Source organism: Echeneis naucrates, chromosome 10 (assembly GCF_900963305.1).
Source record: "Echeneis naucrates chromosome 10, fEcheNa1.1, whole genome shotgun sequence".
In the NCBI taxonomy this organism is placed as follows: Eukaryota; Metazoa; Chordata; class Actinopteri; order Carangiformes; family Echeneidae; genus Echeneis; species Echeneis naucrates.
This window is the reverse complement of record NC_042520.1, coordinates 26200718-26272806: the sequence shown is the minus strand read 5'-3', so window position 1 is coordinate 26272806 and position 72089 is coordinate 26200718. Positions and strand designations below refer to the sequence as shown.

The 72089-nt window shown below is 41.7% G+C and overlaps 1 protein-coding gene across 1 annotated transcript; it reads right to left on the bottom strand.

Annotated features, from left to right (window-relative positions):
• Nucleotides 1-29378: 29378 nt before the first annotated feature.
• On the bottom strand, nucleotides 29379-65005 carry LOC115049932 (GDNF family receptor alpha-4-like). The gene is made up of 8 exons (XM_029512571.1): nucleotides 64836-65005; nucleotides 43802-44098; nucleotides 38709-38780; nucleotides 37354-37708; nucleotides 36802-36911; nucleotides 36575-36709; nucleotides 35092-35228; nucleotides 29379-32166 (listed from the first exon to the last, which is right to left on the bottom strand). Exons 1-8 carry the CDS (start codon nucleotides 64870-64872, stop codon nucleotides 31948-31950), a joined length of 1362 nt encoding a protein of 453 aa, XP_029368431.1. The 5' UTR covers nucleotides 64873-65005; the 3' UTR covers nucleotides 29379-31947.
• Between the last annotated feature and the right edge of the window lie 7084 nt (nucleotides 65006-72089).

The following is a 72089-nucleotide window of genomic DNA, read 5'->3' as shown; positions in this document are numbered from 1 at the left end:
ACTTTTTGAGTATATGGTTGAAGGTTTGTGCATGGTGATGCTCAAAAGATTCATCATTGTCAGACGTTAGTGCCATTGTTAAAACTTAACCATCTGAGGCCTCTGTGTCATGGTCTTACAAATTTCAAATTCTATTTTTATAAAAAAATGACTTAACATTAATACCATTACCCTTTGTTTTCCACTGAAATTACACGGAAATCCCTATTTTTCTGATTTTGAGAGCAAGAGAGACACACTCACACATTCAGAGAAAGACTCGCATAGATATATTATTCACACATACAGGGAGAGAGACACGCACATACAGAGAAAGACACAGAGAAATGTGCAGGGAGCACGTTGTTTCTGTGCATGTCATCTTGCTGGTTTTGACTGATCATAATCCTGCAGTCAGTCCATATTTAACTGCACAGGTGGGCAGAGTCACAGAACTGAGAAACAGGAAAGACTTCTGTTTTCAGTATGTCCAATCTTGTGTAAACAGGTCAACAACGACAAGTACCAAGTTTTAAAGACCACTGAAACATGTTTTAAATGGATAAGAGGATCATAGGGGGTCATTAACAAATTGTTTGACCTCTTCATCTTTAAATCTATTTCCTTGTTGTTATTTTTAGATTTAGGCTAGTTACTACTATTGAATTTATCCACATTTTTATCATGCTACTAACCCACTATTGTCATCCTAGTACCAGGCCATAAAGTGAAGTGCTCTGTTTCATCTTAAAACACACATTTATTGGTTTCTTCTCCTTTGTTTCTCCTCTAGATTAAAGGTTTTCCATAATGGCAGCTCCTGTTGTTCTGCTGATCATATTTGGTGACAAGTCTGACTCAAGAAAACTCTCCCTCGTTTCTGGAATTCCAGCAACAGTGGAACAACTGCATACAACAATCAAGACATTCTTTGAGTTGAAAGAGGATTTTCGGTTGATATATGTGGATGCTGACTTCAATGCATTCATGAACCTCACTTCAGTGTCTGAAATTCAGAAGAAAAGCACATTGAAGGTAATATACGCCCCAGTCTTGGCACCTGAGGAGCCTTACGTATCCTTGTACCCAGCAGACCCAGATAAAACCTCAAGTTCTGAAAACTCAATGTCCCAATCCCAAATTCATCCATAGTCTCATCCTGCAGCATAGACACCCTGTGCACATCAATCCCACATTCCCCAGAACTTCTTCTCTTGGGATTGTCCTCATGGCCTCAAGTTTTTGTCATCCCAAAGTTCATTTACAAGGCTGAATTTGACCTACAGCAAAAAAATGCAGTTTGAGAGAAATGTATGTATGTATGAGGAGATCACTGTGTTTCTCTGTGTCACAGTATGCAACAGCCTGAAAATCCTACCACTCACGTTATGTTTGACTAATTAACTAACACTTGAGCTCTTCTCAGAAAATGCTGGTATACTGTGATCTATGAGAGTCTCACAGATTATTTATTTCTACCCTGTTGTTGACTGTTTTTTATTTATCCATGGTAATTAGAGTAACTCATATGTTATAGCCTGGCAACTTTCAATGAGAGTAATAACAAACAATAATTAAATGGCTTTTTTGTCCTATTTTTTTTGAGGTGAATGCTGAGTTCTTGAGGAGGAGTGAAGGGACAGAAGATAAAGAACATCCTGGCATTCAAAGATCTGGTGAGTGAAAATGCAATGGTTATCCTTCAGCTTTATTGGGGAGGTTATTTTACGATTTTATTGCACATATAGGACAGGCCAAAGGTTTGGACACAATTTCTCATTCAAATGAATAGGAAAGTGTGTCCGAACTTTTGGCCTGTACCATAGATAGATGTTCATTTAAACATATTTGATCAATATTAAGATATAAACTTAATTGTCCTTATTTGAACAAGTAACAATACTGCAATCATGTGCTTAATCATTGATCTACACACACCAAAAACACTCCACTTCCACAACCTATTTTACTAGCTATTCCACCATACTGAACTAAATATTCTCTTGCTTTATGGCCTGTGTTTTAGTGTGATGACATCAATGTCAGGAGGGAGTGTATCCTCAAAAGCCCTGTTATCTACCTCGGTGAGGATCCAAACTCTCTCTTCAAGGAGTAGCTTGTAAGTTTGTGTTTTCTGTGTAGTGTAGAGCAGTGTTCCCAGTTACTTCCCTCAGTAGCACACCATTATAGAATAGAATGAGCTACAATATTAATGAATGTGTAGGTATCTATTAGTGATGTTAAGCATTGTCAACATGAATGTTGTGTTTTTCTGTTTTTTAGCCCTCTGCTACTGAGGATGCAGAGAATGACATTGCTACTACAGTTATGGGGATGTACACATTCCGAAGAAATTAATTTGGTGAGCCTGATGATGTGGACGTTGATTGAAGGTGTGAAAGTCCTCTCCAATGTGGAAAATATCGTACTGGCTTTCATCTTACAGTTTGGGCTAATCTATGCTCTAAATCTGAGTTACCCAGACGACTTGAAATACACATTTGAGTTTGTGCAGAAAATCCTTATGAATCTGGATGGACACAAGGTTAACACCAAAATACAGCAACTGAAAATCAAGCTGTTCATGTAAAAGGAGGCACAAGTGACAAATGACAGTGGGACTGGGAATTTGCTGTTGTTGTTGTTTTTTTGTTATTTCTTTTTCTGAACTGAACCTAGTCTGCACTGAATCAAACATGGTCTGAATTGTCGTTGTCAAGTAAAAACCACTTATCTTTGAAAGTTTAAAAGTTTCATGAGCAAAGTATAACGGCCAGTGTTATGGCGATGATATTTTGAGATGATTCAGTGGCATTGTAAATTGTAATTGTTTGGTTGAACAACTTTGAGAATTTGTTCTGAAAACAACACACACTCTTTCAGTTTCAAACTACATTTGGAGGTGTGGTATTGGTTGGACAATGAGCCAGTGGGAATGGGGTACTCTGTAATTGCTCCCCCCTGGTGTTTTGCTGCCTGGAGCAGTTTTTTTTTTTTTTTTTTTTTTTTTTTTTCAATTAATTATATATTTTTAGGTTGGACAAACACATCATTTTAACTACTTTAATGTAGTTTACTAGTACTTCAGTTAAGCTCTGTTTGACACAAATGAGTAGAACTAACTCAATAAAAGTATATTACATAGATGTTTTTAGTTTCAGTTGGACAAACTCAAATAAATTATAATGCATAGATGTACATGGTTTGAGTTGGGGCTACATATATTTCTTGGATGGAATTCTGCCCACAATTGAATTGAGGTAATCCAATGAGTTAATTTTTTCGAGTGTATTGGGTCGCCTTGCTTACCATCAATGACTGCTCACCAAACCACATTGACCGGCCTGTGGGAAGGAGGACCTCCCTAAAGCCAAGCCCCAGGCTATCGGTGACATAGCTGTCCTGTGCTGATTCTTTATGTCCATAGGGGGGGCTTAGAACTGCTCTTAGTCTGACCCATTACCTCGGACCTGTTTGCCTTGGGTATTAAGCCCCTGACAACACTGCTCCACTGATCATACTCAAACCTCTCCACCACAGAAAGGTGGAAGGATGAAGGCTGGGGCGTGAGATAGGCAGATCGGTGTAGTGGTTGTGTGCACTGTTGTGGTGAAAAAGGAGCTGAGGCAAAAGCAAATCTCTCAATTTACCAGTTGATCTACATTCCTAATTTTATAAAGAGTTTGGTCTAGATCTGCTCTATATTTAAAGTGTCTTGATGTAACTTTGTTATGATTTGGCACAATGTAAATAAATTTGACTTAGAACTAAATTGAAAATTGTTTAATGTGACATGAACACAACAGGAGGGTTAAAGGGCTGTCCACACTCTGAAATCTTCAATTATTTATGTCATAATCAGAGTTACAAACTCGAAAGCCTTTTGAACCTCTTCCCTTTTCCCACTTTTAAGGTGTCATAGTGTCATGTCAACAAAGTCACTGTGTATGGCTGGATAGTAGTCCTAAACATGCATTTAAGGTAGCGACAGTAGGAATTAGACATAAGTCTATTGAAAATGGTATTGCTCTTTCTCTCGGGAAACACACATAAGGAAAATAAGGAAGGAATGTTTAAGGACATAGGAGAGCCAATATTGCTATAAGGTGCCAAGAGACCTCAAAATGTCCAAAATAAAAAAGTGAGATTTTCCATTCATCCTCATATTAAATCTATTAAGTAGACCAGAGGCTGTTAAAATTTTTTAATAAATTCTTTGCAAGCAGACAGAGGCCCATCACAAAATATGTCCACCCTGTCGTGGAAAAATACAAATAAAAGTAGTTATAAAAGTAGTCGAGTAATTTTTCATTGCATAGTGGTTATAAAATATTTATTTTCATAAAGATATCTGGTCCCTTTCTCAATAGTATATGTTAGTTCATGGCTAAATTATTTTGATAATTCTGTAATTACCGCAAAATATGTCTGTAATAGTTACACTTTATTTTCTCAAAAAAAATCTAACAATTTATTTGGTGACATTTTTAAGCAATACTATCTGGCCCTCATGTTTTTATAGAGAAAACTCGTGAAACCTTCTGAAAATATTTAGTTTATTTTTGTAAAACATGAAGTTAACAGGGTGGACAACAACTTGTCAGGGTGAACAAAGGTGATCGCATCACTTATGAAACAGCATTAAACTCCTAAGGAAACATTTCTCTTTTATTTAACAGCGTGTAACCTGTTCCTTAGTCTTCCTGAGTTCCTTCTGGATTCGCTAGATTCGGGGAAGGAGATTGGCGGTAGTACTCAACTTGAGAGGGTTAGGGTTAGGGTTAGGGTCACACTTGAACTGACGAAAAAAAAAAACAGCCTGCACAACATTGCAGGCAGTGCAATTATTCAACAATTCTGTTTAAAATACAATATTTGCATCTCTTGTGCAAGTTTTTCATTGTATCGTTAAACAACCTCTTCTGCATCTTGTTTTTCATGCATGTGATTGTCTGTTTGTGGCTGGTTGTCATCCAACTAACATCATCTTTGACTTTTTGTTTTATCTCTGTTTGACTCATGTACTTCCTCCCACTGTAGGTAATGTCTGCCGAATACTTTGCTCTCTTCTTAGAGTAGCTTAAAACAGTCAAGGCATACTTTTGGAGCTTGTACTTTTTTACTGTTTTTGAAGTGACCACTTTTGCAATAAATTGCTTATCTTTACTTGTTTTTGCATTTTTGTATTTTCTTCTAATATCTTCAATCAGGGATATATGGAAAAGAAGAGCTCTTTTGGGTGATGGGTGAATTAACTTTTTGACAATCCAACAAAGTATTTACTGTTGCACGTGGTGATTTGGATACACTTTGTTTCTTAGCCCTGTAGTACCTCCTTTATTTCTCAATTTGGGTTTTCTCTTTTGCCAACTGTTCCTCCAATTTTTCTCTCTTTTCTTTTAATCTTCTCTTTGAATTACTCACCCCTTGATGCCGCTGCCTGAAACACAAAAAAGTATGAAAATAGAAGGGCTTTTAACAACAATTCATGGATATCTGACAAGTTCAATAAATGTGGACAAACAGTAGTGGAGACTGAAACAGGCAACAGTTTCAGATATGTTAATGAACCGTAGTAGTTCAACAAAATTAGGTGCACACAGGCAGAAATATAAAAGGCTCCAGCTCTCCAAACACTTGGCGGAGGAGATGGGGGTCCACTGACCACGGGTGGCCTGGCAAAGAGCAAGTGTATGGCAGCTTACACACCAGCAACAAAAACAAACAAATAACAACAAAAAAAAAAAAAACACAACAAGGCACAGACTGACTCCAAAGAAACAATGGAAACATAGATTCTGGTGAAACACAGAAAGCAGGTTATGTGAAACACTGAGTCAATCAGAGTTTAGACATGGATCGCCCATTCATTCCCAATCCGATGATATCTAAGCCCAAATAATTCAAAATGCCTTACATGGCGAGAGACTCTTCTGACCAAGATTAGATGTATCTGTTTGAACGCAACGGGATCATTTATCTCAATAACATTCTCCGGCCATACATCACCCACTTCACACACCGCGGACGTGCGCTCACATCACAGCAAATTTTATTTAAGGGTTTTTTGTTTTTTTTTTTGCAAATGTTTGTTTTCTTTACATCGGTGATGCAGAGTATTATGGAAAGTCAACAGTGTGTAGAGCTGTGAGAAAAGTAACTCCTGTACTGAAATGGCTGTTACCCGTGATGGTGGTGTTCCCGGGACACTAACCTGCAAGAAACATCAAAGAGGAATTCCACAGGATTGCAGGTGACTGATTTAGAAATCATATGTCCTATTATTTTAAATGATATACATTCTGCTGCTCTCCCTGTGGCAGCAGACAGCGTTTCTTCATCATCACCATCATCATCCTCCTGTGATGCAGGAAAAGATACTGTTTCAGAATACTTTGAACAGCAATCTGAGGCAAGATTTGATCATGAAATACTTACAGCTGCCAGGTTTTCAATTGTTTCAGGTGGAGGCTGAATGAGACAGATGACACCATCTACAACTGTTGTGGGGGAGATTTTATATAGTTTTATATATAAGAAGTGTTATATATTAGCTTTGTTTTTTTAAAGGACACAAATGTATATTTACATCTTATGTAGGCACTGGTGTTCTGGGGGGTGACAGATGAGCTTCTGCCCAGGATGCCCTCAGTCACCAGTTGTTCACAGTTTTGGCTAAGGGCCAGCTCCTCAGCTTCTCTAAGAGGTAGTTGTGGGGGGCCTCTGCCTTCTTTCTGTTGGCTAAGCAGAACTCAAATGTTAATCTCATTTTTTAAATTAGTAGATTCGTGTACACATCATCACTTTTTAAATGATGTGTTAAGGGGTAAGGGGTACTAGGTGGGGTATTAAATGAGATGACGTTAGAACAACATTTTGTTAGGGGTTTAAATTACTACGTGAAGTAGCCACTGAATTTATATTTACTTTGCTTAATAGCTTAAGTCAATTTAATAAAATACAATTGATTAAAATTATCAAAGTGAGATGTAATCATAGCCCAGCAAAATATGCCTTACCTTTTTGAATGATGTTTCTTTACTTCAATTTTAACTGCTTCCAAGTACACTTCTCCCCTGGTGGACTGCACCTAAATGAAAATCAGATTGTATTCCTGTTTATAACTGTAAGCAATTTTTTACCATACTGTTTCTATCTCCTTCGCTGCTGCAGCGGTGTTAAATTTACCACTAAACATGTGCTCATACTCCCCATAGGCCTGCATTAAAAGGTACAACCAAAGGTTACAAAAAAAAAAACAAAAGAAGTCCGTCTGCCTAATGGGCAAATGGGCAACCCTGTGATCTATTTATAGTTCAGTGTTTCTCAAATAGTGGGGTGCATTGCGATGCCCCTGTGTTACCCCTCGGAACATGCTTTTTTTTGCCGTACTAGAATAACATGTAATTGCACCTCCACTACAGTAGATGACAGTGGCGCCCTCATTGTCAGAGTGTGTGCAGGGAGTATTAGTAGGGTTTTTATACACCATTACAGACTAAAGAACAATGTTAATAAAGTCATTCTTTGTTGTAAGTTGGTCTATATTCCTTTCTTTTTTCTTTTTTTGTTTTCTTTAATAATAAGTATGCATTACGCTGATCAAGGCAGACACACCCACAACTTTTTTAAATGAAACAATTTAATGCCATTTCTTCGTTAAAGCTTTGAGAGTTACAGGGTTTTAAAATAAGATATCCATTTACTTTCTGCCTGTAGAAGAAGATGTTGCATATCACCTCCCTTACATGGTGTTTTGATCTGTCAATAACACAGAAGGTGAGAGAGGAAACAGGATGTTTGCTTCTCTGAAGTGGCGGGCAATGGAGGATTTTTCATCTATCCCTCCTGATTGCACTTTTGTGTTCAATAATCCTTGTGTTTATTTGTCATGTTGTTTTGCCAACATGTTGGAGTCCACATGGACATGAGATAAGATATATAACATTGCTGGAACTGCATGTGGAAAACTGCCTTATATTGTACTTTTTGCCAGTGGTGTAACTAACAAAAGTATTGGTGCACCTACATGAATCTCTACATGTTGTTCAACAGCGACATGGAAAAAAGGCCAGCTCTTCGGTGAGCCGTCCAGAAACAGAGAAACAGAGGGATAACACGGGCCGAAGCTTAATAATGATGCCCTTTATTTCCTGACTTGTAAAGGAATCCAATCTTAGGAATTGCGAATATGGAAGGCCCTTCCATATAGAATAGGATATGCACTAGATGTGTGCAGACTGTTGCCGTCAGTTTGGTGTATAGAGTAGAAGAATCTACATTTAATTTTATCCTGGTATCAAGAAATTATAGAAGGTACTAGAGTATTTATATACTCTAGAAATTGAATATTTCCAGTGGGGCTTTCTATATTAGAAATATGCAATTGAAACGGCACCAGATCAGAGAATGGATTATTATACCATATGTTTTTCCTCTCGAAAATAAGTTAGCATAGTCAGGAGAAGACATTAAAACCCATTGATGCACTGTGTTTCTGTAGGTAGAAATCTGATTCAAAGAGAAAATTATTGTTCTTCAATAATATAAATACAAGATCTAACAGAAAAGAAGTGCATGGCGTATCATCAGATCTTTTGTCTAAAAAATGTTGTAATGCTTCCAGACCTTCCTCATATGGTACATTAGTAAACAAAGAGGTGATATCCAATGTAATGAAATGATAATCAGGGACAGGAGACAGTTCCTGTCGTGTTCGGGTCAAATCTGACCGATTTAAAACTTAAAACACTCATAAATGTTGTATTTTACATCTGATTGCCTCAAGGCCTCAAGGCCTTATGATATCCTCCACACTATGCACTTGAACACACACATCCAGCTTTTTGGACATGATGGAGAGGGCACTGAAATTGAACCAGAGATAGAGGAGGATGTCTCAGAAGTGGACAATCTAGATTTTGATCCAGACTTTTGAGGAGACTGACCAGTCAACAGATGGAGAGGGAGAGGCACCTAAAGAACAGGCACCTGAGGAGACATTCCAGTCCAAGAGTGGACACTTGCTTTGGTCTTCATCTCCCCAGGACAGAGGAAGTAGAGCAAGAGTGGAAAAAGATGACGCCAGGGCCAACACGGTATGCGACATCTCGTGTGGATGACATCAAGTCCAGCTTCCAACTCTTTTTACCAGAGTCCATTGAGGGAATTATACTCGAGATGACAAACCTGGAGGGGAAGCATGTGTTTGGGGACACCTGGAGAGAAATCGACCTGGTAGACCTCCAAGCCTACATAAGTCTGTTGATTTTAGCTGGAGTATATTGCTCAAACAATGAGGCTACAAAAAGTCTGTGAGGCCTATATTCCAGGCAACTATGTCCTTACAACAGTTTCATGTCCTTTCAAGCATGAATCGATTTGATAACAGAGATACATGACCCGTCCGCTGGTGAAATGACAAACTTGCTGCCATCAGGAACATTTGGGACAGGTGGGTGGAGCCCACTTATGTAGGCCCTGACGTGACAGTTGATGAGCGCCTGGACACACCTGCAAGCAAATGACAGCCCGCTGGCGTGTGGCACTGTTCCACAATATCCTTGATGTGTCTGCTTTCAACGCATATGTGGTGTGGACAGCCATCGACCCAACCTGGAATCAGGGGAAACGTTTCAAGAGGAGACATTTCCTAGCAGAGCTGGGGAAAGCTTTGGTGACTCCTCTTTTCAAAGGCGCCAGCACATTCCCCGCACACCAGCCTCTGCCAGTCTGGTTAGGAGTGTGCAAGCCCCAGCCCCAGCCACTGCCCTGGCTGCTCTCCCCCAACAAGGACATGGGCAAAATCACAAGATCACAAGGCGACATCCAGTCTTATCTGAAACTGCTGGCTAAGGGTAAATGTAAATATGCTAATATTGTTATTCACGTCGGCAGTAACGACACCCGACTTCGCCAGTCGGAAGTCACAAAAATTAATGTGGAATCGGTGTGTACTTTTGCTAAAACGATGTCGGACACTGTAGTTTTCTCTGGCCCCCTCCCCAATCGGACCAGTGATGACATGTACAGCCGGATGTCGTCATTTAACTGCTGGCTGTTGAGGTGGTGTCCCGAAAACAACGTGGGCTATATAGATAACTGGAGGTCTTTCTGGGGGAGACCTGGTCTAATTAGGAGAGATGGTGTCCATCCCACCGTGGACGGGGCCACTCTCATTTCTAGGAATATGGCCGATGTTATTAGAGTCCAGACCAGGAGGCACAGTCGCAGTTTAACACGCTCCTCTGCGCCTCAGCCTGCCGAGAATAGAATAGAGTCTCTGTCTATGTTTAGGTCTATAGAAACTGTGCCTGTCCCCCGACCACCTAAATTTAGAAAAGTTAATAAACCCAAATTAAACAGAAGAGGAGCTAAAAACTAAAATTTAACTGAAATGAAAACAGCCACAAAGTCAGTCTCAAATAACCCTGCGATCAAATGTGTACTGTTGAACATTCGATCATTATCATCAAAATCTCTACTAGTAAATTATCTGATCTCTATATCTCTATAGCTGATCATCGTATTGATTGATTTTGTATCATTGAAACGTGGTTGCAGCAGGATGAATATGTTAGCATTAATGAAGCTACACCCCCAACTCATGTTAATTTTCATATCCCTCGTACCACAGGTCGAGGAGGGGGGGTGGCTGCAATATTTCAGTCAAGCCTATTAATCAACCCCAGACCAAAATCTGGCTGCAGGTCTTTTGAAAGTCTCACTCTTAGTCTTTCCCACTCAGACTGGAAAGGTCAAAAATCTGTTCTGTTAGTTACAGCGTACCGTCCACCTGGTCTGTACTCAGAATTCCTATCAGAGTTTTCTGAGTTTATATCAGAGTTCGTACTCAGCTTGTCAATTTCAATGCCATATGTTAGGACAAGGTCAAGGATATGATTGTCGACATGAGTGGGTTCATTGACATGCTGGGAAAAGCCAAGTGAGTCTACCAGGGAAAGAAAACCAGAACTAAGGCTGTCGCTTTATACATCAACATGTATACTGAAATCTCCCAGCATAATGATTTTATCTGTGCTAACAATTTTTCCTCAAAATTCTCTCCTGACTGACCATTACCTTATCACCTTTGAGTTTACCTTAATGGGCTGCATAGCATTGAGGAATAAACTCAGCTATAGAAGATGATTATCTGAAGATGCTATGGCTACATTTAAAGAGAACATCAAATCAAATCAAATCAAATCAGATTTATTTGTATAGCGCCAAATCATAACAAAGTTACATCAAGGCACTTTACATATAGAGCAGGTCTAGACCAAACTCTTTATAAATTTATTTAAAGAGACCCAACAGATCCCCCGATGAGACAAGCACTTGGCAACAGTGGCAAGGAAAAACTTCCTTTAAGAGGCAGAAACCTCGTGCAGAACCAGGCTCAGGGGGGGGCGGCCATCTGCCTCGACCGATTGGGTTGAGAGTGGGAGAGAGAGAGAGAGAGAGAGAGAGAGAGACAGGCATTGGAGGGGGGGGGGGGTGTAGGCAGGAACATGTTGTTGCATGAAGTTCGTGGAGTTGAGCTGTAATACAGAATTCATGCTATATGGGACCAGCAGGTGTTGCAGGAACATGGGATGGCGATGAGTCACCACCTGCAGGATGAGGACAGGGAGAGAGAGGAGAGGAACTGGGAGAGACAGAGACTTTGGCAGAACATGGTTAGTAAATGCAGTATAAATGCTTAGAACTGGGTGAAACTGTTGTTTTTTTGTTTTTTTTTAAGAAGGATGGTTTTTATCAGCGCATGCAAGGAGGGAGTTAGAGAGAAGGAGAGAGAGGGGGAGAGAGGGTGACAGGGAGAGACAGAGAGAGAGAGAGAGAGAGAGAGAGAGAGAGAGAGAGAGAGAGAAGCTCAGTCCTTCCCCCAGCAGCCTAGGCCAAAAGCAGCATACCTAAAGAGTAGAGGACTTTTTAACTGTACGGTCTTGAAAGTTACTAAAGAGTCCGCCCCCCGGACCGATGCCGGAAGTTGGTTCCATAGAAGAGGAGCCTGATAACTGAACGATCTGCCTCCAGATTTACTCTTGGAGACTCTAGGAACCACAAGTAAACCTCCATCTAGAGAGCGGAGTGGCCTGCTAGGACAGTAAGGAACTATGAGCTCTCTGAGATACGATGGAGCTTGGCCATTAAGAGCTTTATACGTTAAAAGAAGGATTTTGAATTCTACTCTATATTTTACTGGCAGCCAATGAAGAGCAGCTAACACGGGAGAGATGTGATCTCTTTTCCTAGTTCCTGTTAATATTCGTGCAGCGGCGTTCTGAATTAACTGAAGGCCTTTTAGAGATTTGTTTGGACATCTAGATAGTAATGAGTTACAGTAGTCCAGCCTAGAAGTTACAAATGCATGGACTAGTTTTTCTGCATCATCCTGAGAAAGGATGTTTCTGATTTTCCTAATCTAGTCCTAATTTGGCTGTCAACCCCCAGTCCATCAGACTCTTATCGGCCCCTGAGTCTATGAGCACTTTCAGGCTTGTGGTAGTGTCGTGGTGAGAGACCCTCGCTGCTGTGAGAACACGTGAAGCACGGCCCTGAACTGCGAGAGAACTCACCCGTTTGGTCCCTTTGGCGGGGCACGCGGCGACGAGGTGGCTGGACTCCCTGCAGTAGAAGCATCTGCCCTCCTGCTGTCGTCGTTGCCGCTCCTCGGATGTCAGTCGTGTCCTGCCAAGTTGCATGGGTTCGGGCTCCCCAGTCAGTCTTTCTGCAGTTGAAACCCGGGCTGCCGGAGTATCCTGCACCTGGAAACGCCGGTACCTTTCTGACGACGGTCAGTGTTCCCGATGTTGGCGGAGCTCTTTAATCCGGTTGTCAGTCCGGATGGCTAGGGCGATGAGGGAGTCCAGGTCCTTAGGTAGGTCCACCGGAGCCAGCCATTCCCGTATGGGTGTGGACAGCCCCTTGAGGAATACGTTGTACAGTGCAGCGGAATTCCATAACCCTAACCCTCTTTGCCGCCAGGGTGCGAAAGCGGATGGCGTAGTCACAAACCGACCCACCAGCCTGTGTCAGCCCGCTTAGCTCCCTGGCCTTTTCTCGGTCTGTGGTTACAGGATCGAAAGTTCTCTGGAGAGCCGCTTGAAAATCCCTGAGTGAGTGACAAAGTGGGGAGTCACGGCCCCATTCCGCAGTGGCCCATGCCCTTGCTCCCCCGGTCAGATGGGAAACCATAAAAGCAATCTTCGCTCGGTCATTAGAAAAGGCGTGGGGGGAATGCTCAAAGTGGATGGAGCAGTCTATCAAAAACGCCTTGCAAAGAGAGATAATCTCTCTCTGCAGTCTAATGCCGAAACCAGCAGTGGGCTCAGCCTGAACAGAAACCGCAGTCGGGGCCGGCGGCTCCAGTTCGATGGGTGGTTTGGCGGTTTGCTGCAGGTGCGCTGACAGCTGGCCCAGCTGTGCCATCATCACCCCCTGGAACTCCTCCTGGCAGGTGAGTCGCGCTCCTTGGGTACGTAGCGCGGCCGTCAGCTGGGTCGCCTCTGCTGAGTCAATACTGGCCAGTGTGTACTGTCAGGCCGGGACTCAGGTAGGACTCAGACACAGAGGTTTTGACAACCTCACCACGGTGTGACAGAATTGTGCTGAAACAAAAGCAGATCATGTTAAAACATAATTAAATGGGCATACATCAAATCAGTAATAAAATCATAATACAATATAAAAACACATAGAACAACACTTTCTAGTAAAACCAGGACTGATAGGTGACCAGGAATTCAGAATTCAGCCTTATGTCATTTAACACTTTGACCAGTGCTGTTTCAGTTCTGTGGTGAGGTTGGAAGCCTGAATGAAATTTATCAAGTTGACTAGTTTTATTATTAGGGGTCCAAGTGAAGCTGCAATCATATGGATTTTTCTCAGATTATTATTATTTTTCTTCTGCCCATAAAACTCAGATTATACATCGAAAAGTCATCATATTTGGTAGGATTGTAGCGGGTCATGTCCTGACCTGATTGTGTGCAAGCTAGTGTCCATAGGTCACATGACCTACCAGCCATTTTGGATTAAAGTCACCATTTTCAAAAGTTCATGCCCCTTAGCCCCTGGTATACAGGTTCCTCCTCTTACAAAAACCTCATCTTCTCCAGAACAGTTGGACAGATTGGCATGAAATTTGAAATACATAATATTGAGCCAAATTCTGACCTAAATTACAGCAGAAGATGGTACATCAAAAAATATGGCCACCACAAGCCAATCAATTTGCTTCCTTTACTCATTAAAATGCAAATGAGCCAATAGCATGCACTGTTGTATCAATTGATCAGAATTTTCTTGTGCACAATGGCAAGGCATCACTGACAATATGACTAACAATAATCCAAATTTGAAAGCAATCCATCAAAAAATATAGTCTGCCGAAGCACTTGAACACTCCCATTTTAAAGATAATTTTAAATATGTGAAAAAAATACACAATATATATATAATTATCTTCTCATGATTCTGATCTCCCACACCCCTCAGACTTTAAAGAGACTGTTGCCTCCACAGAGATGTCCGAGATCTCTGCTAAGTGCCATCCTGGACCTTTATCAAACAATAAATTGCTGTCCATGCCACAAACCAGCATAAACCTGCCCAACCACGTAGAGAGGTACCCCTTCCCTGACCCTCCACTCAGGTTTACCTGATAACATTATCAGGCAACAGATGCAAAGTGCCGCTCTGGAATACAGAGAAGAAAGAAGAAAAAGAAAAGAAATTGGATATTACGATCAAATAAGAGACTGCAAACATGCCAAACTGATTCCACCGCAAGAAGAGGACTTCACAGCTGTTTGAACCAATTATGTAACAACAGTGCCACCTGAATGACGAACCACCGGAACCGATGGCATATTGCCTGAGCAGCGTAATCTATGTGCTTGGTTGTTGCCTATAACTGTTCAGTAAAAAGAAAAAGAAACTTCTACACAGTCAATAGTCATACATTTCAGATTTTCCACAATCAGTGAAGAAAATGTTCTTTTCTTAGTTTATTTGTGTGCTCTGTGATGTTGTGATTACCTAATAACCATTTAATTGTGTTTTACAGTGAATCAGATAAAACCATGTCCACAGAAGTAGACACAACAAGCAGGGAAAACTGTTCTCTGGTTGTCAGCGGTCCAAAGAAAGAGAAAAACGGTACATTTATCTTTGTTCTATATATAATTTCAAACTTAGGCGATTGAAATACAAACACCGCACTTGCGATGCCCTGAAGCTAAAGGGAGAATTTTATTTGGACCGCTGACAACCAGACCACACCCAATGGTCGGCCCCCAAATAAAAGTAGTCAAAAATTACATTTTATGGAGTCTTGGTAGAGTTCTGGGGAAGTTCTAAAGAGGAGAGCTTCCCCAGGAGACCAGACGAAGCAATAACGACCACACCAGAAAAAGAAACTCAGAAGTCAGAATTTAGCCACTAAGCCCTTGTTCAGGGGGCTAAGTTCCAACTTGAAGTCAGGCTGCTGGAGACCGGAACAAGTTTGGCTGCACGGCACTCAGCCTCCAGCGTCTCGAGTTGCCGTGGTAACCAGGGCTGCTTTTGTTGTCATTAGGAAAGAGAAGAATAATTCGGATATTAACTCAATAACCAAGCCAATTGCACGAAAGACAACACTACTACTATTACTACTACTGAAGAGGGTAGGTACGAGTCAGACTGACAGCCACTTCAGCCGAGGACCAGTCTAGCTTGGGAGGCCACGACGAAGGACCTCGACGTGGCCTCTCTCGTCAGACATCTGCTCTTTTTGTGGGGTTGAGTTATCTACCAAGTAAGGTGCCGTTTATCTGCTTCCCCAGCGGGTTGTTCTGAGTTGTGCGAGACAACAGTGAATCAAATTTTAGTTTTAGAGCTCTCCTTCCTCAGACAGTCTCCCCCTTGTATTTTGATAAACAATCTGCCATTCATTTGCCCAAATCCTCAAGAATCATCAGCCGCTTAATTATCATTGTTATATCTTGCCAATCCATTTACATATCCAAGCTCACCTGTTTCACCTAGTTTATGCTTTGACTTGCACCTGTATATAATGAGCAAGTCCACAGTCAATCCACAGTAAAGAACATCCCTTCCAGATTGAGGGTTATAAGTGGCGATAAGAGGCAATACTATACACAATCCTAGGCACATCAGACTGTATGATAGTTGTTCATGTAGCAGTTCACTTACAGCTACACAAACATTGCATCATAATATTAATGAACTTAGTAGGATTGCAGTGCTTATGTTACTTCTATGAAAATGTCTAATGTAATATACTGTATATGTAGGCTCTGCCATATTGATGAGTGAAGACAGCATTTCTTTTAAATAAGAGTCTTTCTTATGAATGGTTTGCAAAAACAACACAAAAGCAAAGAGGTCACTGAAGTTGTTACAGCAGTTATAGTGTTTATTACAATGCTGACACATACATAGTACAATTAAGGAAAGAAAATTGTTTGTTTACAGGAAATATGTCATTGAATAATAAAAATACTCACATTTAATTGAAATAAAGTACAAGTCAGTACTACACTGGTGGGCTCTCTGCTCAAGCTCTGGCAACTTCAGTATCCTGACCAGAGCAAGAAGGCCACCAATCATGGGCCCTCTGGGCAGGTAGATGAGGCAGGCATTGGTGGAACCATTAGACAGGGCGATATGGCAACAACTCCTTCATCCTCTTAACAAGATGCTGATGCAACCACTGGTGGGTCCTCTGCATAAGACACTCAGATGTTAGCTGATTGGGCCTCTGGGCAGGGTGACCAGGTGACCACTAGTGAGACATATGGGCAGGATGGTGAAGTGACCACTTTTGGCATGGTATCATGGCCACCATTAGGTTATTGATAACTGAGGGTTACCTTGCATGTACAGCATATTGTAAGACCCCCCACAGCATTGTGGGGGATTTGCTGAAGTGTTTTGGATCAGTAACCTGTGCTTTTGATTCAGTTTCAGCTCTTTGATAGGCAGTTGCCATGAGGTTCTACTGTTTAAAGTTAGTGTTTGTTATTTGGCAAATATGACTGGCATTGGAAATGACTCATTTGGCCCCTGAGCAATGTAGCAGTAGACCACTTCTTCATACTGGTAGACTTCAATTGTGCATTTAATATTCTTTTATGAGTGCAGAGGTTCATCTCTCCTGTTTGTGAAGTGTGTTGAAAACAGTTGTTCACCACTTTCAAAATTGGTTACTGCAAGAGAGTCATATTAATTCCTTGATATGACCATGGCATTCTTAGAAACATGTTTGAGTATCTTTATGTTTGTCATAATTGTGTGGGCGTGATGCGGGAATGAGGACCCAAACGCAGAACCCACGAGAACCAGGGAGGTGTGAAGAGTGAACTTCTAATGCAAAACCAAAAAACAAAAAACTACAAAATAACAGAGGTACTGACGATGAACATAACCAAAAACTACAAAATAACAAAAAATGAAGGGACGACAGGTAAACAAGCAGAGACTGCAGCAGGGACATGAGACAACATGTGAACAAGGGACACAGAGAGACGACATCAAGGACCTGACACGGACTCAAGAAGACACAGGCAAACCACAGTAGGGCATCAAAGGCAATCTCAGGAGGGCACAATAAGGAAGTAAAGTAATGGGTGACACGACAGAACTCAGACTTCAAATTAGAACAGGAAGTGACAACACAGACTCCAACAGGACTCCAGGGTAGCAGGAAGAGGAGGTCAGGGCTGCGGAGGCGGCAGTGAGAGCGGCGCATAGTCCAGGGGGAGCACCTCTGAATCTGGAGGCCCAGCCGGAACAGGAACATGGGATAGCTGGCGGCTAGCCGGCTTAACTGGTGGCTGCATGGCCTTGAGGGCTCGCAGTATCGAGCGAGGACCCCCCTGGCCAGATGGGTTCCCCAAAAAGGGTTGTGGGCTGGAGCAGGCTCCGGGCAGGGGGGCTGGAGAATCACAAACCTGAGTCTCAGGGGTCGGGGAGGAGGCCGGTTTCTTTCAGGGAAAGAATTGGCAGGCTCGAAAATAGGTTTGTGGATAGGGTGCTGGAGAAAATTATTCAGTCTGATGTATGATGTCCAAGTGTGGGACAAAATGGCTAACCCATGGCTTTTCCTTGAAGTAACTCTGTTGGTTGGTGATCTTGTCCATATATAGTGGTTGCAGATGAGGGGGAGAAGAAATTAAGCCATGTACCGCCATTTCAAACTCAGAGACCTTCTGTTCAAAATTGCGTTGCTCCGCTGGGTCAGTTGGCTGTAATAAGCTGCAGATCAGCAATACGGAATAAGTTGAATCTGGTAGAATGTATTAGTTCTGGTGGAGTTTTAATTGAATGTGCAAATACAGGTGACACTATCAGCTGGTTACACACCTGGGAAGGGAGACTAAGAGGTGGCAAGTCAGGAAATGGAGAAAAGAGGAGAGAGAGTTAGGAGAAGATGCCTATTGTGGTGTGTAATGCTGTTTTTCTGTCTGTGATTGGCTCCATTTTATCCCTGAATAACTCCACGACCCACCCCTCCCATAGCTGGATGGATGGATGGAATGAGCTGCTGCTTATAGGCTGCATATATCCCGTGGAGGTGGGTGTACTGCTGCTGTTTCTCGGTGCTTATATCTATCTGCCTTGACCCAGTTGCTGTTATCCGGCCTTGCTGTCTCAGCCACATCTACTGTGAATTAGTAGAAACCTGAACCAATCACTGGTGTCACAGAGAGGATTTGCATGAGAGGAACGGAGGAAGGAGTGCAAACAGAAAATGAAGGAATGATTCCAAACCATGAACATCACACAGATCCATCATAGGGAGAAACTGACTGACTTGTGTCATTACCATGGCAAGCCATGGGCCATGTTGTTGAGCAGAAAATATAGCTGTTGTAATTTTTCAAAAATATGACGTGGTCTATTGTTGCATTCAGGTCAGATTAAAATCACAGGGGGTGTGGCTGATTAACCATTGGTTAAACATTTATGCTAAACCCATCATTCAATATTCAATTTTTAATGGCAAGATTATATTTTACCTTCCACTGAGGATATGCTGCATGAGACTGCATGGAACTGATTCAGTCAACCTGAGGAAAAAACAATGACATCAGTTTCTAGAAGTAGATGTGTAGCAGACTGTTTGGCCATCAATTAGTGGCCGTCCTTTGCCTGATGACAGCCAAGAGAGACAAGAAATGGGGACACAGGTAACAAAGATCAGACATTTTCCCAAAGCAAACAATGTTGATGTCAACATGTCTTCCCTGTGCCTGCATGGGTTCCTTCTGGGGTATTCCAGCTTCCTCCCAAAGTCCAAATACATACATCATATACAAATGGTTGTTTATCTCTGTGTTTCTCTATATGAGATAGACTGGAGCTGGACCTCCCAAGGTGTGCCTAGATTCCACATCAGGAGTTGACAAACCACAGGAATATGAGACGCAGAATAGGGCATGGACTGTACTATGTAACCGTAGAGACAAAGGTGGGTACAAAATGTCTGCATTTTGGAAGTAATCTCCAAAGCATAGTCTAATATGTATATGGCTTTATTATCCTTAAAAAACTATTCAGTTTATTTACACATTGCCATAGAACTATTTTGAGGGCTGTTGTATCTTCTTATCCTTTTGTCTGTGTATTTCTCACACTGTCACTCTGTGCTGTCCTCTTAATTCTCATCTTCCCCTTCCTTCTCCCACCACCTCTCCCTCACTCTCTCCCCCTCCCACTCTACTGAGTAGAGCCCTGAAACCAGCAGTGATTTGATTACTCTGTGCCGCTACGCTCTTTGTTTGTTATCAACCTTCATAAATGTTTAAGGAGCATTAAGAAGACACAAACTGGGCAGACAGCAGGGATATCTTAATGCCTAAATGACCATTACCCTTCTCCATTTACAGATTAAAAGCTTTACTTTGTTTCCTCTACCTCCCCCTGCTCACCATCATCATCCTTCTTTCTGCAGCTGTCCACCAGAGCTCTCGAGAATCAGCTCTTTTTCAACAATGGTGCTAAAGACAGATCTGTGAGGAAGGAGAAACAGATGAATAAGGGATGAGTGGAACATAAGAAAAACATTGAATTAGTTCCTATGACGTGATTTTGCATAAGGCACATTTCATACAGTGGGTTAGTGAAGGGGGGTTATAACTGTAAAATGCAAACAAAGTTTAAACAACAGAAAATAAGAATAAGTGAGTGTGTTACTAGTGACTGGTGGTGTTGTGTCTTATTTTAACCTGACCCCATCTAGTAACTTTTTCCATGCCATATTCATCTATGACCTGATCATTGACTGAAAATAAAGATGCATGTAACATCTGTGATACTATACACCATAAGTTTCTGAGGTATAGTGTGAGCTGCTCAACTGTCATCATCTTGGCAGGGAATGGTTTCAACCTTCACTTCCAGGTAATCCAAAAAGAGCGAGAAGTGTAAGGTGTGTGTTGAGCTAAGGCTTTGGTGCATGATGGTCTATTGCAAGCATACAGTCATCATAAGTGGCAACTCTTTCAATTATAAACAACTTTAAACTTGAATCAAATGTAAACAGATGAGCCACAAAATTGTCATGAAGGAGGAAATAAGTAATAGAGCTAAACTTGTTATGGGAGGATATGAGGCCTGAGTGTAAACAGGCTCATGATATAAAGACTCTTAAGCATCTTCTCCTTCAGTCAAAACACAAGGTACAGTGTCTTTGTATAGACAAATAACTGTAGCACAACTCTTAATCCCCAGACAGCAGGGGCATATTGTTGTGAGCCAATGATGCAGATCACTGAAATAATGTGGGTGTGGTTGCTTTCCATGTGGCCTGAGGTAACCAGTGTAACTGCAGCAGATATGCTATCTGCCTGAGATTGGCCCGAATAAATGAACAGCTGCTTCGTTGATTAACAATCATACTGACTGAGGAACATATAGTTCATTGCAGTTGTCATACAACCACAAATGCATGTACCATTGGACATAAATATGAGTGAATAGACAGTGAGATCATTGTCTGCAGCATTATAGTAGATACTGATTGTGTAAATGTCTCACATCATTCACATGAAGGCTGTTTTCACTACAAAAAAAAAACAACGTAAAAAACTGTGATTTCCACATTCTGCGCACATGGCTTTTGTTTTCATTTTCCTCCCGTCCCACGTGTGTTCAACTATAGAAGATTTGTATCTGAAGATGCTGTGGCTAAATTTAAAGAGAACATTCAGTCATCATCTGCAGCAATACCATATCTAAATTCATACCATATCTAATACACAGGTTGATGACCTTGTGATTAGTACTATGGCCACATTGTGTTAAAATCTTGATGATGCCGCTCCTCTCAAAAAGAAAGTGATAAAACAGAGGAGGCTGGCTCTGTGGCATAACTCTAAAATTTATGTGTTAAAGCAGGCATCAAGGAAATGAGTTGGCGTTCCAGTAACTCGGAAGAGTCTCCCCAAGCCTGGAAAGAAAGCTTAAAAACGTATAAAAAGTTCTCTGCAGTGCCCGAAGCTCGCATTATTTGGCACTAATAGAAAAAAACAAGAAAAACCCCAGGTTTCTCTTCAGCCCTGTTGCCATGCTGAGAGAAACTCATAGCTCAGTTGAACCAGAGATCCCCTTAGCTCTCAGCAGCGATGATTTTAATGACTTTTTCATAGATAAAATTATAACAATCAAAGAAAGAAATCATCAGCTCTCACCTACATTAGACAATAATCTTCAACTGAATTCAGCAACTCCTGAATCAACTGCATCGCCTATTTTACATCTGAAATCGTTCATGGAATCATGTGGTCAAAATGGGCATTTAATTGCTGTCTGTCCCTCACATCCAATAGCCTAGACTGACTTGCTGTGAAGGAGCGGCAGGTGAGCCTATCTCACTCCTTCCCTAATAAGTCCAAGCGTTTCACCATTCATGCCTCTCTGTGTTCCTCATCCGTGCCCCTTCCCCATTCTGGCCTGGTTGAGTCTCTAGCTGAAGATAATTTCACTGATAAGACGGTGGCACAGCAAGCTGGTTTTCCCCTCAAACCCCTGGAAGAGCCTATTGATGCTTGCTTGCGTCACTCACCAGGCCAGTCTGCTCCAGTAATGGTCTGTCATAATGTCTGCTTATTCCAGTCTACTCATAATGGTTGCCAGAGAGGACTACTCTCTGGCAACCATTATGAGTTTATTTCCCTAAAGTTAATGTACTCGCCCCCATAGTCTTATGTCACCCTGGTTAGTTTTACACAACCCCCTAATTGGTTGGGCAGCGGGTAAAGTTATTAATTGGAGCAGTTATTGTAATGGTCTTTGTTTGCAGTCAACCTTACCTCCCAAAGAGGGCAGCCTCACTCTGCCACCTGAGCTGTCACTCACCCCAGCCATTTATCAGGACCTCGTAAGAGTTTTCAGTAAAGACAGCATCCTTTCACTGCCACCTCACCACCTGTATAACTGTGCTATTGATCTTATACCTGGAGCCCCCTTCCCCTCTGCTCGTCTGTACAACCTTTCCTTCCCTGAAAGAGAGGCAATGGAAAAATACATTGCTGAGTCCCTAGCAGCTGGAATCTTTTGCCCCTCATCATCCCCCCTGGGAGCTGGTATCTTTTTTGTGTCCAAAAAAGACAAAACACTCAGGCCCTGCATTGATTTCTGTGGTTTAAACCTAATCACAGTTAAAACAAGTATCTCTTCCTCCCCTTTGCTTTTGAGCCCATCTAAGCAAGTTAGAATCTTCACCAAACTTGACTCAAGAAATGCCTACCATCTACTTCATGTCTGTGATGGAGATAAGTGAAAGACTGCCTTTAACACCCAGCTTGGTCACGTCGAATAACTAGTGATGTTTTTTAAGCCTTAAGCCTAAGAGACTTTCGGAATCGTTTTGTGTTCATCTATTTGGATTACATTGTCTGGGTCCCGTTGAAGTTGTCAGTGTCATCAATCCTGTGGCAGTGAAATTAAAGTTACTCACTTCCCTCAGAGTACACCCAGTTTTCCATGTCTCACAGCTCAATGGACAGCACACCCTCACCTCCCCCTGTCAGCTCTCTCCACCTGCTGACTTCTCTCATTGACATTGAACTGCTACCACCAGGTTTCAATCACTGTAGCTTTTCTATGTTTTGTTTGTATTTTCCACGACATGTTCTCTCCTCCTGTTCTTGTCCTCTCTCCATCTCTCTACTGAGCCCCCCCCAACTTCACTCGCACTCTCACTGCATCTCTCTGCCCCTCCTCATCTCTCCCACTCTCAACCCAATCGGTTGAGGCAGATTGCTGCCCTCCCTGAGCCTGGTTGTGCTCGAGGTATCTGCCTCTTAAAGGAAGTTTTTCCTTGCCACTGTCGCCAATTGCTTGCTCTTGGAGGGATATGTTGGGTCTCTTTAAATAATTTTAGAGAGTTTGGCCTAGAACTGCTCTATGTGTGAAGTGCCTTGATGGAACTTTGTTATGAGAGAGAGAGAAGCAGAGCCAGTGAGCGAGATACAGTGAGAGAGAGTGTGAAAGAGAGGAAAGGCGGGTTTGGGGGGAGCAGGATGGAGAGAGCAGGAGGAGTGCGGATCACATGAAACATGAAAACAAAACATACAGAAAAACATTCAATGATTGAACCTGGTAACAGTAAATATGGGCTAGTAAATACGCACAGTAGGTGAAATAGGGTTTTTAAAAGAAAAAGGAACAATGCGAAATGAGCATTAGTGTGTTACGATAAATAAATTGTAGCTATCACAGCAGCAGGTACTGAGCGGGAACAGGAAGTAGAGATGATTCACCACCTGTAGGATGGAGACAGGAAGAGATAGGACAGGAGGGACAAAACACAGACTGCAGGAAGAGACAAAGTTAGACATATATAATGGTCTAATCTACATCCACGGGGGGGCATAGAGGGACAGAGAGAGGGAGAGAGAAAGGGGTGCTCAGTGCAATCCCCAGCAGTGTAGGCATATAGCAGCATCACTAAAAGAAAAAGAGTAATTAAACCTGAAATTGTTAACTGTAGACTTTGTCATGAAGGAAGGTTTTAAGCCTGATCTTAAAAGCTGCAACAGAGTACCCCCCCTCGGACCAGACTCTTGGAGACTCTAGGAACCTCAAGTAAACCTATATCTAGTGAGCAAAGTGACCTACTGGGACAATGCGGAGCTATAAGCTCTTGATGGATACGAATGACCTTGGTCATTGAGAGCTTTGTATGTTAGGAGAAAGATTTTGAATTATATTCTACACTTGTATCTACATTGTATGCTGGAGTTACAAGGACTTTCTCTTTTATGGTGACACATCGAAATTGTTGCCATTGCCACAGCAAACAGGTGTAGTGGATGAAAAGATGAGTCGGTTAATTCACACAATGGGAAAAGCCAATTGAGTCCAGTAATGACTTGAGACTCTTATCATCCTCAAATATAACACATTTGATTTTTGGGTCAATGTGACCCCAGGGATATCTACTTCCAGATGATGTTTTAAATAAAATTTTTGAGTTTTTGTTTCACACACTCTTTATTCAATGAATGCATAAATAATCCCATAATGATGAAATAAAAAATTTCCTCTAGCATCATGCCAAAGAAAGAATGGATCTTGAAAGGTTTTCATCTGAATCTTAATGACCACAAAAAACTCCTTTATAGTCAGAGAAATCAAATTTTTATCTATCTATTTATCTTTTTGGGCATAGACACAGTCAAAATTTTAGCCTACCCTGCTTTACACAGGATGTGCAGTGTGTGGATGATCTTTGAAGACACTCTCAGTCACTCCTTCATCTTCTACCGCTTATCCGTAAGGGTCATGGGGGATGCTGGAGCAAATTCCAACCAACGCTCTGGGTGAGGGTGAGATACAACCTGGACACGTTGCCAGTCTATCACAGGGCCAACACATGGACACAGACAGAGAAGAATCAACCACTCACATTCACAACAGACCTAAGGGCAATTTAGAGTACTTGAAGGAAGGAAACCTATGTAGATAGATAGATAGATAGTTTATTTATCCTAGACTGGGAAATTGCAGTGTAACAGCAGCATTACACATTGGGAATAAAATATATAACATGAATGCATCTGGGTGTTCAGTCAGTAGTTTTGCAGTGGTGGAGCTGATGACTTCACAGGCTACCGCTGCATCAGCTGACGGGGGGATGTAAACAGTGATAACAATGGTGTATGTGAACTCCCTTGGTAAATAATACGGGCGCATTCCTACAGCCAGCAGTTCGATGTCTGGGTTATAGAGACGTTCCTTCATGACATTTGGAAAAGTCTGTGTCTCCCCGTACCAAACTGTAACCTGGGACCTCAACGCTGTTGTCCGGGATGTGTGAGTGCAGCCATGTTTCACTGAAGCAAAATATGCTACAGTCACGGTATTCCCTCTGGGTCTTCACAAGCGCTGCCAGTTCGTCCGTCTTGTTCCCCAAGACCTCACGTTCCCCGTTATGATCGCTGGGACCGCTGGTTTGTGTCTTCTCCTTTTTTCCTTCCGTTTCGCTCCGGACCTGCAGCCCCGGTGTCTCCTCCGTAGCTCCGTAGGCAGAATATGCAAACTCCACACAGAAAGGCCAAAGGAACCAAACATGTGACCTTCTTGTTCTGATCCAACAGTGCTAACCACTATGCTGCCATGCAGTAAATAATGCCATAAAATCAATAAAGTGTATGGATGTCTGGTAGTTCAAATTAACCAGTTGTTAACAAATGACTCTTGAAGTCAAGGTAGTCAACCCAGAGTGTCTCCATTAGGGGATGTAGGTTAAAAATAATTATAAATTCAAAGTGCTCAAGGTAAATTGGATGTGTAGTGCTGTCATTGTAAAAGTGGCAATAGTCTTCCACTGCATGCCTGATTCAGAGGAGGAAGTGCCTTTGGTACAAAAATCTTTACAGACAATGGAAAATCGAGGACTGAAAGAAAGCATAGAGACAGATCGTTGATGCTATTTTTCACTTGCTCTTAACAGTGACACAATGAGTCTGGGGGCAGTGCTAGATATATATCACCTGCCTAATATTGTGTTGCTCCCCATTTTGCTGCCATATTAGCCCGAACACGCGAATCACTGTCCATCACTTCCCACAGATGCTCAATTGCGATGCATTGTGTATACTGACACTTTTCTGTGAGAACCAGCATTAACTTCTTCACTAATTTGAGCAACAGTACCTTGTCTGTCTCTGACCACACAGGCTAGCCTTCGTTCCCCACGTGCCTCAGTGACCATTGGCCACTCATGACCCTGCCACCACTTCACTACTGTGCTTTCCCTGGGCCACTTTTGATAGATACTAATTACTGGTGACCGAGAACACCCAACAAGAGCTGCATTTTTGGACATAATCTGACCCAGTCATCCAGCCATCATAATTTGGACCTTGTCAAAATTGCTCTATCATTTGGAGGTGAGCAGGAAGCAGCCAGAGATCATTTTCAAATCAGCTGCTGCTTTTGCTGATGATAGTGAAGCATAAGAATAAAGCATACCTGAACTAACATGAGGTATCCACATGAAGTATAAGTCATTCTTGTTTTAGAGGGCAGGGTGCCTCAGTGTTCTTTAAGTGGAGGACATTTATGTTCCTCCGCTTCTTTACTGAGACATCCATCTGTCACAACTCAGATTGAAGAAAGACAACTTCTCATTCAATCATCGAACAACTCACAGAATCTGTGACTGTGTGTAGTCATTGAACTGTCCATGTTGATGATCTCCGATTTAACCAAACACCTGCCAGGATAAGAGCTGGAGGAGGTGAGTGGGTTGATTCTGTCAAGAAGGATAAAGAAGGATCAAAATGACTGGCGGCTCATTGCCAGGTGTGAGGAGTGTTGAAAAGACTTAGAGATCCATGGATTGTTCTGCTCCATTTACCTTTAGGGATCACAGGGTGTAGCAGCAGGTACAGGGTAACCCTGGCAATGAAGAGGTGATGAGCATATGTGCCAGCTAGAAAAAAATGTTGAGTATGAAAAGCATCTGAAGCACATATGAATACACAGAGAGTTGGGAATCCCATGATTCCAAGAGTCCAGGAGTCTGGTAATTTGGAAGTACAAAATTCATGAGTCCAGGAAGCAGTTAATAATTTTTCACATAATAAGATAAACCCTTTTTTGATCAGGCACAGTGAAGGGAGAAAGCATGGGAAAAAGGTGAACAACTGGCAACTAACCTTTATCTAAAATGAAAATTACAGCAAACCTTCATCTAGCAGGTAGTTCCAAGAAACATTTACATTATGCAAATATCCAGCAGTTGACCTCCATGTGGCATTTAGCTAAAAGCTAACCTCATGTGGCAGGTATTTAGCTAGCATCTAACTATAACCTTGCAGTTTCACCTATTTCCAGGATACTAAAGCTGGAATATAACAAAAACATTAAGTTAATATCACATACCATGACAAAACAGGTTAGGGTTAACACTGTGAAACAACATAGATCTTTTTTTGTTTCAGTTAAAAAAAAAGCAAACTGCTCCTTTGTTGTCTGACAGTGTTTCATGCCAATATGTCTGACAGTTCAGAGGTCTTATTGTAAACTCTGGAGACTAAAGTTGTGTGAGTGGTTGTTTGTCTCGTTATATTCATATGTCATCTCTACAATAGACTGATGACCTGTCCAGTGTGAGCCCTGCCGCCACCTGAGATGCCAGCTGGGATTGGCTCCAGCCCCTTCCATTACTATGAATGTTAAACGGTTGAAAATTAATGAATGAAAGGCATGTTTAACCAGTCCCTGGTGTAAGATCTCTGTCTGAACAGCAGAGGTCACATGGTGGGGTCACATGATGCAGCCAATAAGATGCCTCTCTCACAGCAAACACTGACATGTTTGTGACTGACAGCAGCTGCAGGGGTTTAATGACAGTGTGTGTGTGTATTTGTGTGTATTTGAGTTTTTGAGCACTGATGCGTCAGGAACCACAGAGTGTGAAATGGAGCAGGGAGGACTTCAGCTGCAACAAAACACACACACACACATCTTCTCCATCATTCCCACTTCCCACTTCCATTACCCCTCCTCTCTATTCCTCTACTCCATTCTCCCATTTTCCCAATACTTACATTTCTTCTACTTTCCCCGTATATTGCTTTGTACCTTTTTCTTCCACTTTATCTCTGAGGGTAAAGCTGGTATTTGTTAGGGTTAAGGTTAGGGTTAGACAGAGACAGTTTTCCCATGTGAGGCCAATGCTGGATTAGAATATAAAATACTTAAGTGAGACAGAGGAAGTAGGCATGCTGATGATCAAATCTGCATGTCTGCATGCGAACTATGTTATATTTTAATATACACAAAACAAATACACACACAGACACACATGTCAATCATTGGTGTCCATTCCCTCTCTCTATTGCTCTTTCTCTCTCCCTTCTCTCTGTGTCTCTCTCTCTTTGTTGTTCTGCGTCTAGACATAAATTGCTGAGACAACTACTACTATAAACAATAGTGCCCCTCTGGCCCCATCAGTGTCAAACCTCCCCTTCCCTGCTGATCTCAATTAACCCCAGAATGTTATGAGGGAGTGGTGGGGGCAGGATTCAGTCAATTGACCCCTGTGGAATTGATCAAAATGTACGGGGGTTATCAATGATGTCCAATCTACAACATTCACCATCTACAAGGACACATAAAGCTCAGCAAAACATGGAGTGGTCATGATCATAGGTCAATGTTTTTTCTGGACTCAGTTCAGAAGTGGAACCAGACAAAAAAATCGGCCTCTACGAAAGGATACTGGGTGGAAGTTAATGGTTAGGAGGGTTCAGTGGCAGCAACAGGAAAGTTTGTAGCGGTTCTGTTTGCTCTGTGGTTAAAGCAGAAGTTGACTGAACGATCTAGGAGCCCCTGGCTCATGTCACAAGGTACTGAAACCAATGGGTGGGCAACAGGTCATGAGTCGTTGGTAGTCATGGGGAGCAAAGACAAGCCTATGTGGTTGGATCCTGAAATTAATTTATGTTAATCAGGGTACGAATGTAAAAGTTTCAGAACAAACAGGGCATCAAAGTTTGTGGTGTACAGGGCTAGAATACAGTACAGTTGAGATACACATGCTGACCGTCGTGCACTACCATAATTACTAAAATGGGTACATAAGAACTGGAGGTTTTGAACTGGACTTCAAATAACGAAGTATGATGAAATGATGACTCACATTTTCTTTTAGATCATGTGAATGGTAAAAGGAAGACATGGTACTGGCATAAAGTATGGGGAGAAAGCAATGTGAAAGCAGTGTGATGCCTGTGTGTGTAAGAGATAATCATAATAAGCTTCATTGTGATTCTATCTGTGTGACTGACTGTAGTGTAAGGAACGGAGGAATCACACAAACCTATTCACACATATTTTTGAATCTTTATTGACAACATGTAGCATTTCATTTCCCTCTCTACTGATTTCAGTGCGATGATGAGAACCTTAATAAGCTATCAGAACCTGGCTTGATATGTGATAAAAACATTTGAAGTACTAAGTCATCTTGAGACTGAAGGCAAACGCTTCCTCATCAAAGGTGAAAGGTGGTGTCTAATCACACACACCTGGGTGTGTCGGTGTGTGTCCAGAGTAAGGGAGGTTCCAGATTATTGCACACGTCACTTCTCTTTCTCTCTGAATCCTCATTCTTTTATTTATTTTGTTCTTTGTGTCCTCAGCGGCCTCCGGCTACATATTTTTCCTCTTCCTGCTGTCTCTTCTTTTCTTCTGCTCCTGACCTTCTCTTTGAATTTCCTCACACTTATTTTCAATGTTTCGCTCACTCATTGATGCTTTATTCTTCCTTTCCTTATCTGTCTTTACTTTCCTCACATCTCTCCTCTTTCCCAGTCTCCTCTTCATCAACCAACCATTTGCTCTCTTTACCCTTTTCCGCTTTATGTTTTCTTTTACCCGTTTGTTTCTGCATCTTATCTGGAGAAGTGGGAGGCAGAATGAAATAACATGAAGGAGAAAAGTTGTACATTTTTCCTCCCACCTCTCCCTATTCCTCATTTTTATGTTGGTCTTTATGTTGGTATTCTCTGTTATCAGCTCCCCCTCTCACCTCTTCCTCCACTTTCTGCCCGCTCTGTCTTTTTGCCCTCTACCATCACTGGTGCCCACTGCAGATGCAGTTATTTTACATGTTCCTCAGAAATGGAAAATAGGTAGATATGGAAAAAAAAATTAGTGTCAGCAAAAGATTTATAAGACAGAAAAAAAAATCTCTGTTCTTTCAGAATGATGTTTGTGCTCCTGGGTCTTTCTGCTGTCTCTGTTGCTCTGTTTCCATCACTGACTCCCTACCTACATCATTCAACTTAGCCCCCCCCGCTCACCCACCTGGGACTGATTATCAGCCCAGAAGTCTTCCTCTCTTCTTGTTTCTCTCTATTTCCCTCTCTCTTGCCTCTGGTTCTCCAGCCGTCTGTTGTGAGCCTCTTTTGTGTCAGGTGTAGTGTGTGTTTTGCCTGCTGGAGAGCTATTTGATTTGTTCTGCCGTTTTAGAGCTCATACTGTGTCTAGTGTGTTCTTTTTTATTATTCACATCTGTGCCTGTGGAAGCTGGGGTCCTAGTCCTGCTCCTGAGTCAGTGCAGAGACCGATGGTGACAGGGACAGAGCAATAAAGCAAAAAAGCAATACATTGACTCAATACATGTCATGGTGTGTTTGCTAACATTGGCGAGAACTCTGAAATGCAATATTTAAATTTAAACATACAATTTCACCCAGTGCTCCTTGCAGTCTCACACATCATACACATCACACATTTACGCTTGATCATTAAACAAGAGAAAGAACAAAGTGTGATCTGACATTCACTGAGAATGTAGACAAGAGAGAACAGACTCAGTCCATTCATCATTGGAAATCAGCATCACTTCACCCTGCTGCATTGAGGACAACCCATTCACAGGTGAGTCTTTACCTGAAGAAGAATCATCATCTGTCGAAACCTTCAAAAAACAAGGTTTGACTGCAGTCAGAGGGCATTTCTTTTTTGGTGAAGTATCTGCCTCATGGCAAAAGAGAGGAACACCTAGCATGTACCACTCATTCTTTTACTATGTCCTGGGTTCTCTTTTGTCATAATGAGACAGTTTAATGTAACCAAAACAACTGTAACATCTGAGTCAGACACACTGAGAAGTCTTGAGAAGTAGTCCTGTATGATGTCATTATACTGCTAATATACAGTGTTTAGTTAACAGGAACTGCTTCATGTCAATATTACCTCTGAACATGTTTACATACAAAGTAGCTGATGTTTGAATGAAAAGAGTATGGGTTGTCTGTTACTGTTTTTTAGAAAACATTCTCTTTGTCCTTCCATCTAAGAATGATGAATGATGAATGAAGACTAAGGAGACTATGACTCATGATGCATGGGACCATCCTTTACCTCAGTGTTAGACAAACACATTGTAATAGTTAATTTGATGCTGCAGCTGTGCAGATCCTATCATCATGGTGTATTGATATCATATTTTGAGAATGGAGGTCAGTCACACTATTTACTCATGACCCTATATTTTGTCCCTTTGACACACTGGGTTGTTGTTTTCATGCTAACACCTGAGTGACTTGCTAACACTAAAGTTATGCTGTTTATGTGGTAAATATCTTCCTGAAGCCAATAGACTGTCAACAGCATGCAGATGCCCTGCCGCAGCTCTTTCTGTCAGTCATCAATGCACTATTCCACCTGCAGTCAGACCATGTTGACCGCAAAGGCTCAAGGCTCCAAAAGAGAAAGAAAAGGAAGGAAAAGACACGGGGGATGCTACTGGAAAAAAGTGAAGTCCATTTCTTCATGCTTTTTCTCTTCGTACAGTGGATCATTCCATAATTGCTGCAAAGGTCCATTAAGTGTGTGTGTGTGTGTGTGTGTGTGTGTGTGTGTGTGTGTGTGTGTGTGTGTGTGTGTGTGTGTGTGCGCGCGTACGTGTGTGTGTGTTCTCTCTTCATTCTACCCCAAGCTGAGGGAGGAAGAGAAGATCAGAAGCAGCAGTAAAGTGGATTTAGCAGGGCCAGTGTTGAGGCTTGCAGCCACCCCATTGTCAGAAGAGCCTAGGTTGGAGATAGTGGCCCTCTCTGAGTACAGAGGGATGACATCAAATTGGCCACCTTCATCTCCATCCTCCTCCCCTGCCTGTGTCAGCTCATCTTCCTCCTTGCTTTCCACCACCTGACAGGGAGGACACAGTTTGAGTGATGCATTTTTATTTATTATCTGACATTTTGCAGTGAAAAAGAAATAAACAGACATTCAACTAATTCAACCCAAATTTTCTGTCCTTCATGACAACTATGCAGAGGACTTCATTTTCTCATTCAGTTGTTTGGACATAAAGAAAGAACTGACCTGCTTTAATTAGCACATAGTCCAAGCCAACCGCTCACTTGAATAGGAAAATAACATGAATTTAAAATTTAATTACATATTTCTGGAACAGCTAAAGGCTCATGCTTGATCTGTGTATACAGAATATATTTTTGCTGATAATGATACTTGCTCTACTTATTCATTGTAATACTTACTTCATGTGATTATTTAAAGGAATTTTTTACTGCGATTCTTGTCTCAGTTGAGCTGTAATTGCTCTGATGATTATTAAAGATGTCAAATTTGTCAAATTTGTCTGAACTGAATCTCACCTCCACTGTTTTCCTCTGATCTGCTGCTACTGTAATCAAACATGAGGAACAGAAAAAGCTTTAAGAACATTGTTGAGTGAACAGGAGACACTTGGCTTCTTGTAAAGTAGGTCTGCTGATGCTGCATAGCTAACAATTGCATCTTTATAATACAAGGAGTAATAATACATCTCCTGAGCAGCTACATCTTCTGGACAAGACTGGAGGTTAAAGTGAGTCTTCACTTTAAGAAGAAGCAGATGAAGTTTTCTGTTTCTCTTCTCTTGGCACAGTCTGACAGTTGGTCAGTAAGGAATCAATGAAGTTTGATCCTGAAGTCACAGCATATCTTCGAGATTAAAGTAAATTGCTTATATTAAATATAGACATTTAAGTATGTGTGTGTGTGTGTTTGTATTGTTAATGGATTCTCTATAACTACATATACATTGTGTAACATTGAAAACAAAGATTTTATCCTTGTTGCTGAATGTGAGAGGTTTCCTCCACTCCAGTAGCATGGACAGATAAGGTGATTCAGACATGTCAGGGGGTGTGTGTCTGTGTGTGTGTATGTGTGTGTCTGTATGATTATAACAATAAATGAACTGAGAATGAGAGAATGGGTAAAAAGAAGTAAAGGTAGCATGGAGGAAGGATCTGACAGAATAGTGAGGCGAAGGGACGGAAGGAAAAGGAGGAGAAAAGTGAAGGAGACCTATGTTGCTGCAGAAATTCATTCTTAAGACGCCTGACTGATGCTCTGTCTCTAACCAGCACCTCATATAATCTACTCACTGAGAGAGAGACACAGATGGTCACAGAAAAAGAGAGCGAGAGAGCGAAGGAAGAAGAGTTAGTTGCAATCCCCCTGTGTCTGGAAACCCAGATTATCTCTTGCAGTGAGGCATGCAAGGAGCCAGGGAACCATAGCAGATTGTGGTTTGGCCAAGGTTACAGTAGCCAGGACTAGGATTGGGTTGGACCACATTTAATGGTCAGTATTGATGAAGGGCAGCTAGGAGCTGTTGCTTTGAGACACAGGCACTAACATCACATTCCAGACCCTCTGTATGTCTGCGACTGTCGACACATCGCTGAGCTGCAGATGCAAACAGCATGGACTGAGACCAGGGCCAAGGTTCTGTGCCACAACGATTGCACAAGTGAATGAATAATGTAATTACAGAAAAATGACAAAGGCAATTTTTACTGAATCAAAACCTTGTTCAGTTATTTTCAGTCAAATTGTACAACATGGTCCCTTTGTGTGTAATAACAGGTTGTAATAACAGATTGTTACTTATTTATACAGATTGCTTTAAAAAGTCAACCATTTCACTTACATTGTACTTTATGTGACAAATAAAAATTTTTATTTGAGTCGCTTGAATCACCTCACCTTCAGGTCCAACACCTGAAGGATAATATTTCCGAGGAAGTAATGTTCTGATCTTACTACTGAAACTTTCACGTGTACCTTTAAGAGGTGGGAATACAATATTGTATTTTGCATCCCCCTTTATCCACAATTTCAATCTACATACACACTAAATAAATGGATGTATTGGTTTATACTAGACCTGGACAAAGTGTGGTCTCAAGCAGAGATTTCAAGTACATTTGTTACCCTATCATTTTAAATTGAGTCTTAAACTTTGTGACCACAGAGCATACTGCTAATCAGTGTGGGGCTACATGATACTTTCCATATTAATTTGACAAATTCAAAGATTATGATTTTAATGATCTGATTTCCAGTGTTGTTGAGCTTCCCTGTAAGTGACAGATGAAGCTAACACATAGTCTGCTATGGGGCTTGCTTCATAGGTCCATTTATCAGCCTATTAACTATCATACATGGACAACACATAAAATCATTGACTTGACACTTAAGACAGGCTGCCCTTTAGTCAAAGTGTGGCTCAATGTCACTCACTCACTCATTTTCTACCGCTTATCCATTTCTGGGTTGCGGGGGGTGCTGGAGCCAATCCCAGCTCATACTGGGCGAGGGCAGGGTCACCCTGGACAGGTCGCCAGTCCATTCCAGGGCCAACACACAGAGACAAATAACCCCTCACACTAAGACCTACAGGCAATTTAGAGTCACCAGTTAACCTCTTGCTGTGGGGCAACCATTATGCTGCCATGCTGCCCAAGGCTCTTTTTTTAACCATTTGTTCAGGCATTCATGCCCCTGGAAAGATGCCCTCGTTGGTCAGATCACATTTGATCTAATGCACCAACAAGTCATAATTTCAGTTGGTCTAATATATACTATTGACATGCCCGGGAACCTCAGCTGTACCCTTCACATTCAAACAGGCCTTACTAACTTCATATATGCATTGTGAGCAGCTGGCATTACTGTGGACTGCTTGCTATTGTTTCAGATGTATGATTTATGAGATGATTAATCAGGGAAATAATTAGCAGGGTCTCTCAGATTGATGATGAACTGAAGTGTACTCACATTGTTGTTCTGCTCAGGCAGGTGGTTGTTTCTCAGCAGCTCATCCTCCTGAACCAACGGGGAAGGTCTGGGAGCAGGAGGGTGTGTGATGTCTACAGGCAGGGTGCCTGAGCTTCCAATCCAGCTGATAGAGTTGCCTGTACAAAGACACCGCCCATCACTGGTTGTGTGTGTTGAAGGCTGCAACTGAGTGAGCATGAACCTTAACATGGACTAGGCAGCTTAACTGCTGGAGCTGTCAGCAGCTTGATGAATGTCGGCGCTTTATGCAAAGTGCATTGATATATTGATCCAGACATTAGTGTTTGGACCTCATGGCTCAGTGTGTATTGATAATTTCACTGGCAACAGCTGTGATTGAGTGACAGCTGCAGTGACAGCTGCAGTGAAAGCTAAACCCTCTGGCTCCTCTGCTCTCACAAGCTGTGACTCCTGTGAAAGCTGTAGCATGTAGCTTACAGACAGAGCTTGAGTTCAGTTCAAACTGTGTACATTGCTACAGGATGTGTCCACCATGATGCACATCATGTCCAAGTAATTTTTCACATATTCCTCTTGAGCTGCTACTCAGGGTGTTTTGGTGGTAAAACATTCATTCTTCATAACATAAACAAGCATTATTCAAAACAGGCTTCGTTAAATCTGTATGCCAATAGCGATTCTCCAAATAATGCCCTCTAAATATTCTTCTGCTTCAATATGTAACTCATCTGAAACAGCAGGGTATCAATTAAAATAAATTCCTTTCCTTCCGTGAGATTTTGTTTTTGTATTTTGTGCGAAACCCAGGCACATAATCAGATCAAATTATATCTGAGGAAAAGAAAAAATTTCAAATGAGTAGGAAAGTGTGTCAAAACGTTTGGCCTGTACTGTAAGTATGAGTTGTTGTTTGTCTTTATCTGTCTCTGTGTGTTGGCCCTGTGATGGACTGATGACCTTTCCAGGGTGTACCCTGCGCTCACCCAATGTGAGCTGAGATTGGTGCCAGCACACCATGCAACCCAGAAGCAGATAAGCAGTAGAAGATGAATGAATGACTGAAACTGACATATCATAAAATAATATGTGGTAAGATGTATCTTGTTATTCCCATGTCAAAGATATTGAGGCAAAATAAGAATTGGACAACAATCTAAGATTTGCTAGAATGGAAATACTAAATATAGTAAAACTACAGACACTACAGTGAAACTTAGAAGCGTAGTGAGTCTATTTTACTCAGCTGCGCTCTTACAAATCAACACAATGTCCTAAACCAGGTGATATTCATATGTGCGTCCAATAGACTGAGATGAAATGCTTTCTGCATCCAGCATGTGAATTGACACCACTGCATTCTGCTGATAAGAAAGACGTAAAACTCACATTTCACCAAAATGGCATCAAGATCAGTTCAATTTCAACATCGCTGAACTAAATAAATTAATCAGAATGTTGTCTGACTGAGTTCAGTATGTGAAGCTTGTCAGCTCAGACTCACGAAGACAGCTGTTGTGAGTGAACATGTGCTGCAGCCTCAGACATTCCTGCCACTCATTTCCACTGCCCTCACAGTTGCACCACAGAGACACATCAGCTGAGCCGTTGCTCATGTAGTTGGGTGTCATGATGGTACCTATAAGTCACAGGAGTCAAACAGTTAACACAGTGGCTCAGAGAAGAAAACACTGTGAGCATTCTGATAGGAAATTGTTTTATTTCCGATACCAATGAGTCCCGCGTAAGCACGGAGGCAGAGGCCTGCTGAGTCCTTCAGACAGCCACTGGCTGTCAAAGAAGATGGCTGGCAGTTATTCAGGAAATCAGCCAATCTGGACCTGAGAACAACACAACACACAAACAACATCAAACAGTAAATGAGAGCCATGTTTGGATCAGTGAGTAAGTTTGGATTTTGTGTTAACAATAATTTTGTAATTTTCTCTCACTGTCTTTTCATTATAGAAACAAAACCTTTCCTGTTCACCTGATCATAGCAAGGCTGCCATTATCAAAGTAAACTTGTGGCCTTCATTTCATTGGTGAGTGGGATTCCATCATGGCAGGCAGCAATGATGAACTCAACTGTGGAGAAGTGAGCTTGTACTTAATGACCAAAAATATACTTAATTCTAATTTCTGGATTTTCATAATTCTGTAAATCAGAAGTCTTGACACTTTTCACTTGACGCGGTCAGTTGTGCAATATATACACAATCATATAATGCCACTTTCAGACATTTAAATGTTATCCAATGTCAGCCTGGGTCTATGACCAACCTGCACAGATCCTCCCGGCGACAGAAACTCTGCTGGTGGAGGCAATTCGGTTGGAGTCCCTCCATGTCCTGGTAGGAACAGGAGGGTACAATGGTTTTCCTCCGCCTCTCTCCACAAAGGGTATTGGTGCAGGGACAAAACAGTACACCCAGGCTGTACTCCTGCGGCACTCGCTCTAAGAAGCGTCGGAGTGCTCTGTGACACTTGTGTTGGTTGCAGTGGTTGGAGCCAGGAACCCGCTTTGTGCAGGCTAGTACATACTCCGAACGCAGGGAGCCACATTTTTCATACAGGCCACAGTCCTGTGCTGCCTTGAGACACTGGTTCTCACCATCCAGTTGCATGAATGATGAAGCTGAGTAAGTGAGGAGAAGGTGAATCCATAAAAAACAGCAGCAGCGATGAATGCCAACAATAGCAAAACCTACTAACACCTACAATAGAATCAACACCACCAACAACAAAGATAAAAAGTCCCTGCTTTAGAAATTCAGCCAGCAGCTTTTAGTTTTAATCTATTGTGGGAACAGAGGAATGCAATTTATTTTTCTAAGTGTGTGATTCCCATTCAGATAAAGGATAAGTTTAACATAAATTTAAATGAAGGTCAGAGTTCTTATTGGTGGGTTTTTCACAGTATGTCAAATAAAGGAGCTTCAACAGTTTCAATCATGACATATTTTTGGTTTAAGAGTGTCAGCTTCCACTGATGATTATGGTCCTAAATTAAACAATAATCAGTGACATTGTCATCTTCCCTCTTCCTTAGGGGTCCACAGTATTTCAATGTCTATGGGTTGTATCCAGCAGCAATAAAATGTGTTTGATTGATTGATATAACTTACAAAGGGACATGTGATAGCCACACCACAAGGTGGCCACTATGATACACAGTACATCTGCCAGGATACCCTGCAAATCAGAGAAGCGTAGGTGCTACACCACCTCATTTGGCCAGAGCTTAAAGATCAGAGAGGGATAGATAGAATATAACAGAATAGAGCATAATACACTTTATCGTCATTATACAGTGGGGAGATAAAATAAATTTTAAGGACCATGAACTAATGTCATCTACTTATTGGACAATACAGGTTATGTTGTAACCCTCATACTGTGCCAGTAGTGTCCTTGTTGGTGCATTACCCAACCCTGAGTGAGCATGACAGTGTTGTACATACATTGAAATCTCATGGCATTACAAATAGTATTGATTGATACATATTGATTTTGTGACTGGTATAAAAATATAGAGCATCTGCTATTAAATACTTCATCTGTGTCTTTAATATGACAGTTAATATTGTCATATTAAAGACTGCATGAGTGACCATGTGCTTGTGAGAATGTTTTACCTGCCACCAATGATGCCATGCGACTTTCCATTAGGCTGTCATCATAGGGAGATATTTCCAGCTCATCCTCCGCTGGAGAGAAGGAGCATACAGTACACCAGCAATTTAGATATAATTTATAGTTAGTGGTAGGGAAAAGAGCTGAGACAACAGAGGGAAATTATGTGATCCCCCCATAAACAAAGCTTCTCCATGAAGCATGCTCCTGACACAGATTTGTAAGACCCCAGGTGAAGCTCCAACTGTGTCAGAAAGGCATAGCAGTTACAGTTGGCAGTCTGGCAGTAGCAGCAAGACCAGGCCTGGTGGTCCTGGTCAATCCAGTCTGCAATGTGGTAATACAGCCAGGATAATCATCTGTCTGACAATCATCTTTGCAATGATTTGAGTGAGCATAGAACATAGTCTAGCTCCATGTCAAGTTAATGGATGAACATCCATTTAATTTACTGTAGGGCAGGAGTCTCAAATTCCCAGCTTAAAATAGCACTGTAAATCGGCCAATTGGTCTTTTTTAAATTGTATGCAGTTTTAACCCCACAATGACTAAGCACATTTATTTTGGAAATCCAAAAATAATGCATGTCCAGTTTTTGAAATTAACAGGAAGAGGGCATATCTGGAGCTTTACATTGCGGCACATCCTAACCCTGAGCAGACAACACAAAGACAACACAAAGAAGCAGGAGACAGGAGAGAGGAGAGAAGAATGAAAAGTTGCTTTAGGAGGGGAAGGAGAAGAAGAAAAAGAAAAGGGCAAAGGATGTCAAAATCTAAAATAAAAGAACACTACATCTTCAGAAGTATCTGTTCCTTTTTGTATTACTCGAACACCAATGTAGCCCTCCCATCAGATAATGATGGCAGCAGTGGCAGCAGGGATTTGTCTGTATTTTAACTGTGGGCTAATTCAGGGAGGTGAAATGTATGTATGACCTGTTTCCTCCACTGTTAATGTAAATGATTTCGCTGTTTGTCCTCAGTGAGTTTGGTGTGTGTAATTAAAATGATCGCATTATTTATAAATCATGTAAATCTCATTATTGTTAAAGATGAAAATGAACACTGGTGAGTAATGATGTCATTTTTGCAGGTCTGTCAGTCAGAGTGATGGATGAGAGTCAGTCAGTCAGTCAGTCAGTGGTGTGACATGTTAACATCAGTGGTAGTGACACCTCAAACACAGTCCGAACAGTGTCACAGTGTCTCTATGTACCAACTGGAGGATTGTGTCACATATTCAGCTAGTTGTGTGGTTAATTGCCTGAGGAGCTGACGATAGGCTATTTAGGAGAATTAGTACCCCCCCCACTCCCACTCCCTGCGGTGCAGAGGGTTCCAAGATGCTTTAGCAGCATCTCACTTTTTACTCAAGCCTTCCTATGTTCTTTCTACCCACCCTTGTAGAAATTTGAATCTAACCAACAACAGTTGGTTAGATCGATGTTCTGTTCAACTGATGTTGAACTGGCCAACACAGCAGCATCACAGCAGCATTAGATAGATGTGCATCATACTGCTTTTACATGGTTAGGATTGAGGTTACTGTATATTTACAAAGCCACCATGGGAAGGTGGTCTGTCTCATTGAGACTGGGAATCCTCCACCTCAGTGTCTGCATCTATATTTTCTCACACACTGATTGGAATGTGACTGCAAGGAGTGGGAACAGTCAACACGTTTACCTGCACAGTTAAGTTGAGCTATGGTTATAGCGTGATAAAGCCATCTTATCGGACACTGTCTGACACTACTGAACTATAATGTCATAGACCACAACAGAGGTGGAAAGAAATAAAGACCGGCGAGCAAGCAAGTTAGCCTCTGTAGCCGTCCAAAAATTAGCTTTTGCTGAAGACTTTGGCATTTTCGATGCATAGCAGTTAGCTGGCCTCTTTCGTCTAACCTCCTACGTTTACATTTATTTTTTCAATGCTTTTCGGCTTCTGGGTCATAACGCAAAACTTAAGCACATGCGTAGATCACCTCCTCTAACTTCAGTCTGGCTGTTCGCATACATGCAGCAGTAGATCGACTTTTAATCACATTATCTGGGTGTATTATTCTCATTCATCTCCATCTGCTTATCCGGGGCCCGGTCGCGGAGGTAGCAGCAGACTACCCCACACTTCCTTTTCCCCGGCCAAATTAGCCAGCTCTGACTGGGGGATCCCAAGGCGCTCCCAAGCCATAGCGGAGATGTAATCTCAACACCTGGTCCTCGGCCTGCCCCGTGGCCTCCTTCCAGTTGGACATCCTTATCTGACGCCCGAACCACCACAACTGGCTGATTTCCACGCGAAGGAGTAGCGGCTCTACTCCGAGTCCCTCCTCGATGGCCGAACTTCTCACCCGATCTCTAAGGGAGACTCCGGCCACCCTCCTGAGGAAACCCATTTCGGTCGCTTGTACCCGCGATCTCGTTCTTTCAGTCATGACCCATCGCTCATGACCATAGATGAGGGTAGGAACAAAGACCGACCAGTAGATAGAGAGCTTTGCCTTCTGGCTCAGTTCCCTCTTCATCACAACAGTGCGGTAGTGCGAACGCAACATCGCCCCTGCTGCTCCCATTTTCCGGGCAATCTCATGCTCCATCTTGCGCTCTGTCGCCAATCCTGTTTGTGATTTTCATGGACAGGATATCGACGCGTAGTCGTGGGGGAGGAGGGCTGCAGGTCGGGGAGCTGGGGGTTACATCTCTGCTTTTTGCGGATAATGTGGTCCTATTGGCTCCATCGGCCTGCGACCTCCAGTGCTCACTGGACAGGTTCGCAGCCAAGAGTGAAGCGGCTGGGATGAGGATCAGCACCTCTAAATCTGAGGCCATGGTTCCCAGCAGGAAACCGGTGGCATGCATACTCCGGGTAGGAAATGAGTCCTTACCCCAAGTGAAGGAATTTAAGTATCTCGGGGTCTTGTGTTATTCTGACAATTATAAATTCAACTTCAGTCGAGCTAACATGTTTGCATGTACTTTAAAAGTCCAGTTTTGGTCGGACTAGCGCAATAATTCTCTGTCTCTCCCAGTTCCTCTCCTCTCTCTCCCTGTCCTCATCCTGCAGGTGGTGACTCATCTCCATCCCATGTTCCTGCAACACCTGCTGGTCCCATATAGCATGAATTCTGTATTACAGCTCAACTCCATGAACTTCATGCAACAACATGTTCCTGCCTACACTCCCCCCCCCCCCAATGCCTGTCTCTCTCTCTCTCTCTCTCTCTCTCTCTCTCCCTCCCACTCTCAACCCAACCAGTCGAGGCAGATGGCCGCCCCCCCTGAGCCTGGTTCTGCTCGAGGTTTCTGCCTCTTAAAGGAAGTTTTTCCTTGCCACTGTTGCCAAGTGCTTGCTCATCGGGGGATCTGTTGGGTCTCTTTAAATAAATTTATAAAGAGTTTGGTCTAGACCTGCTCTATATGTAAAGTGCCTTGATGTAACTTTGTTATGATTTGGCGCTATACAAATAAATCTGATTTGATTTGATTTGATTTGATAATTAGTTTTTTTTTTTTTTTTTAGGTGTGATGAAATCGCATGCGTGTCTCTATGGACTGAAACGTTCTTTCACCTGGTGTTATTTTCTCTATTAACCACCTCCTCTGGCATGATTCAGATCCATCAGAGGAAGCACCAGTTGAAGCAGGACTGGCCTCCTCAGAGCAGCAATGGCTTCTCGCTCTGCCGTAACCACTGTCTACAGCCAAGACTGGTCTGGACACAGCATTAACATGCTGATGTTGAATGTTATATACATGCTCACCTGAACATAATAGCATGGTAAGACTTGTTCATTCTCACCAAACAAAGGAACAAAGGACCAAAGATTATTAAGATGCATATGATTTATATGTTACGCTTAACAAATGATGAGATTTATCTTCTATGGTCCTGAAACACAGCTGTACATCCAACCTGTATCTAGCTTTGCATCCTCCACTTGCACTGACCAGTGATTGTTACCAACCCTTAATAGAACGTTAAGGTAACGGTAAGGTAAAATGAAATTACAGTATCGGAAGGAAAACTTTAGTCATTATGTACTCATGTAACTTTTGTTCCAATGTGAAACCCAATATCAGAGCCTCGACTGATAAGTGGACAGGTTCTGTGTTTCTGCAACTAATTTAAAAACACATTCCAAAGTGCAAACTCAATCAAGAATATAATGGCATGTAAAGTGTTGATGTATGTAAATCCTATTCCAGGTTATATATTTATGGTAATGATACACAAGAGAAGCCTGGCAGCATTAGGAATTGAAGAGTGTAATTACACTAATGCTACGCTGATAATATTCCACTGGGGAAAGGGAGTCTGCTGGCTACTTTACACTAGTGTGTTGTCTGTGTGTCTGAGAAGTGATCTGGTTTAGGATTATGACACATGAGAATACCGAATTTTTTTTTTATATATTTTGGGTGAATGTGACAGTGAGTGACTGTGTGTGTTGAGGTGGAGATAAAGATTATTTTCTTTTCAACTATGAATCCATGTAGTCCAGTAAGGTGTCTCCACTGCATTTACTATCACACTCTGGATGCACATTAAAAGATCAAATTAATGAGGAAAGTTTAACCATTTGTCAACAAAAGAAAAAAAATTATTATACAAAATATTTTTCTTCTACATTGTTCTCAAAATAAATGTCTTTGTCTGAATGATACTTTTAGAGCACTAAAACCATGCAAAGTCAGTATTTCTACACAAAGATGAAACTGAGTTATTAGCATTAGTGCACCAAAGTAGTAACATATTCTTCAGCTTTAAGTGAGACTAAGACACTCCTCATTAGATGTGTTGACAAGAATAAGCATGTGGGAATAGGCTATCTGTTCAGCGGATACTTTAGATTCTCTCATTGCATTATGGAACAGGATCCAACTACACCCATCTCAGTCTATTGTAATGAATGGTTACAGAAGATTGGCTGTAAGAGAATCCAACAAGCTTAATGAGGATTATCACTTAGTTTCAAAGTGAGATTTTATCTTTGAAAGGTGTTGCAATAATTTTTTTTGTAAATAAATGCTTAAGATATGCAGCAAACCCCCCCTCACCAACATCCACACCCAGCAGAGCCCCCCATTGACCTGGCAGCAGACGAACTCTCCAGTATATGTGCAGACACTTCTCCTCCTTGCGAAAGCCTCGCTGGCACTTGCAGGTTAGCAGAGCAGGGTGTCTGGCCATCAGTGCGTCCTGTCTCTCCAGGCACTCAGCTGCCACTTGCTCACTCAATGGAGACACTGCCACATCAGCTGCACACAGCTCCAAGCCACTGTATAGTGCCTCACACTGGGGGTCGGCAGAGCACCCCCGATGAGCTTCAACGCAGTCAGCAGAGGAGGGATGTAAGGGTAACATAGGCACAGGCGATGGCAATGCATCTAAAAAAAGCAAAGAGAATTAATGGTTGCAAGAGTATTAAAATGCCAATTTCTGATCCGTAACTCTGCAGGTCCTTATTCTGAACCTCATTTTATGGTTAGTGACTGATATCAGGCTGAGTATGTAGACTAAAACAGTTGAAAGACACCTGCTTCCTCTCTACACCTGTCTCCATTCATCTCCTCTCAATATCTGTCTTCTTTCTCTACCTGTGTCTTCTTGTATCCTCCTCTCTCTACCTGTTTTTTGTTTCAAATGTTTTCTTTATCAAAGACAAGTTGCCTCTGAGCAGCAGGAGCAAGAGGAGGTTCTACCATGAAATCCAGTAGGACATATGCAGAGAGGAAGAACAGAAGTTGTGTGCGGACATAAACGTCTCGCAGGCAAGAGAAATAGGGAACAGAAAGATTTAAAAGGGTAACGTGGGAGTGAGTGAGATAGAGAGAGACATAAAAGCAAAGATACAGAGGGAGCCTCAATGGGTAGGACACCCAGACAGCAAAGTCACACTGAATCAATGTTGATACATGGTGAGAAAAGGTTGACTTTTGGTTCAGGTTGAAAAATTAACAGCAGATCAAACCTCTAAAAATGAACAAAATCAACATTAAATAATGACTGAATTTGATGATTGAAACGCCAACACTGAATCAATATTTTTAAACGATGCTGTTTTGATGTGAAGAACAAAGTCAGACCATTTAGGGGTGTCTCATACAGTCCAAATTAAGCACTATATGCTGTGGACATTATTTTTTATGAGTAAATCTTCTTGAGGTAAATCAGATTTATTTGTATAGCACCAAATCATAACAAAGTTACATCAAGACACTTTACATATAGAGCAGGTCTAGACCAAACTCTTTATAAATTTATTTAAAGAGACCCAACAGTTCCCCTGATGAGCAAGCACTTGGCAACAGTGGCAAGGAAAAACTTCCTTTAAGAGGCAGAAACCTCGAGCAGAACCAGTCACGGGGGGGCGGCCATTTGCCTCGACTGGTTGGGTTGAGAGTGGGAGGGAGAGAGAGAGAGAGAGAGAGTGATATAGGCATTGAAGGGAGGGGGGATGTAGGCAGGAACATGTTGCTGGATGAAGTTCATGGAGTTGAGCTGTATACAGAATTCATGAAATATGGGACAAGCACATGTTGCAGGAACATGGGATGGCGATGAGTCACCACCTGCAGGATGAGGACAGGGAGAGAGAGAAAAGGAACTGGGAGAGACAGAGACTTTGGCAGAACATGGTTAGTAAATGTAGTATAAATGCTTAGAACTGGGTGAAACTGGGTGTTTTTTAAGAAGGATGGTTCTTATCAGCGCATGCAAGGGGGGAGGAAAGGAGTGCGAGAGAGAGGGAGGGAGAGAGGGAGGGAGAGAGAAGCTCAGTCATTCCCCCAGCAGCCTAGGCCTGTTTGGAAGGGTCAGGAGAGGAAGATCTCTTTGAAGAGATGAGCCTTAGACTGATTCAACCGATAAAGAGGGAAGTTTGTTCCATCAACAGCAAAACACAGACAGAACCATGGAGACTGAGATTGTCTTTCATGCAAGAATGGTGATGACAGACCAAATTTATTAGAGGAACACAGTACACAGAACTGCACTAAGGTGGTTCAAATCCTACTTATCAGATAGACATCAGTTTGTTCATGTTAACAACAGCTCCTCCTCATGTACTGTAGTCAGTCATGGAGTCCCGCAGGCTTCGGTACTTGGACCGATCCTCTTTACGCTTTATCTGCTTCCTCTAGGCAACATGATCAGGAAACACAGCATCAACTTCCACTGCTATGCAGACGATGCTCAGCTGTACCTATCAATGAAGCCAAATGAAGTCACTCAGATAGTCAGACTGCAGGCATGTCTTGAAGACATAAAAGTCTGGATGACTGGAAATTTTTTACTTCTCAACTCTGACAAAACAGAAGTTATTGTATCGGCCTTAAGCACCTCAGAAAAATACTATCTAATCATTTCATCAGTCTGGACGGCATCACTTTGGCTTCCAGCTCCACTGTAAGAAACCTTGGAGTAATTTTTGACCAGGACATGTCCTTTGTCCCTCACATAAAACAAGTTAGGTGGGCAGCTTTCTTCCACCTGAGAAACATTAGGAAAATCTGAAACATCCTTTCTCAGGATGATGCAGACAAACTAGTCCGTGCATTTGTAACTTCTAGGCTGGACTACTGTAACTCATTACTATCTGGATGTCCAAACAAATCTCTAAAAGGCCTTCAGTTAATTCAGAACACTGCTGCACGAATATTAACAGGAACTAGGAAAAGAGATCATATCTCTCCTGTGTTAGCTGCTCTTCATTGGCTGCCAGTAAAATATAGAGTAGAATTCACAATCCTTCTTTTAACATATAAAGCTCTTAATGGCCAAGCTCCATCATATCTCGGAGGAGCTCATAGTTCCTTACTGTCCTAGCAGGCCATTCTGCTCTCTAGATGGAGGTTTACTTGTGGTTCCTAGAGTCTCCAAGAGTAAATCTGGAGGCAGATTGTTCAGTTATCAGGCTCCTCTTTGACTCTTTAGTAATTTTCAAGACCCGGCTTAAAACTTTTCTGTATGACAGAGTTTATAGTTAAAAAGTTAAAGTCCTCTACTCTTTAGCTATGCTGCTGTAGGCCTAGGCTGCTGGGGGGAGGACTGAGCTTCTCTCTCTCTCTTTCTCTCTCCCTCCCTCTGTCTCGCTTTCCTTTCCTCCCCCTTTGCATGCGCTGATAAGAACCATCCTTCTTAAAAAACACAGTTTCACCCAGTTCTAAGCATTTATACTACATTTACTAACTCATCGCCATCCCGTGTTCCTGCAACTCCTGCTAGTCCCATATTTCATGAATTATGTACTACAGCTCAACTCCATGAACTTCATGCAGCAACATGTTCCTGCCTACACCCCCCCCCCAATGCCTATCTCACTCACTCTTTCTCCCTCTCCCACTCTCAACCGAACTGGTCGAGGCAGATGGCCGCCCCCCTGAGCCTGGTTCTGCTCAAGGTTTCTGTCTCTTAAAGGAAGTTTTTCCTTGCCACTGTTGCCAAGTGCTTGCTCATCGGGGGATCTGTTGGGTCTCTTTAAATAAATTTATAAAGAGTTTGGTCCAGACCTGGTCTATATATAAAGTGCCTTGATGTAACTTTGTTATGATTTGGCGCTATTCAAATAAATCTGATTTGATTTGATTTGATTTGAACCCCCGATGAGCAAGCACTTGGCGACAGTGGCAAGGAAAAACTTCCTTCAAGAGGCAGAAACTTCGGGCAGAACCAGACTCGGGGGGGTGGCCATCTGCCCCGACTGATTGGGTTGAGAGTGGGTTAAGAGTGGGAGAGAGAAAGAGAAAGAGAGTGAGATAGGCATGGGGGGCGGGGGTATAGGCAGGAACATGTTGCTGCATGTAGTACAGAATCCATGAAGATATGGGACCAGCAGGTGTTGCAGGAACATGGGATGGCGATGAGTCACCACCTGCAGGATGAGGACAGGGAGAGAGAGAAGTGGAACTGGGAGAGACAGAGACTTTGGCAGAACATGGTTAGTAAATGCAGTATGAATGCATAGAACTGGGTGAAACTGTTTTTTAAGAAAGATGGTTCTTATCACCGCATGCAAGGGGGGAGGGAGAGCGAGTGAGAGGGAGGAAGAGAGAAAGAGGGAGGGGGGGGAGAGGGTGACAAGGAGAGACAGACAGCGAGAGAGAGAGAGAGAGAGAGAGAGAGAGAGAGAGAGAGAGAGAGAAGCACAGTTCTTCCCCCAGCAGCCTAAGCCTATAGCAGCATAGCTAAAGAGTAGATTAGTAGACTGTAACTTTTTAACCATAAGCTCTGTCATACAGAAAGTTTTAAGCATGGTCTTGAAAATTGCTAAAGAGTCCGCCCCCCGGACTGATACTGGAGGTTGGTTCCATCGAAGAGGAGCCTGATAACTGAACGATCTGCCTCCAGATTTACTCTTGGTGACTCGAAGAACCACAAGTAAACCTCCATCTAGAGAGCGGAGTGGCCTGCTAGGACAGTAAGGAACTATGAGCTCCCTGGGATATGATGGAGCTTGGCCATAAAGAGCTTTATATGTTAAAAGAAGGATTGTGAATTCTACTCTATATTTTACTGGCAGCCAATGAAGAGCAGCTAACACAGGAGAGATATGATCTCTTTTCCTAGTTCCTGTTATTATTCGTGCAGCAGCGTTCTGAATTAATTGAAGGCCTTTTAGAGATTTGTTTGGACCACCAGATAGTAATGAGTTACAGTAGTCCAGCCAAGAAGTTACAAATGCATGGAGCAGTTTTTCTGCATTATCTTGAGAAAGGATGTTTCAGATTTTCCTAATGTTTCTCAGGTAGAAGAAAGCTGCCCGACTAACTTGCTTTATGTAAGGGACAAGAGGCTATAACTGGTGTGTTTAGTGTTTCTCTGAGGAAGAAGAATATTGTCAACTGTCAGCATTGTACCTACAAAAGAATAGAGAGGTTGACTTTAACAAGTAATAGATTTGGGTGAGGAAAGTGAAAGCCACCGCTTGTTGGTGTTGACATGATGGCACCAGGCTGGTTGGCTTGCCATCTGTTGCTCTGCTTTATGTTTGCTGTATGTTTAGTGATTTACCTAATCTTTCAAGAGATTATTGTCAAACTCTGCTTGAGTCTGGAGGCTTCTTCGATCATCTTAAAAGTGCCTTGATGTAACTTTGTTATGATTTGGTGCTATATAAATAAATCTGATTTTGTTTGATTTTGATTCTAATACCCTTGAGAGAGAGGCTTGCATTTTGTGTAAATCTGTCATTGTACATTCCTGTTGTTGTGATCGGCAGCAACTTATTCGCAACTTGGAGTGAGCAGTACCATTTTCTGGCTTGGAGTCATCAGGTCATACTTGGGGGCCCTGAATTTCATCCCTGCCGCTTCACACTTGACATGCAACTTGCATTCCGGTAAGTCCAACAGATCGTCATCATAAATTTCAATTTAAAAAATTTACAAGCTGTCACAACAGGATCAGTTGTCAAAGATCAGAGCAGTAGCTGGAGACTTCACCTTGGCCTGAGATTTATCATTTCATGCAGGTTACAGGTTACAGGTCAATTCCTGTCAGAAGCATTTTTTCTACTGCAGCAATCAGTAGCTTAGATTCAGATTCAGACTAGGTTGCTTTATTGTCCATTAAAGTTTCATTTACATTTTCCTTTGGCACTGGTGAAAAAAAGAGACGAGTTTGCAATATAACAAAACCAAGCCAAACCATACACAAATATATAAACCACACACCACATTCACTATAAAACACAGAGCTGAACCAGAGAAATTCCCCAAAAAATTATTACAGGATGTACTGACGACTGAAATTGCTGGCTAATGGCAAAGGCCAACTGGCAGTCGCTTTTTTCCCTGACCATGTAGCCTCAGTATGAAAGATTGCTACCAATACACTATTGCCACAAAAGAAGAAGATAATAATGCATAAATAAATTATGTTATGAGCCTGTATCACCAGCAGCAGGCAGAAGTGCAAATCAAAACACTGTGATTAGACCACTCTCTTGATCATTGCTGGCTCGGCTGATCATTGTTTCCATTGATGGACAATGAACATCTAGCACCCTATTTGCTGCACATCAGAATCAAGAGAAAGAAAGGACACTCAGATTCACTATCACTTACTCTCACTCATTTTCATCCGCATCCAGGTCGCTGGGCTGCTGGAGCTAATCCCAGCTCACATCGGGTGAGGGGCAGGGTACACCCTGGACAGGTCACCAGTCCATCACAGGGCCAACACTCAAGGACATACAGAGACAAACAACTACTCATACTCGCACCTACGGTCAATTTAGAATTGCGAGTTCACCTATACATGGATGTCTTTGGACAGTGGGAGGAAACCGGAGTACCCAGAAGAAACCCACGCAGACACAGGGAATACAAGCTTCACAAGGATACAACATGATATTACGGTTGTTTTTAGTTTGCATGTAATTTTATTACTTCTTTTGTAACCACACCAGTATTCTGCAGCTAAGAGACCATATCAGAAGTATGCTATCAGTAAATGCTTGAACTTTCTGTGTAGGTTACCATTAGTTATGGCTGGGTACCTGATGGACTCAGTTTAAAAGCACAGTAAAATTATATGAGCATTGGCAAGGTATGAGCCCGCTGGGGGCTTAAACTACAGTTGAGCTTACTAATATTATTGAGTTTCAACGCTGAAGAAGGTAAAAAAAATCCAACTGTACAAAACAGTAATACAACTGTAGGGTAGTTATTCATGTAGAATCACAAATCACAAAAAGGGAAAGTACTGGCACCATTCCTGTACACAAAGGATTTTCAGAACCACTCCAAGTCCTATTATGTCCAGAAATATTTGAACGACACGACAATTATGACATGTATCAGGAGTGATGAGGATGGCAAGTACAGGGAGCAGGTGAGGGTCTTCAGTCAGTGGAATGCTAGAAACCACCTATTACTAGACACCTCCAAGACTAGGGAAATGGTCTTTGAGCTCCATTGGTGTAAATCCCGATTTCCCTCTTTCTGGTCAGCATCAAGTTTGTGGATATTGAAGTGATTGAAACATACTGGTACCTGGGCATCAATACTGATGGCAGACTTAACTGGTCGGTGAATACGGACACAGGAAGGGCAGAGCTGGCTCCACTTTTTTTCACAGACTGAGGTCATTTAATTTGTGTGGGGATGCTGTAGATGTTGTATAAGTTGGTGGAGGAGAACACTCAGCTCTTTGCTGCAGTCTCCTGAAATGTTAGCTTGCTTGAAAAAGACAGGAAGCAGTGGGATAAGCTTCCTAGGAAAGGGAGGTCAGGGAGGTAGAAGCCTGGACCCTTTTGGGACTGTTAGGTAGGGACACTCCAACACATTGCATCTTGGTCGGACAGAAAAGCAGTCGGAATGACTACTTGATATCAATTCACCGCAGGATGGAGCAGAAGATCATTCATCCCCAATGCCATCACAAACTATAGCTCCTTATCTGGGTGAGGAAGCACACGACCCGCTCACCACTATCGTAGCCACTCGTAACACACTTATATTTATATTTGGATATTATAATTACAGTACAGCTTTGAATGTAGTTATCTTTTTTAATGTTGAAATGTGATTGTGAGTTTCTGTTTTCAAGTGGAAGTTTTTCAAGTGTATAAGCTGCTGGATGCAGTAATTTCCTTACAAAGAGAAGTATCTAGCTACAGTAGGTACATTTCAATGCTTTTTTTTTTATTTTTTATTTTATTTAGCAATTTTTTCTTTTGCATTCTTGTCTATGTGTATATTCTTTTCTGACTTTGAAATGAGACTATGTCCTTCCTTACCCTGTCAAAAATATAAGGGTTTAATTTATCTGTTCATGCTGTGCAAAAATAATTTATATATACATAAAAAGGTAGCAGAAAATTACTCGGACCAGCTCTGCATGTGGCCTCATTTGAGCTCAGTTGTAATCTTCTGCATTGACATTGATTAATTTTCAACAAGAATATCGTAAGTACATATATGATTGTGATTCAAAACAAACATTATCCTCGTGAAATTTTCATATAAGGTTTCAGCATACTAAGTATAGTGTAAAAATATTTAGCAATGTTTAATTTCAGAATTAGACTTGTTCCATTGCTAAATATATACATATTGAGAGAGTAAATGTTGTTTCCTTGACTTAATAACATTTCAGTTTCATAAAGACTGTGCCAATGGTGCCAGAATTTATACAAAGCCACATGTTTACACCAAAAAACCATAACATGATGACCACCTTCTTCATCTTCTGTAGATCCCTCCTTTGACAGCCTGGACCTATCAAGGCATTGACTCCACGAGATCTGGAGTCTGGCAGCAAGAAATATGCAGCAAACTCTTTAAATACTGCAATTTATGATGTCAGACATATGCTAATCAGACTTTTTTGTTTAGCACATCCCACAGATGCTGTAATAGATGAAAATCTTGGGACCTTCTTGCCAATGGTGTCAACATTGTACTGCTAAAAGAGACATTTCAATCCATCTTCTCCCACTTTTACATTTCCGGGACGCAAGGCTGGTGGAACCAATCCCAGCTCACTCTGGGCAAGGGTACACCCAAGACAGGTTGCCAGTCCATTGCAGAGCCAACATACAGAGACACAGAGAAAAACAACTACTCACACTCACACTCAAAGGACTTAGACTTGGACTTAGACTTCCTTTATTGTCATTACTCAAATTACACAGCAGTGCATTTGGGGAATTCAATTCCGTTGTATTAGCTTTCATTTTTTTGTGTATAATTTTTTTTAGTAAGGTTAAAATAGCCTCCACTCCACCAGACCGTGCTACTGTAAGTGTTTTTGGAGAATGGCCTTGAGCATTTTGTATCAATTGAAATTGTTTTGTTTTTTTGGTCATAGCTTTCTTGAAGTTCTCAGTTTCGCCAATGAAGATGTCAAGGTTTTTGACAAAATGGGAACTCGGGCTGGTGCGCTATGTTAGAAAAGATTTCTGCATCCACCTAACACTGGCATACTAACCATCAAGTTTGATGACGGTATGCGGTTGCTCTCTATAATCCATGGAATGTAATGATGAATTGCACTTTTTTATTGGTAAAAAATTTGGTTTTGACTTTGTATTCCTTCTCACTGAAAATCATTGACTTGTAAATATAAAACCAAGAGATTGTTTTATTAAAGCAATCTTAAAGTTATATATTGTTATTCAACCCTAGATAATATTCTGTCATCTAGCACCATACTGATAGATTCCAACCAAGATCTTTGCCACTAACAATGAAGTTTTCTGTAAAGGAGAGTTTTGCAGACCTCATTTGTCTGCATTTGTTGTGAAAAACACCTGTCCACAAACATTGCACTTGCATATCTTATTCAGTGACCTATTGGGAAAGCTTTGGTTTGACTTGGTTTGCTCTTTCCAGGTGATGGTAAGGTTTGCTCTGAAAAATTATTCTGTGTAGCATTTTAAATGCACTTTAAAGACATTTTCATGGCTGTGAGTGTACATGTGTTAACATGTACCAAGAGATTTTCTCCCGAGTTCAACAGAAAATATGTCTTTACACTGGAGATTGTGATAACATTCAAGCTTTAACATGTTATTTGATGTTTACTTTTAATGCCAATATTTCATGTTTACTTGGAATAAACGTATTAAGGCATAGATATAATAGTGTGGTTGTGTGTTTTTTTTCCCCTGCAAACATTAAGTTGTGTGTCTTATCACTGGGACTGCACAAGTAGATCATATCTGACACTGGTAGAAGTCAGTTGAAAATCAACACTCTTTGGAGTAATTTCTTAATCAATATAGTGTTAAGTAGGTTTAACACTGGGAAAGTTATTTCTTAACACTTAACTCCTCCATGTTGAATGTAAATAACACTATGGGTTTTTACTATGGGATTTTTCACTATGGGATTCACTATGGGATTTTATGTATTCTTACATAGTGTAAAACTTGATTGACACTTCTCAGTGTAGTGTAGAGTAAAATATTAACTCTAGCCAGAGTAAAATTGACTCTGGAAATTAAACGCTGCATTCAGTGTAAATTCAGATAGGGACCATATGTTCACTGAGGAACTGTTAAAATTAACTCTTTAAGTTTTATATTTACACTGGCGATTTTACTGTGTAGACTTCGAAATTTTCAAACTCTGAATTAAAGAGGAGAGGGACCATCCCCCTTGCTATTGTAAGAGTGAATTTCTATTTTTTTGGTAAACGTTATAGTTCTCCTTGTTTTATTGTACACTGGAGCATTATTTAAGTATCTCCTGGTTTTTTTTATGGCATGTGTTTGTGTCAGCTGCTTGGCAGTGCTGTTGAGAAAGTGGGTAATGTGAAGGTCAGATTTAGGCAGAGGAGGAAGAGAGAGAACAAGGAGGGAGGAGAAATGTATGGCTGTACGTGACCTGTGTTCAGAGACATAGGTCATAAATGTTATGAGCAGAACCCAGTACATTGTTGGACACATTAATTCCTGCACACACACCCACATCATTAACACGGTCAACACTCATGTCAAAATCCTCCATCTCTGATGGTATGAGGGGGAAATAGTACCTATAGCATGAACAGCTGGCACTGTCTATGTTCTATGTTCTACATCTAAGTTTTTTCAGGTCTTGGTGTGACATCTTTACTATGTCTGTTTGCAAGAAGACTTCACATATCTCAACAAGACAATGTTAAGAGACACCAGAGAGTTTAACTAAAAAGTTGAAGAGATAAATATTTACCAATCTTCAAGTTTTATAGATATATTTAAAAAATATAGTGTCATAGATGGAGTTTTCTGTGATTGCCTTAATTTTTGACAAGGTTCACCTTAGCCTCTTCTGGAGACGTAGTTGCTCAGAGGACTTAAAGGCATTCACGGAACACATCAACACAATGGACAAAATCATCAAGTTCACTGGAAAAGATGTTAAAGAGAACCATTTGCCCTTTTTGGATTGTGATGTCCACTTTGGTGAGGAAAGGAGCCTCCACATTGGGGTATATAGGAAACTTACACACACAGACCAATACCTTCTCTTTGACTCGTACCACCCATTGGAGCACAAACTGGGAGTTGTCAGAACCCTGCAACACAGGACCAATAATGTACCAACCACCACTCGGGACCAAGAGAAAGAATGTAAACATTTAAGGGGAGCTCTGAAAACTTGTGGCTATCCGAGTTGGACCTTTGGCAAAACAAGAATACACGCCAAAAAGAATGCCAGCACAGAGGGTGCTGAGGAAGGGAACAACAAACGCAGAAACATAGTAATTCCATATGTGTCTGGGGTATCGGAGAATCCCAGGTAGATCTTAAACACCATTTTTCACCAACACCACACTATTTTTCCAACATGGAAAAACCTCTAAACAGGGGAGGGGGTCTGCGACACCACCTATCTCCCATCTACAATGCTGCCCTGTCAACCATACCCAGGAGAATTAGAAAACTCAGCCTCCAACAACGGCTGCCCAAAACTGACCTCATGTGACTCCAATGACCATAACAACAGTTTTTCACCAGTGGCTTCACATAACGATGGCCGTTCGCTTCACATGACTAACAATGGTCAGTGAAACTCCACTAACGGAAAATTGTCACAAGGAGCTTCGTGAACACTCCCACAGAAGTTAAGTACCTGGGTCCAACTCCACTGTTTATCAGACTAGGGAGGACTAGTCAGACCGATGCGTTACAAACTGATGAAGCCCCTTGGATAAGAGGCGGAATGTCTTCTTAAACAAATCAAAGACATATTCAGAGGACATAGTCTAGTAAACAGCTAAAACTGTAGATAGTTGTTGAGATATCCATTTAATGAATGCTCAGAGACTCACTACAGAGAAACCAACTTCAAATACATAAACATCTGTTGTTACCTACAGCCAGCATCTGTCTATAATCAACAACCTGGATGATGTCAGAAAACTTTGATAAAAATATCTGCTCTTACTCCACTGCATGACCATCAGTCCTCACTGCATGGCAAAATAGAGCAGCTGAGAAGATTAAAGAACAAAACAAAAACTGACCAGAATGTTGAATAATGTTGATTTTTCCGATTCTCGTGATGATTCTAAGGATAGAATGGACCAAAATATAAATGAGCTGGGATTCAATTGATTCATAACTTTAGGTTACTTCACTGATAGAACAATTTACCATCAAATTCATAAAATGATCACACACATCTGAGGCGTTCATATAAAAAACTTGTCTTCGCCTTGATGTATATCATTGGCCACATGGTTGGATTTTGCATAGGGGGTGCTGGATTAGTTTAGGGAACAAAGCTCAACCACAGGTAAGCAATAGTGAAGCTCTTCTATTATTACAGCAGCATTCTCTGACTTGCCCGAGTACATTGTATACTGGCAATTGTGCAGTGCTGTTATCAGCTCTTATCCTTTTCTCTATTCAAATGTCTTCCTCTTATACAGTACAGGCCAAAAGCATGGACGCACCTTCTCATTCAAATGAATAGGAAAGTCTGTCTAAACCTTTGGTCTGTACTGTATTTGCAACAGAGAAACCGCATAGTGGAAAAAAGGTCTGCGTTTCTCTGGGTGACAGTATGGACAATGTCGTAAAACATGTAAGTGGTGTTTTACATTACACATTTGTTTGACGTGAAGAGCTGAAAATTTGTGTTAGAGTAGCCCTGAAAGTAAAAACTTCCCCAAGCTGTAGTAGATTTTCTTAATGTTGTTCACTTTGACAACATAATTAATTTACACAACAGTAAATCAGCAATATAAGCTAAGCTTTGGTTAGCCACTATGCTACACCAGTAACCCGATAAACTCCAACATCCCAGATTGACCACAATCATTTGGTTTTAAGTCGGTGTGTCATTTGCAAGTTTATTACATTGTGCAGAAACACTATGGCGCTACTTTCACTTGATTGTTGATTGTTTATAGAAGACTGAGGGAATAAAAGCCATGATTAAGGTTATTATGATCGAAGAACAGAATAATGCATAATGGCTGAATAGTTACAAACATCTCCGACAGCAATGAATGATGGCCATTTTTCTTTACATTTGGCTAAGAAACTCAAACACTCGGGATATGCTGATTCTTTACTCTATGTAATCTTTGATTGTCATAAGGCTCAATGGAAATTATGATATTAACTGAGACTTGCGAGATCTGGTCTGGAACTGAGAAGTCAGGATTTAAGACAGGAAAACTCCACATGCACATACAAGTTGTAGACTACAGGTTGCCAATGATTGAAGTAACTTCAGTGACCCTTGTAAGTTTTTCTCTCTTTCCTTTCTTTAATGCAAAGCCAAACATTGCATTAAAAGCTACCATTCAAACTGGCAAAAGTAATAATGCATAATTGATATAATGCAAAATAATTGTACCCCCCAGAAAAGATTGAAAATAATTTGACCATAGCGACATGTTAACTAATGTGTGTACTGTAATTAGCCTCACTGGTGTCTTCAAACTTGTAATTAGTCAGTCTGCCTATTTAAAGGGTGAAAAGTAGTCACTGTGTTCTGTGGCATCATAGCTTGATGCTCCCGTGACTACTGTTCCACAGTAATTTAAGAAAGAAAATAGTGATGTGTCGTTAACGAACAATCCACATCTGAGAGCTGGCTCTTTGAAGTGAAAAACAGGAGCTGACTCTTAATTGGGAGTTGATTTTTTCCCCCTACCTCTTTTTTTCTGTTAAAGCAGCACATAATTGGTCAAGATGTGTGGTGGTGTCTGTATGCCCATGGTTAGCAAAAGGGGTTAGACAAACAGACAAACAGCACAGTGAGCACACAAACGAGAGAGAGTGACGAGAGAGGCTGGGTTAGGGTTAGGGAAAGACAACATGCTGGAAAGGTGAGAGTGCAGACACATTCAGCTGGTGGGACCCTAAGGGGTTCAGTCCACCCACATCTTACACATGTGATGGCACAGAGACTGTGCATTGTACCAACATCTGTCCCAAACATCCAAAACACAGCAGAAGATAACAGAGAGAAGAAAGAGGATCAACCACTCAAAACTGAGCATCTGTTTTTTTCTTAATACGTATCTCCACTGAAGACTCTAAAACTGCTACTTAGAAGCTGCCCTTTTTTCTTTTTGCTGTACACATTTTTAAATTATATTCTGTTGTGTGATTCTTTGTACTTATCTCAATTCAAGTTCATTGTTTCAATGTAAATACTGACAACTTTATAATTAATAGACATTTAATCAGACATTGGAAATTTTTTTCTAATTGCTGGGATAACAGTAGCTCAGTGGGTTGGGGCCATTGTTGGGAACCAGAGGGTTGCCGGTTCACATCCCATCTGGCCAAAGAAAAGTAAAGGGTGGACTGGTGTATGGAGAGGTGCCAGTCCACCTCTAGGGGACTGCCGAGGTGCCCTTGAGCAAGGCACTGTTCCCTAATTGCTCCAAGGACTGAGCTATAGTGGCGCCTTCACTTCACTTTGGAAGAAACAGTGCCGCCTCTTGCATGTACATGGTGTGGGGCCCTGTGTGTGTGTGGTTGTCTGTACACATCTATCTCAGAGTGTAAATTGAGAAAAAAAAAATGTTGTGTGTGCATTGATTCTCTCAGTGTGTATAACAATGACAATGAAGCTCTCTCCTTCTCAATTGAGATGGATCTGGGCTTTTTTACGTAGATTACTTAATTTAATACAGTATGTTTAGCATTATGCTCCAATTTCAGTTAAGTGTATAAGTAAAGCCATATAAATAATAAACAATTGGTATTATTTAGGTTTATTACATGAGTGATTAATCTTGCACATAATTTTACACAATTTTTGTAATGAATAACTTTACGTGACAAAAGATCTAAGGAGCCACTGGTTAGCTGGAAGAGAATGTTCTTATTAGTGAGCTGAGCCAAAAGATCCGTCTCTCTAAAAAGAGCTGGAATTCCATTCACCAAAGGTAAACATAGCCGAAAGAGGAAATTTGATGACAAATTGAAGAGTGGTATAATACAAATAGTAACCAAAGAGCCCAGAACAACTTCCCAATAGATTAGAGGTGAACCGCAAGATCAAGGTACAGCAGTGACAAATCGCACCATCCATTGCTGTTTGAGCCAAAGTGAACTTAATGCAAAATGACAGAGGAAGACTCCACCGATGAAAGCCAATCATAAAAAAGCAAGAGTGGAAGGTTTTGCCAAAATGCAAATTGACAAGCCACAGAGTTTCTGAGAGAATGTCCTTTGGACAGATGAGACAAAACAGGAGCTGTTTGGCAACTCACATCGGGTCTGTCTTCACAGAAAAATGAAGCCCACAAAAAAATAACACTGTACCTACTGTGAAACAGGGAGGAGCTTCAGTTGTGGTCTGGGGCTGCTAAGCAACATCTGGCACAGGCTTTGAATCGTGCAGGATACAATGAAATTTAAAGCTTATCATAGCATTCTGGAGCAAACAACAATTTTCTCCATGATATAATATGAACAGCTACACCACTTATATAACACATTAAAAAACAACACCAAAATATCCAACCAGAGCATTGGAATCATGTTTTTAGTAGCCACCCCTCCCCGTCACAGATGCCATGTCTCTGGGCTCATTAGGAAAAGGACCAAGAGCAATTTTCAAGACCAGGCTTAAAACCTTTCTGTATGACAGAGCATATAGTTAAAAAGTTAATATTCATCTACTCTGTAGCTATGCTGCCATAGGCTTCGACTGCTGGGGGAAGGACTGAGGATCTGTTGGGTCTCTTTAAATCATTTAATAAAGAGTTTAGTGTAGACATGCTCTATATGTAAAGTGCCCTGATGTAACTTTGTTATGATTTGGTGCTGTATAAATAAATCTGATCTGATTAGATTTTATTTGATTTGACCATTCAGACTAGTTACCATTATTGTACCTCGAATACACCCTATGTAGCTAAGTACATAGGGAACACTTGTAATTCCAAGAGGATGATTCCAAATTCCCAACATTTTATGAAATTAGCCCCTTGTTTATAATTCTCACTCACTCATCGTCATCCGCTTTTCTCTGTATCCAGGTCGCGGGAGCCAATCCCAGCTCACATTGGGCGGGGTACACCCTGGACAGGTTGCCATCGCAGGGCCAACACACAAGTGTTGTATGCCCATGTTGAGCAAAAGGGGTTAGACAAACAGACACACAGCACAGTGAGCACACAAACAGGAGGGCGACGAGAGAGGCTGGGTTAGGGTTAGGGAAAGACAACATGCTGGAAAGGTGAGAGTGCAGACACATTCAGCTGGTGGTACCCCAAGGGGTTCAATCCACCCAAATCTTACACGTGATGGCACGGAGACTGTGCATTGTACCAACATCTGTTGGTACAGAGACAAACAACCACAACAACAACTCACATGGTCAATTTAACGTCGCCAGTTAACCTATACATGCATGTCTTTGGATGGTGGGAGGAAACCGGAGTACCTGGAGGAAACCCACGCAGAGAACATGCAAACATGCAAACTCTGCACAGAAAGGACCGGGAACCGAACCCACAACCTTCTTATTTTATCGCTATCTTATCTATAGCGCTAACCACTAAGCCGCCGTGCTGCCACTTGTTTATAACTGTATAATAAATATCAAGCAGATGCTGAATCAAGTGGAGTTGTTCATTTAAATATAGCACATGGAATAAAAATGTAGGTATGATGCGAATTAGTGACTTTAACTGTTCTTATTTCTCTTATTCACTCCCCCTGGGAGTGTGCTCCAGTAAATGAAGTAACTGAAGAGTGTCACACTTCCACTGCTAGAGGTGGAGCAGTTGTAGCCTGAACTATCCAACAAGTGTAAGAACACTGACCTAGATGTTCAAAACGGAGAGCACATTACCTTAAGTGTTCCTATTCATAATGCTGCTGGGGGTAAGGATGGCATTTGGGATGTTATCACAGCAGGGTTTTCACTTAAGCTATCAACAGCAGTAAACAATTTTTTCTTAAGACCCAAATGAACAGCCTATCATAAGATACACATAGCTGAAGCCTCAAGCTTCTGAATTGCAAAATTTAGTTTCAGTATTTGCTCAAATTTCAACACATTATTTCACAGTGTCATAGTCCAGTCCTACAGTATTTGTGAAATTTCATAAGATGGTTCCTGCCAGAGAAACTTCGACATAGTTACACTGCTTCTGCACTGACTATGTTTTTGAAAATTATTGTTTGAACAAGACCTCTGTTTCATCATCTTCCTACTGCTACAGTCAGCGGAAGAAAATAACACTATATTTGCTCTCCAAATGAAGTTTGGATCTGAAGTACAATCTGAAATGCCTGGCAGATGTGGGGGAGAGCTGACGGACACCCTGGGGGTTGTGGGTCCAGCCACAATTCTGAGGCCATAATCAATCTGTGCTCTGACCACAGAAAACAGAGGGGACTACCCGGACTTCTGACTCATGTGTCATAAAAAGTTTGCATAAGGATATGCCATGTGTGGACAACCACATATACAGAATTCCATCTACTAATGCTTCTTCAAACACAATGCACAAACACACAGTTCCAAATCCCAGGTATCAACAACACACAGAGAAGATATCTAAACTTCCCCACTGGATACACCAGAGAAGAATGGCATGACTCACATATGCATGTATACAAACACAGACATGTATATCTCACATGCACACATAGTTCAGGACTCAGGTCAAATTGGACCCAATGTATGGAGGTCAATTAAGTTGTAAATTTTTCATCAAATTAAAAAGAAGATGGATTTTCTTCTTTCCCCATCTCCACTCACCTCATACATTCCAGTTCTTCACATTTCTCTTCCTGGCTCGCGCTTTCTCTCTCCATCACTTTTGTCTCCTCCCTGTCCCAAGGGGACCACCTCTCCACCTCTCCTCTACTGACATTTTTTTATACTTTTCATAATGCTAACTTCTCTAGCCTAATTGCTCTTCATAGACGTCATCTGTCACTGGAGGTCAGTACTGATTAAAGAAACCCCCCCCGCTCTACTCTGGGCTTGTTGATAACTAGCTTCATGAGACATCTTATCAGGACTATGATTGTCTGGGTAAGTGGAGCCAGACAGCAATAAGAGTTACCGGGCATATTAATCCAGCTTTGTGATATTGGCCCCTGGTCAGTAAAGTTTTGCAATTGATGAGTATCCTAGCCTATGCATTATTCCAAAATCATGTGATCTATTCGTTGAACTTTATATGAACAATTGAATCTTCACACTGTAATTTGTTGCTACTGTAAAAAAACAGCTGAGAATTGTCTCATAAGCATTGTACTGTTGTAATAGTAAAAGTATGAGATGATATCCTGTCTAGACCTGAAACCATAAATTATATAGTGAGTCATCTCGCCCATGAGTGTGTGTGAGTGGTTGTTTGTTTCTGTATGACTCTGTGTGTTTTGCAATGGACTGGCAACCTGTCCAGGGTGTACTCCCACCTTGTGTAGACTAGAAAATTGGCTAGGATTGGCTCCAGCATCCCCTATGACTCTGACGGACAAGTGGGAGAAAATTAGTGAGAGCTGTATGCAGTAGGAGGCTATCTTATAGAGCTAACAGCTACGTGGAGATGAACTGGTCCAAAATGAAGGAAACTGCCAATCACTTCTATTCATTTCCCCCAAAAATAAACTTTCCAAGCACATTGATTCACTGTCGGTCAAAGTTCACTGTGTATAAAATTATTTGAGGAACTGATATAGAGAGCCAGAATATACTGAGAGCACCCAAGCAGGCACGGGTGAACCAAGTCCACACAGAAAGGGAGGCCAGGCCTGGAAAACAAACCAAGAGCCTTCTAGCCCTGATGCAACTCCACTAACCAACACCCACACAATTTCCCTTTCAGGTATATGCACTTGGCACTAAGAGCTGATACAATATTTTACACTGAGAGACAGAGGTTTGAGTAATGGATGAACATTTGTTGACTACCGAGACACTCAGTAATACACGTCAATACACATCTAAGAGCATGCATTTGCGTGTCCTAAGCCTAACCCAACCCTAGCCTTTCAACTCAAGGCCGTAAGAAACCTAAATTTGAAACCTGAATTTTACTATGATCCAATTAAAAGGGTAAATCGTCTGTGTCATTGTAGGTCTTTTAAATCCCACTGGCTGCAAAAGTGAACTCTGTTATTAAATGTCCCACCACTACCCAAAAAAAAAGAAAAGAAAAGAAAAGACACACAAACATGCACACCTGCATGCACAGATAAGGCGTCAGCCACTGCTGCCTCAAATATGTTTGCACACTCGGTTGACTGCACTTCCTCATTGAATAACTTGAACAATTTATTTTGATGTGCCACTGAATCTGAGTGGGAATTTAGATTAAGATAAAAAAAAGAAATATCAGAACAAGACCTGAAAGCCTGAAAGAGGAGAGAGGGGAAGGTCAGTGGAGGGTGACACAGACCGATATATGAACCTTTCACTCAACACTACAGTGTCACTATAAGCTGGACAATCATTAACAGGGCCAATGAACACAGCAGGCTGTGCAGCAGAACAGACTACCTTTGTGTTGAACTGCTAGAAAAGCAGCAGGGGCTCTGCAGAGACCAGGGACAGTCTGCTGCAGCTACAAAAAAAAACCTAGACAAAACTAGAAAAAAAGGACACTTGTTAAAATATGCTGGAAATGTTCAAACTGCTAGAACACAACCATGTGAATAGTTGATTTTGATGAAAAGCAGCACTGGGTTTACATGCTGTATGAGGACTTTCTCACTTTGGTCTCAAGCAAACCTCCATGTGCAGGGACTGCTGACCAGTCATCTGCCATTTTCTTCCTGAGTTCTGTGGGAACTCGCTTTGTGTGTTGTGTTACACAACACATGTTCTTATAGCCCTGACCACAGAGCAGGTTCACTGTGCTGCCTCTTTTCCTTTAAAAGTTTGTAGGCTTCTAAAAACACCACTACACTACATTATTTTGCATTGGTTACATTGGTTATGCAGCAAATAGTAAAACAAAAAACGTTATCCTGAAGATATCATCACAGTCTTAAGTATAAGTTTGTTACTGAATTTATCATACAAAATTCTCCAATGACAGAGCAAATCCAACTACATCAGTCTTCCTACTAACACTGACCAAGTGTTAGTAGGAACACTTACTAACAATTACTTCACACTGTCAGCAATTCAACAAGGGTTTCTATTTTTCCAGAATATATTTAATCACCTATTTCATCTTCAAGATATCTTTTTGTGAATAACTACACTCATATCTATTTATACCCACAAATACGAAATCAATGCATCTAAAAAAATTTTTCAGATTATAGAAAATAATAAATGGAAAAACATGCAGAACTCTTAGAAAATAGTAATAAAAAGATGTGTGACAATACATCCCATTGTATTGCAATACAAATGGGGAGAAGTTCTGTAACTTATGAAAGACTATAATAATATGTTTTTGTTGTTTATAATGTTAAGATAAATAATGCCCTCTGAAGGAAAATCCTCTGCAATAGACTCAGACTCTTTTGTACTAATCAGTTGAACCACTCCTTGGTTTACAGGTGGTGCTGCTTAAAACCACATTGGGAAAGAAGGGTTCTGAGATTCAGTTTTAAAGAGCATCAGAATCTCATGCTTTGATACTGTTTAAATTAACACACAGTACAAACTTTCAGATTTTCCAGTCTAAGCCCAAAAGTTTGTTTTAAAAGTTTTAAATATATCTGTGACCATTCAGATTTGTTTTTGAGATTCAAAGACAAGTATTATTAGTTCATAATTTTCATGTTTTATGTCTTTTGCTACAAATGGGGCACATAATAGTATTTAAAAAATCCACCTATTACAGTTCAGCATAGACCAGCATTGAAATATATTTATTTTAAATATTTGATAAAGTTTTTTTTTTGTTTGTTTGTTTGTTTGATTAAGAATAGTTATATTTTCCATTGTATCATCAAATATACTTTGAGCTTCCAAGTAAACCAGTGACAATAAAAAGGTACGAATTGGAACATGCAATTAGTCTTGAGGGAGTCTGTAACAGCGTATCTGACTTACTGAATTTCAGATCCTCTTAGCTCCAGGACAAAGTGAGAGAGACCAGAATCAGGACCTGATGTAATAAAGTCTAACAAGAGGGGATTTCTTTGAAAGGCTTCAGAGAGACTTCACTCAACAGCTTCGGCTCACAGGAATAATTTACATGCTTTTTCAGATCAAGCTAACACATCTGACCCACCTGAGACGCAGAGAACCAGCAGAACCATCAGAAGCATCGTCGTGTTGTTGGTGCTCTGACACTGGATGAAGTGGTGGTGGTGGTGGGGGGGGTGGGGTGGAGGGGGCGGCGAGATGTGTGACCTGGTGCGTCCTCGGTCTGTCCAGCCCCTGTGCGTCCGCAGACAGACGCTCCGTCCACGGCTACATTCACCAGGCGGACGCCAATTACTAGCCGCCAAAGGTAAAGTCCCTCAAGTTTCAGTCCTAGACAAGGCAGCTTCTTAGTGTGTTTCTGAATGTGTGACTGCGTGTGTGTCTGCGAGTGTTTGAGTCGGAGAAATCAAAAGGAAATGTCAAGCTTCAATGGTCTACAGCTCTGCCGCGGACTGTAGTCATGACGCGGCTCCGCTGGTGAGGAGGTCCAGGTTCATTCAGTGATACAGGCAAAGGAGGCAGGGGTTATTTACTGGAGGTACCCCTCCTCCTTCCCCTCCTCCTCCTCACACCATCATCACCACCACTTTCGGGAGAGTATGACGAGTGTTCTTGTGCCGAACATTGGTTGATCTCAGAGATATATTTAAATTACAATAGTCTTGACAGAACCATTGAAGATCAGCACATTGCTGCATCACCTGAAAAGGTATAAAAATAGAGAAACCCCTGAAGAAAGTCTGCTCAATCACAGCAAAAGACTCATTCAACATAAATTTCATTTAGTAATTTTAGTAATAGCATTTCTGGAACACCAGGACATCTCATATCATCTCATATTGTCCATTGGGCTTTTGTGCCCTGTGTCTGAGGCCCTTTTGGTAACCAGTGTTTGGAACTTCCATTCCCTCTTGGATACATTGATGCTCAGTCCGTCCAATGAACTCAAGGACTCTCTGCCAACCGAAAATCTATAGCTTTCAGACGGTTTTGGGGGTCTCAATTGACAATCAGTTTCAAGAGAGGTGGAAGGAAAGCACACAGTGTGCGCCACACCCTTGCGTTTCTGAGAGGAAGCATGTTCCGCCATTCCGACCCAGTGCTCCATTAATCTCCAGTCCTGAACTTCTAGTGCCACCTAGTGGTCTGGAGGAACCCATACAGGTAGGCGCTTACAGAGGAGTAATTCTAAATTAAATTCAATCATGCAGCCATCCAAATCTCTTCCTGATCCATGGTCAATTAGTCTCTTGAATGACCACCTTGGATCTGAATTTCATTATTCACTCCAACACTGATGAGAACTTCCTCTGCTAGAAGTTCACCTGAAGGCTTCAGCTCAAGGTGGACTCTCTACACTCCTGAGAGACTCATTCTGTATTATTGACCACTACAGTTTCCTCTGCTTTTGGGTAACTGGTTTTTGGAACAAAATGCATACATGATTGTGTGTTGCAATTGTTAGGAGACTGCAAGGGGGCCCTACTTATTCGATGTTCCTGTTCGAGGAAACAGGTTGGAGGTCTGAAGACATGAGAAGGATCTGAGTCTGATGTGAAATAGCAGGTGAAAGTGAATCTGCACCACAGGGGAATGAATGGCATGAGTGAACAGACAATGAATGATATTAGGACTAAACACCGCAGAGGCTGAAATAGGTTTATAATCAGTAACAGATCTGTAGTATCTTAGTAGGGAATAGGGGTCTGGAAGACCACACACAGTAACAAAAACAAACTGAGGATAAACAAGAAATAAGGCTTGGAAAAATAACAGTAACGGTGGAGAAAGAAGTAGGAGCCAAGCTGACCAGTGGGTCTCTTTTTGATCCTATTGCACCTAGTCTATGGGCACTGGAAATCACATCCCCTTCTCTGCTCATTGTGTTTGCTGGTCATTTCTTGAGTCTTGAGTGTTTGTGTGTGTCTGTATGTGCCTCTGCGTCATTGAGCCATGTAGTTCCCTGCCCCCTTGTTCACCTCAACAACAGATGAAGGTTTTATTGATTGCCACAAGCTCCCCACTCTATAAGAACCCTCTTTTCACAATATACTACATAGTGTGCTCATCAGTAAAATAATAATCAAAAAACACTGAAGATCAGATGTGATGATGATTTTACTGTCTGATAGCACAAGCCTCTCAAAGCATTTAATTGTGATATACTTGACATTGTGATATAGGAGCTAGAACTACATGGCAGAAATCTTTGACATACTTTAACTCTTAAGGTTTATGGGAAAAACAGCAGCTAAGAGACATGTTTAATATGTTCTTTAAGTAGCCAGCCTGATACACAGGTTACTGCCTTGCTCACATTAGCCTCTAATGAGTTGTGCTGAGGTCTGCTTGTAATCACGTTGTGTAATATCCCTGGTGTTTCATTGTGTGGTTGTACAGTATCTTTTGGCGCTATCCTTCTGGATGAGTTCAGACTTCTTAACTGTTAAGAGCTCTTGCTCTGTGGTCTGTTATAAACCATCTGCCATGTGTGGCAGTGCATGGATTTTGTAAATGCATCACAGATTGTCTACAATGGTGTTCATTTCAGAAAATACTGGTTGCTGGTGACAGAGGCAGATGAGGCAAATCAAATCAAATAAAATCAGATTTATTTATATAGCACCAAATCATAACAAAGTTACATCAAGGCTCTACATATAAAGCAGGTCAAGACCATACTTTATAAAATTATTTAAAGAGAACCAACAGATCTCCCGATGAGCAAGCACTTGGCAACAGTGGCAAGGAAAAACGTCCTTTAACACTAGAACGTCCAAGACAGTCATTTTGACCGTTTTGAAATTTCTATGTGCAATAAATTTGTTGAATAAAAAAATACAATCCTGCTGGTGCCCGACTTTTCCTAAAAGTTTTAATTTCAAATGATTTTCATATAAATCACACAAAAAGCAAAGTAGATATAATAATTTTTATCTATTTCGTCTATCAGCAATCATATTGACCGCACAGAATTTTGCGGCATTGAAGTTCATAGTTCCTACGATTAATGTTGCAATTTTAGTTGCAAAGTTTAGAGGAAGGAGACCAGACAATGTCTAAAATAAATGAGCGAAGGAAGAGAAACATAACAGCTGCCATGGCCTTGGAGATGCTTCAAACCTTGGACAGTAACGATTCTGATGGAGAGGATCTGTCAGAGGTGGAAAGTGACAGTGACCTTTCCTTGGTAAATGAAAATAGGGCTTCATTCTCGGACAGTGAGTCGGAGTCAGAGTCCTTGCTGAAGAAAAGGAGTTGACTTTAATTGGATACTGTGGATCCAGATGTTCTGGTCACGGCTGACGTAGGCCTCCCAGGTGAACTCTGCTGTCCAGTCTTTTTCTCCTGCTGCTCCACTGTTATGTCCTGTGCTGCCTTTTTCTCCGCAACCCTCTTACTATAACTATTATTGTTATAATTTGCCAATTATTCTTCTTATTATCACTATTATTGTTGTTTTTGTTGTAGGCCCTCCCTAACCAGTACATGCCCCTGAGCCAACCGTGTCCAGTCTGCCCTCGGACTCATCTCGGCTAGAGGCTGCTGTGGAGAAGGGGAAGGATGGGACTGTATGGACAGTCCTTCAGTCATCTGAGCATCCAGGGAGAAGGCGGAGTCAGAATATGCTGACTGAAGCTGCTGGCCCCACAGCGCATGCAAAGCGCAATATTGAGAATGCGCACACAGCCTTTTTGTGTTTGATGATGGCATGCTAAAGAATGCTATAAATGTATAATTGAACTTGTTAAAATATACATCTTGGTGTTATTAGTTGTTAAGGAATTCCGGCACTTCTAGTGTAAAGAAGCAGAAACCTCCGGCAGAACCAGGCAGCCAGTTGGGTTGGGGGGAGAGAGAGAGAGCGAGAAAGAGAGACACAGGCGGTTGAGGGGGTCTACTCTCACCTTGAAGAGGAGATAACTAAAGGGAAAGTTGAGTTGAGTTGAGTGCCTTAATTGTAATTGTACATAAGCACAATAAAATTTTTACACACCCTTCATACCTTGCCTTCATACAACTACATCAATTAATCACAATTATCACTGGTTGAACATAATAATGGCACACATCAGAATTTATATATAAGTGTGTATGTACACTAAAGTTTGAACAGTCCGTCGTCCGAATAGAGGCTTTATGGGTGTGAGCAGTCGCAACATGTGTTGTGCCATGTCGTGTCCATGTCCATGTGTGCGGGTGGTTGGTATCAGTCTTTGTCTCTGTGTGTGTAAGATCCGAGTGACCTTGCAAGCGACGTCAGAATGTAGGGGGGGTTGAGTGAAAGGGAGCAGGAGAATAAACAATGGGGCAGATGTCCTTCAGAGCTGATAAAAATTGCAGAGTTTGGGTGTAGCAGAGGAGCACAGATTCCAATACGTCTCCTCTTTCTGTCTGTTCCAATTAATGTAATAATCCATATTTTCTGGTCTTCAGCAACAACTTCTTCACAAAGCGGTCAACTTAGCAAATAGTTTCCAATGATTTCTGATCAGGAATTAATGCAGTCTGTTGTTGCACCGCTTTGCCAACTTCGACATAGCCCACTGGATAGGTTCCGTCCTGGCAAGCAGGCTTCCTTTTCCTGCGAGACCAAAGTCCAAACTCAGATAGGTGCTAGAATACAAAAAAGAGAGAGATTAACATCATCACTGGTTACAAAAAAAGAAAAGACAGTCATTGATGGGTGATGTAGTCACAACCAACAAACCCAAGCAGTACTTCAGTACTTTATTTTTGTACCAAAAAAATCTCCCTGAACTAGACAACTACTTGAACTACTTGAAAATTACAGTTCATTCACAAAACATCCTTGAATGGAAACATCAGCAAGTCATAATTATACTTTTTAGAAATTTTAGAACTATCACTTTATTTAGCGAAAAACTGGGGGCAGAACGGCATCATAGTTGTTAGCACTGTTGCCCTGTTGTTAAAGTTTTCAGGACTGGTTTCTGGCCTGGGGCATTTCTGTGTGGAGTCTCCATGTTCTGCCTGCATGGGTTCCCTCTGGGTACTCCACCCCTTGCATAGATTTCTAGATGGGAAATCTATGCAAGGCCCAAGTATTGAGCCTTTCTTGGTCACTAAAAATAATCCGGTTCCTTTCAATATTTTCAATAATTCTTAACCAGGCAAGGCCAAGAATGAGTGGCGTATTGGGTGAGGAAATTATGTAAAAGTGTATGGATTCTCTATGGTTACCAGAAATGGGCTTGGTGCAGTGTGTCACATGGGCCAGGAATCTTCCATCCACAGCTCCAAGGGCTCCAGAGTAAGACCAGCTTGTTCCACCACCTGTTGGTCAAGGAAGTTCTCCTCGGCCCCTGAGTCCACCAATGGCAACATGGGTAGAGAGAGTCACAACAGAGAGAGGCAGACAATTGAAAACGTTTAACTCCTCCTTAGGGGACTTGGTTTGGCCCACCAGGACCCCCACAGTTACTGGTGAGCTCTGTCTTTTGGCTGTACCGTGTGCAGACGGCAATAAAATGTCCTCTTCTGCCACAATAGAGGCACTCACCTGCCTGGCGCCTCCATAGCCTCATGGACGCATCATATAGATAATCTGCATGCTCAAACACTCCTTTGAACTCCTCCACGAAATCCTTAAAACTCAGGCAATGGAATGAATGGTGAGAAAAACGGGCCTCAGCCCAGGCTTTCCCCCATAACAATCAAGAGACATACTGAATTTTGGAGACATCATGAGCAAAAGACACAGGTCTTCGCTGGAAGATGGTGGAGCATTGGAAGAGGAAACCTCAGCACAGATTTGGCTGGCCTGAGTACAGCTCTGCGTCAGGGGCCTTGGAGTCTTTAGCTAGGGCAGGTGTGGGAAAAACAGAGGGCTGCACAGACAAAAGAGTAGAAATCTGAGAGGTTAGTTTGGAAGGTTGGTTGAGTTCAAACAGAGACAGAATGCTCTGTTCGTGTTGGCCAAAGAGGATCCCTTGCTGGGAAACGGCATGGTAGATGCGGGTTGGTTCAGGGTCTGTGTCTGGGCTCTCCATCTTGTGGCCAGATCGTACTGTCAGGGCCAGACTAAGGGATAGGACACAGGTTGAGACACAAAACCAGCACTCTGAGGTCGTGGTGATTTAACCAGTTTATTGCCAAGACAGAGGAAGCAGGTTGGAGGAAATGACTGAATGCACAATGACTGAGAAGGATGACAGTCAGGTCTGTGGGTGATCCAAGGTAGCGGGGACAGGTTTGCTAGGAGGGAGGCGGGTGGGCTGGTGGAGTACAGTGAGAATTCCGGGGGAGACCTTAATGGAGCAGGTGAGTCATTGGATCCATGAACTGAAGACAGGGAAACAAAGTCAGTAGAAGCAAGGTAAATTGCAGATGATCTGGCGACAAGTGGAGGACTGAACCAGGACTTTATGGACGAGGTGAGTAGATGGCTGACAAGGTTCCTGTCAGGCTCTGTTTTCGTTGTCTTGTACACTTCCTGCTTTATTTAGAAAATCTTGTGTTCCATGTTGTTGTTTGCCGTTTACTTTCCGTTTTTGTTCTTTTTCCCGCCATGAGTTGATTCCTAATTTGTTTCACCTGTGTTGGTTCCTGTGTATTTAAACCCTGCCTCATTCCCCATGTCTCTGCCAGATTGTCTTTGTTACCTCCCGTGTGCCAAGCTCTCTCGCGTACCCAGTTGTTTGCTCCCAGTGTATGACTGGACTGTTTTTTGATGTTTGATTTTCCTGCCGACTCCATGCCTGTTTTGTCTGCCTGATCCTGCCAGCCTTTTTGTGTATGACCCCTGCCTCCATTTGGATTAAAAGCTCTTTCCCTACTGGACGTACTACCTCTGCCTCGCTTCCCCTTTTTGCACCTGGGTTCACTCTGATCAGCTCTGACAGTTCCTGATTGCAGGTGTGCAGGTAATTAGAGACTCCAGCTCCGCCCAGCTCCAGACAGACACAAAAAAGACAACCAAAAGAAAAGGGGAGGGAGAACATGGAAACACTAGGATCCTGACAATTATGGACCCAACTACAAAATGCAAAATTACAACAAGAAAATATCCTATCAAAAAATAAAGAAAATACTACAACTAGGAGACCAAATTTTCAACATAACAAATCAGTCAAGTTTCTTGCAAATCAACTCCAATGCAACAAAGAAAAATCTCTTATAGCTACAAGTCAGGACTCAAATCACAAATATACAAAATCAGCCCAGGAAATCAATCATATCCTTCACAGATATCATCAAAATCTGTATTCAAAAACAAACAACCCAAATGAATACTGCTGCAATGAAATTACTTTTAAAATCAGATAATGATCCAACTCTCCCATCCAGCTATTGCCCTCTGTCATTGTTCAATACT

What these genes read in the sequence shown, in the direction of transcription:
- LOC115049932 (XM_029512571.1), bottom strand. Translation starts at nt 64,872, where the DNA reads ATGCTTCTGATGGTTCTGCTGGTTCTCTGCGTCTCAG. An exon ending in GAGAGTTCGTCTGCTGCCAG is followed by an intron (nt 38,781 to 43,801) that starts GTCAATGGGGGG and finishes CCTTCTCTCCAG; the next exon opens with CGGAGGATGAGCTGGAAATA. An exon ending in CACTCACAACAGCTGTCTTC is followed by an intron (nt 35,229 to 36,574) that starts GTGAGTCTGAGC and finishes GTCTTTGTACAG; the next exon opens with GCAACTCTATCAGCTGGATT.